Source organism: Ailuropoda melanoleuca, chromosome 13, assembly GCF_002007445.2.
Source record: "Ailuropoda melanoleuca isolate Jingjing chromosome 13, ASM200744v2, whole genome shotgun sequence".
Taxonomy (NCBI): domain Eukaryota; kingdom Metazoa; phylum Chordata; class Mammalia; order Carnivora; family Ursidae; genus Ailuropoda; species Ailuropoda melanoleuca.
This window is the reverse complement of record NC_048230.1, coordinates 72544902-72615600: the sequence shown is the minus strand read 5'-3', so window position 1 is coordinate 72615600 and position 70699 is coordinate 72544902. Positions and strand designations below refer to the sequence as shown.

General features: G+C 51.7%; 1 protein-coding gene across 2 annotated transcripts; it reads left to right on the top strand.

The window, feature by feature from the left end:
• Positions 1-22332: 22332 nt before the first annotated feature.
• RSPO4 (R-spondin 4) lies at positions 22333-56873 on the top strand. 2 transcript variants are annotated; one of them, XM_034641829.1, is made up of 6 exons: positions 22333-22694; positions 51915-52103; positions 52754-52894; positions 54261-54446; positions 55107-55183; positions 55665-56873. In XM_034641829.1, the coding sequence occupies exons 1-6, from the start codon at positions 22616-22618 to the stop codon at positions 55722-55724; spliced, it is 732 nt and encodes a 243-aa protein (XP_034497720.1). In that variant the 5' UTR covers positions 22333-22615; the 3' UTR covers positions 55725-56873. The 2 variants fall into 2 exon arrangements, with proteins under 2 accessions (XP_034497720.1, XP_034497721.1); XM_034641830.1 differs by lacking the exon at positions 55665-56873 and having other exon boundaries at positions 55107-55240.
• The last annotated feature ends 13826 nt before the right edge of the window (positions 56874-70699 follow it).

Sequence of the window (70699 nt, the reverse complement as noted above, 5' to 3'; positions counted from 1 at the left end):
TTATTTTTATTTATTTGACAGAGACAGAGACAGCCAGCAAGAGAGGGAACACAAGCAGGGGGAGTGGGAGAGGAAGAAGCAGGCTCATAGTGGAGGAGCCTGATGTGGGGCTCGATCCCAGCGTTCTGGGATCACGCCCTGATCCTAAGGCAGACGCCTAACCGCTGTGTCACCCAGGCTCCCCAAGAAAGAAATCTTAAGAATTTGAAGCGATTGTCAGCTAACACCTGTTGGGCCGGCACACTGTTGGAAATACGTAAAAATAATACAGACAACAGCAGAAACTGTGCCGTACAATCTGTCTCCCACTGACCCAAGGTGGAGACTTTGGCCCCCTCACCCCAGAGGAGGACACAGAGGTCCGGGAGGTCTAGGATAAGCCCCCAGAGCTCCTGACGCCCAGCTGCACCCCACCCCCACCCCCATAGTGTTCAGATCGTTCTTCTGCATTTTGGATCAGCATCCCCGACCTCCCACCTCCCACCATCCCGTTCTTCCCCGCTCACACCTCCTGGGTGTGGATCTCGGTGCAGCCACATGTGTCTTGCCTTGCACGCTTTCATCTTTTTCTTGGCTGCCCCTTTCACCACGAAATTGTAAAATACTGGCTCTGAATCTAAAACAGAGACAGACCTGAGCTCAGCCCCCAAGGCCCAAGTCACATCTCCTGCCTGGGCCACCGTGCAGCCCGTGCAAGCCGGAGCTGGGAGCTGGTGCCTGCAAACGCCTGGCAAGGTGGGGCTCAGCACATGGAAGCCACTGTTATCATGGAAAATGAGCACCATCTGCCAAACCTCCAGCTCCCATGAGAGCCTCAGCCAAAGTGCAAAGAAACCCCGCACAACAGGTTCCAGGACTCCTGCTGCCTGCTCTGGGGTGAGGAGTCTGAAAGCTCAGCCCGCAACATGCTCAGCAATCCTGTTCTGTTCTCTGGTCTTACCTGCGAAACTCCTGGTGGTACCTGGTGAGCACACACTCTCTGTGTTGATTCATTTGAATTAATAAATTGCAATTCTCCAACTCACATTCGTAGAATACAAGTGATACAGTCTCTTGGAAAATAGTTGAAATGTATCAATAAACAAGTAAAAACAATGAAACACAGAAACAGAGCCTTTCATGAAACAGCCAAACACAAAATTGTATCCACCTTATGAACCTGTTTATATAAAGTTCAAAAACTGGCAAAACGCACTTAAGATACTAAAGGGGATAGAAGAAGAGAGATCGCTAGCCTTGAGAGAACACCAGTCAGGGCTCCTGGGATGCTGGCCTGGCCACGTTCTCTTTCTTCATCCGAGTGCTGATAACAGAGATGATGAGCACAGTTTGTGAAAAATTTATCAACTTTCACACTTATCCGTGTGCATTTCATTTTTTTCAAAGATTTAGTTATTTACTTGTTTATTGATACATTTCAACTATTTTCCAAGAGAAGGTATTATTTTATTTTATTTTTTTTATTTTTTTTAAAGATTTTATTTATTTACGTGACAGAGATAGAGACAGTCAGTGAGAGAGGGAACACAAGCAGGGGGAGTGGGAGAGGAAGAAGCAGGCTCATAGCAGAGGAGCCTGATGTGGGGCTCGATCCCAGAACGCTGGGATCACGCCCTGAGCCGAAGGCAGACGCTTAACCGCTGTGCCACCCAGGCGCCCCTGAGAAGGTATTATTTTAAGGCTGAGAGCAGGGAGGAGGAGCAGAGGGAGAGAGAATCCTGGGCAGACTCTACACTGAGCCCCAAGCCGGAGGTGGGGCTTGATCTCAGGACCCTGAGATCCTGACCTGAGCCAAAAGCAAGAGTCAGACACCTTAACCGCCTGAGCCACCCAGGCGCCCCTCTGTGTGCATATTAAATGTGTGTTATGCCAGATCCAGGCACAAATACAATTTCCAAGTAAACAAGCCCTTGGCGCACCACCCCATTTTGTTCTCTCCTTCGGGAACCACCACTGTTAAGTCTGGTGCTTCCTTCCAAAATATTTTTCTCTTTGTTTATATTGATAGATCGATAGATGATAAATGGATGGAATGATAGACAGATGATAGCTAGCTAGAGTTTGTGGTTTTCCCATGGACATTATACACTGTTTTTCTATGACTGGTTATTTCCTTTTAGTAATATGTCTCAGCAATCGGACCATATCATTATCAGAGATCTGATCTTGTTCTTTTTAAGAAGTGCACAGAGTAGGGGCGCCTGGGTGGCTCAGTCGTTAAGCGTCTGCCTTCGGCTCAGGGCGTGATTTCAAGGTCCTAGGATCGAGCCCCACATCAGGCTCTATGCTCTGCTGGGAGCCTGCTTCTTCCTCTCCCACTCCCCCTGCTTGTGTTCCCTCTCTCGCTGGCTGTCTCTCTCTCTGTCAAATAAATAAATAAAATCTAAAAACAAAAAAGAAGAAGAAGAAGAGCGCAGAGTATTCAGTGGTGAGAATAAACCATAGCTTACTTCATCAGTGCAGTGCTGTTGGGCGGGTAGGTTATTTCCAATTTTTGCCACTTGAGCAATACGGTAAGGAACACCCTTCTACCCAGGCCTTTGGGAATTTGTCTATTTCTATTGAGCAGGTGGCCAAAGGAGAAATTTCTGAATCCCTGGTGCACTTAAAATTCTAAAGAATTTGCTGCACTTAAAATGTGCACTTAAAATTCTAATGAATGTTGCCAAATCACCTACTAAAGAATGCTACACCGATTTACATCATTTTTTTCACTCACTCATAGGCATGATAAATATTTATCCAGCACCTTCCCTGTCCTGAGTCTTCAGCAGTGAACAAGAGATAGTTCTTACCCTCATAGAACTAGCAGTCTGGTCAGACAACAGCTCTAAACAGATAAGCACATAAATACATAAATAGGTCAGGTAATGAGATTCTCTTCTGCCCATTTTATGCTGGAGTGCTTTGTCTTTTTCTTGTTGACTTGTAGGAGATTTCAATTTATTATGTATCCTAATCTTCTGATGTATGTGTTGCAACTGTTTTCTCCAGCCTGTTACTTATCTTTTGCCTTTGCTCGCGGTGTTTTAAAAAGTCCTAATTAATGATGGAGAACCACAGAAAATTTATTTCAGATTTTTCTTCCAGGAAAACATGGGCTTCGAGGTGGGGCATAAACAACTGACTTTATTTCCTGCTCAGAGCAGCCCATTTCACAGATGACGAAACTGAGGCCCAGAGAGGGCCAGCCACTTAACCCGAGGCTGCACTGAGTCATCAAAGAAGGCCAGACTCACACTCAGCTTCTCCATGTCTGTGCTCCTTCCCAGCTCTGTTTCTGAAGAGGGGCCTTGTCTGACTTGCCAACTGTAATAATCAGAATTCTTTCAGTTGCCTATGACAGAAATCCTGTAAAACAAGCAAAGGGTGTATTGATTCACATAAAGGACCAATCCAATGGGCTGCAGGCATGGCTGGATTCAGGCACAGAGACAATAATGACAGGCCTCCCTCCACACTCGGCTTTGCTTCTCTCTGTCTCTATTTGGTGGCATCATCGCTTTCTGCTTCAGACAGCTTCACTCCATGTGGCATAAATATGACACCAGCAGCTCCAAGGCTGAGTTCGGAGAGCCTGAAGAAGGACACCCTCCCCTAGAGCCTCCACGGAAAGAAAAGATTCCAACTGGCCCCATCTGGAAAGCCCTTCTCTTGTAGCCAGAGTGACAGGCATCTTGACTGGGGCTCTACTAGGCTCCTGGAGTTGGAGAAAGTTCCCCAGAGATGGAGGAAGGGGGAAAACAAAGTCTGCACGGACCAATGCCTTTTGTCCCAGGGAAACAGATCTCCCCACGGAAGAGGAAAGAGATGCTCCCCCAAGGAATAAATCAGCCCACGAGTGATTGGTCTTGATTTAATGGAAATTTGTCTTTTTTCCTCCTGGTCTTCAGCTCTCAATGGCTTTGGGGGCTAATATACCATCGTCATTGCCAAGCACAGTGTCTTTCATATCAGTCCTGACTGTATACGCTGGCTTGCGCTGTTGCCACCTCCTGAATGCCCCTTTCTTGCCTCCTAATCAAATCCTAGCACTTTGTCCTTGGAGCTCCCAACTCAGGAGAGGCCGCCTTCTTCTGAACTTGCCACACGACCCGAAGACATTTTTATAGTAATGACTGCGTGCTCAGCTCCATGGGGAGAGACAAAAATATGCCAGTGTAAGAAGGTGCACCAGATTTGACCTGAAATGCCAATTCAGAGAGGTGGCTGAATGGCTTCTCGAAGGCTCGAGTTCATGCTGGAGAAAGCAAACAACCCTCCTACCACGGTCCCCGGGGTTGTTTAGGAGACTAAGTGAGAAGAGAAAAAGGAAGAGAAGGCAGCGAATATGTGGCAAGTTGTTTTGTGTTTAGACCTCCCCAAATCTCTGCCAGGTAAATATTAATTTACAGACCAGGAAACTGGTGCTCAGAGAGGCCAAGTGGCCTCCCAAGATCATACAGCCAGTGAGAGACTTGCAGAAGCTGGATTTGAATTGTCCAACTGTCCTGTCTTCTTTCCACCCATTCCCTAATAAACCACCCCCATTATTAAGTGATGAGTCACACAACAGAACGTCTCCTAATTAAATTTGAAAATAGCAAAAGCATTTGGAATGTACTCTGAGGAGACTAGCCTTAGAATTGCTTCCATACAAAAAATTTGTTCTCCAGCTATGATGTAGCTGGATTTTTTTTTTTGCATTTCTTAATGCTCCCCATGAATGGAATGTCAGAAGACAGAAGATGACCAGTTTCTACATTTGCCTTCCTTCCTAAGATGCCTCAAACCCTTTGTATCATAGAGACATAGAAATCCATTGATCTATCAATTAAGAAGCCTGTTGATGAATTTAATAAATTCCCACTTTTACCAGATATGCTTGTTTGGAGCAGTTATTGACCCAAAGCGCACACAGCAAAGTCCTAGGCTCCATCCCACAAAACACAGTGACAATCTGGGGGGTAAGTTGCTCTGTTTTACAGCCAACAGTCTGAGAACACATCTGTTGTCAAGCCCCAAGTCAAGCCACTAAAATTGTGGAGAAAAATATGGGCTCTTTCCCTTTCCTTCCACGTAGAGTTGTGGTAAAATAAGCTGGGCTTGAATACCCCAACTTCATCTTCTTTAAGTTAGGTGACTAAAAAGAATGAACCTCCTCAGAACCTCTGTCCCCCCCAACCAGTGGAATTGTGGGCTGTGCTGGGTTGGTCCTTCCAGAATTGACCGTGAGACTACAAGTGTCTCTCACTCTGAGTCCAGCACTCAACAGCAACTCAAACAACCTTTTGAGAGATTTAACTGAGTAGAGCGAAAAGGCAGGGCCAATCTGGGACTGCCTCCTGGTCATGTGACCTCCAGCAGGCTCGTGACCACGCTGAGCCTCAGATTCCTCTTCTGTAAAATGGAGATGAGGAGGCCAGCTTTAGAAAGTCGTGAAGATGCGACGGGCTAAAGTATATGAATGGTGCTTAGTAATGGCTGGCCCCTCCCTTTCTTTACCTAACAAAGGACAGACTCATTTTCCATGGAAGCCAACATGCAGATCTCAGCCTCTTGAGCCCCCATCCCTGACACCAGCTTCGATTGTGCTCATGAAAGCCACTGGGCTGGGTGGCTGATAAAGGGAGGATCAGGAAGTACTGTTGCCTGGAACTCTGTGGTCCCTTCTTTGGAAGAGAAGAAATCACCCCATTATTGGGAAGATTCTATTGGTCAGCTCACTTGAAATAAAATCCAGCTATGATGACCATAGGGCCTGATGCTATCTAGCTCTACCTGGCCTCTTCATCTTGCCTCCCCATCTTCCCCACCAGCCTCCTTGCTGATCCTCAGGGACTTTGCACAGCTGTTCCCTCTGCCTGGAATGCTCTTCTCCCAAGTCGTCACAGGGCTTGCTCCCTTACTTCCTTCAGGGTTCTGCTTAAATGTCATCTTGTCAAAGAGGACTTCCTTGACTACCATCTTGCCCGGATTATTCCCAACATTGCTCCTCTATTTTATTTCTCTTTGTAGCACTTACATCTCATGTATAGTATGTATTTATTTATTTGTTTGTTGTCTGCCCCTCACAGCCAGAATGTGAGCTCCATGAGGGCAAGATGTGATCTGGCTCAAAGTTGTATCTCATTCCCTGGAATAGTGATGGATGGATGACAGGCTTTTAGTAACAATTGAATAAATGGGTAGATGGGTGGATGGGTGAATAGGAGGATGGGAAGATAGATGGATTGGAGGATGGATGGATGGATGGATGGGCGTATAGGAGGATGGATGAATAGATAGAATAAGAGAATGGGTCAATAGGTCAATGGGTCAATGGGTTGATAGGCAGATGGTGGATAGGGAGGGAGATAGATGGATGGGAAGATGGTGGGTGGGTAGATGGGAAAAAGGGTGGACAGGAGGATAGGATAATAAATTGATGGGTCAATGGATGGTTGGGAGAGTAGGTCTATGGGTCAATGGGTTGATAGGTGGATGATAGGTGAGAAGATAGGTGGATGGGAAAATGATGGGTTGGTGGATAGGAAGAAGGGTAGATGGAAGGATGGAAGGATGGGTTGATGGGTCAATGGATGGATAGAAGGATGTGCTCATGATTCAATGGGTCAATGAGCTGCAGGGTCAGTGGATAGAGTAAAGAGAGCAACTGGACTTGGAATCAGACAGATCTGGGATTTTGTTCCAATCCTCTCCCCACTCCCCATGTGACCTCAGCTGACTTACTCATACTCTCTGATCCTCTGTTGCCACATCTGCAAAATACACAAACTTTCTCTTTGCATCAGGTGTCTAGCAATTACTATGTACAAAGTGCAATGCCAAATGCATTTAACCCCCTCAACAACCCTGAAATGAGGAGGTTGAAGCCAAAGTAAAAGACATGGCCTGATGTGTTAGCAAAGACCAAGCAGGAACTCAAGCAGTTCACCTGATACCAAGATTCAGATGTTTGTGAATGTGAAGGGCTGAACAAAGGAGATTATATTATTATTGTTATTATTATTATTATTGTTAATCTTATTGAGTATCAGGGATAGATCTTGACCAGGAAGTACCATTTTTGGTGCTTTGGAATACATGTGGGGCCTTCCTATATCTCTGGGGTCATTCTTTACATCTTGATCTTCCAAGAGGATGGCCAGAGGAGAGCTGGGGGTACACCAGCCAGGTAAAGTCAAGGGACATGAGCAGGAAGCATTGCTTCCTCTGACTTTGTCTTCAAGTGGGAGACCAGACAGCTGAGATAAGACAGAAGCAGTGGGACCAGAAAAGAGGAGAGGTGGGTGGGCAAAAATACTGGGAAGGGAGGCTGGATAGGACCAGTGACTCTCTTGATAGAGAGGATACATGGATCTGGTAACTGGAGAGAGGATGGGACCCCTTCCCCTGGGAAGGGGAGATCTACATCAAGCCAAAATGATCCTGGCTCCCCAGCCACAGATCACTCACTGAAACTGAAACTGTGTGATGATTCAGAGAGGCAGTCCAGTAGTTAGGAACAGGGCTTTGGAAACAGAAGGACTGGGGGTCAAGTGCTAGGTAGGTGTGTCTCTGACACAGGCAAGTTGCTTTCTCTCTCTGAGCTCTGATTTCCCCAGCTGAGAAATGTAGATAGCAGTCATTTCTGTCCCTCAAGGATGTTGTGAGGATTCAGTGAGGCTCTGTTGTGTGGATTCGATGAGGCTCTGTATAAAGAACACTGATAGGACAGGAAACCAGCCGCCACACTGTGAGGGGGCTCAAGCAACCTTGTGGAGAAGAACCGAGATGCCAGCCGGCAGCCAGCACTAGCTCTCTGGCCATGTGAGTGAGCCACCTTGGTGGTAGGTCCTCTGCTCCCAACCCGACCCTGGGATGTGTACAGTCCCAGCCAACGTCTGCACTGCCACGTTCTGAGGGACTCTAAGGCACCACCACCCGGCTAAGCCGTTCCCAAGTTCCTGGCCCCCAGAAGCCGTATGAGATGATACATAATTATGTCATATGCCAGGGGTCAGTGAACTGTTTCTATAAAAGTTCAGATAGCAAATATTTTAGTCTTTGCAGATCATGTGGTCTCTGTTGAAACTACCCTGTCATTGTAGCACAACGTTGGCCATAGGCACTACATAAATAAATGTGACTGTGTTCCAGCAAAACTTTATTTATAAAAACAAATGATGGACCTGATTGGGTCTGTGGTTTGCCAATCCCTGTTTTAAGCCACTAACATAAATGATTCATGTCTTTCTCATAGTGTATAAAAATAGTTCCTTTCTTCATCAAGTTGATGGTCTTGTCTGGAACACCAACCCCATCTCCTGTACATCTTCTCCATTGGATTGCTTGGACCTCAGGGCAGGTTCTGTGTTAACTCACCTCCATGTCTCCACCTCTCCCAGCTCTCAGACCCATGCACAAAGAAAATGCTAACCAAACTGTTTTCTGGAAGAACAAACTAAGTAAAACTCAAGACAGTATTTGTGCCACAAGCAGGGAGCCAACTCTTGGGGCTGTGGAAACACCCCAAGGATTAATGTGATCCGGAAGGCTTCCTGAAGCAGGAGGACTTGAGCTGTACCTCGAATGGTAGGTATAACTCAGATGAACATTATGCAAAAGGACAATCATTTTACACCAGTGGGAACAGCATGAACAAAGGATGGAAGGGCAGGCACACAGTGGAAAGGTGGTACATGTGGGCCTTGATTGCCTGGTAAGGGCTTCGGCTGTCATCTTGGAGACCAAGGCCTCTCAAACAGAAGCAAATGGGCCTTAATGATGGGCTCTGGGGAGAGAAGCTGTGACTTTCATAAAATTCTATGACCCAGAGATACAATGAAGACACTAGAGTAAGCTGAAGATTTATGTTTTATTTTAAACAGAAGAGGGGGCATTTTGGTTTGAGTTCCCCACGGTGTCTGAGACACCGAGATGAGGAATCAAGCAAGTGATTAATTTGGGAGGTGATTCAGGGAAACACAGGGAAGCGAGGCCTGGAAGGAAAGACAGCCAAAATGATGCCTAATCAAGCAGGTTGTTGACGTGGGCTGTGGTGGCTCCATCCCAACTGGATCTCAACTGGGGGCCCCCGGGAGACCGTGCAGAACATACCTCAGCAGTATCCCAATGGAGGGCGGGAAGCTGGGCATGTAGCCAACAACTCCCATAGGTCACCTGCTGGAGGTGCTTGGCTCTGTTAATTCCCCAGCAAGTCTGGCCTCGGTGGAGAGCTGCAGGTGTTTGCAGGAGGCTCCTTGGGTGTGGGAAGGCGAGTACCAAGGGAGCAATGACATCAAGTGCTATAGGTAGGGTGACACATACAAAGTTACGTGTTAGGAAGAGTGCTTGATTGCTGGGGGGCTGGATGCGCACAGAGGGCAGGAGGCAGACTCAGAGCCTGAGACGCAGGGAAGTGGCTGCAGGCACTGGGGCCCTACTGCCGGGGCTGAGCTGGAGAAGGGGGACTGAAGGCCAGCTTGGCTCCACAGACCCAGTGAGTGGGTGGATGGGCGCCTCCCAGAGTGGAGAAACCGGGAGGGGAAGAGGCTGAGTCCGGCCCCAGACACCCTGGGCTTGAGGTGCCCGCAGAACCTCCATGGAGCCGTCAGATCACAGATGGAGGGAGAAGACAGGCCAAATGGACTCAGAAATGCAACAAGGTGTGCAGCAAAGAGTGGGAAGGGCAAGACGAATTTGCAAAGGAGGAAGAAAGAGTGCAAATGGATTGGGGAGGGCAGCATTCTGAGCCGACACCTGTCAAGGGCTTAGCCTGGACTGTCAAGCATATAGTGGTGCCATTATTTGCTTTGTTATCCGCCTTCCAGATGCATCTATATGGGTTTATGTAAATGCCTGGTGAGGTGTGGCTGCAAGTAAGAATTTGTGTAATCAGTTAGTGGATGTTCTTAACCCCATTTTACAGATGGAGTAACGGAGGCCCGGAGAGGTGAAGTGACCTTGCTCCTGTTCTGCCTGAACGCAGAGCCCATGTTGTGTGTTTCCAGTGGGTGTGAAGTGTCCCAGAGAACATCTGGAAGGGTCCAGCAGGGGCAGAGGTTGGGGAGAAGATGGCTAAGCCACGCCTAGGAGCAGGAGCTAGAGAGGCCAAGCTTCCAGATGGGGTGGAGACAGAAGAGAGCGAGAACACAGCCACCACAGGCGTGGGCAGAGCTTCTGAGATATTTCGTGAGAAGGGAGAAGTAGAAGAAAGGTTGGAGCAAAGATGGACAGAGAAGACAGGACAGATGGCAGGCCGATGGAGCGTGGGGAGCCGGCAGGGGCGGGGGGGCTGGGCCCCTGCAGGAGCGTGTGGGGGCTCACAGGTGGGGTTCAGGCTTGCTCAAGACCATGAGCAGCCATCCCTCCTTCCACCTCTCACCAACAAGGACCAATCAGGGACATGCAGAGAACAGGAAGTGGGGGCCAGTGGCTGACACCTGAGGCAAGGGCCGCCGGGCATCCCCCACATCCGATCTCCCCTTCTCTTGGGTAGTAACATTTCCCCTGTGTTTTAGCCAAGCACGTGGCTGCCTGTGGAATATTATATTTCCCAGCTTCCTTTGGGACTGGACATGGCCATGTCCCCATCACAGTGGCTGGAATATGGATGTGTTGGGGGCTATCTCGGGCAGCCCCCAAGGAGCCATGGATCTACCATGTGAAATGAGTCGGTACCATGGATTCTCTCCACCAGCAGCACTACTCACATCTGGGCAGCTGAGGGAGAGAGCCCCACCTGCACCTCACTGAAATCATTCCTATCCCGGCTCTCCGTTCTTACACAGAATCTAGCCACCCAAGTGAGTGTGGCTTCTCACCCCCCATGGCATTTTCCATAACCGACCCATCATCTGCCTTCCTCCCCGACCCCTGGCCAGCTAGACTGTCCCCTCCAGGAGGGCAGGGACGTCATCAAAGTCACAGCTAATCACTGAGGCCGGCACAGGGCCCAGGGTGAGAGGACCAGCATGTGTACACCAGGCCCCGGCTTCCAGAGGCACAGTCAGCAAGACCACAAACGCCATTTTACAGATGGCCAGGGGCTGGGGGCTTATCCACCCACTCGCAGCATCCCTGGTGGAGAGCTGTTCCTCGGGGCATGAACTCACCAGCACTCCCAGCACACCGGAGGGCCGTAGTTCCTGGGTTCTGGCGAGCAAATACCTGAATGGTGCATGCTGAGCTCGTATGTGCAGGGCAGCCACTGAAGGAGTCAGAGAAGCATCAAGGGGGAGGCTTGGAAGTGAGTACCTTGGCCAGGGCCTTTCGGGAACGGAACTGGTAAGTCGAGGGGGATTTGAGTGGGTAATGGAAGCCACAGGGTAAAGGGGGACTGGTCTTGGGATTCAGGCACTGAGGAAGACCAGAGTGGCAGTGCCTATCACTTCCTCTTTGGTCCAGTGTTGGCTGAGCCGCTGGAAGTAGGGTGGCTAAGGACTTGGTGGGCTGGGGGAGGCAGAGGATCCCTGGGAGGGTCCTTGGACTGGGAGGCGGAGAAGGCAGGCAAGCTGGATGCAGTCAGATCTGTGTCCTCTCAGATCTGTGTCCTCGGGCCTCCTTTTCCCCACTTGGGAAATGGGTTGTTGTGAGGATTAAAGGAGAGAGTGTGGAAGGACCCAGAACTCTAGACTTCCTAATGCCAGGGTCCCTTCTTGTCCCTCCCCTCCAGTGCCCTTTGGTGGCCACTGATGTCTTTCAGAGAAGGTTGGAAACTCTGGCACCTTTCCTTGGACGAACAGGACTCCACCCCATCTGCTCTGGGCCCAGCTCTCTGGCATCTGCCCTTTCCCAGCCACCCCTTCCCATCTTCACGGAAGACACTCGGACAAGGCCCTGCCTACAACCCCAGCACCCCTGCGACTGCTCTGCTCCCCTTCCCACACACCCCTCGCCCCCTCTGCTCCAGCCTCTGGGCCTCCCTTCACTGCCTTGGCCCTGAGTTCATTCCAGCCTCCTGCCTTTTGCATCTGGTGTTCCCGCTGCCTGGAATGCTCTACCCAGATCTCCACACAGCCCGCTCCCTCACCTCAACCAGGTCTCTTCCATGTCCCCTCCCAGAGCAGCCTTCCCCGCCCTGCTCTGGTCCAACCCCAGCTGTCTTCACAGCACTCATCACCACCAATGTCACGTTCCATGTGTACGTGGTTATGGCCCCCGGGGCCGGAAGCTCCAGGAGGGCCGGATCTGGACCCTGTCATACTGTTGGTTGAGTCCTGGGCCTGTGAACCAGCCCTCAGTAAATCTGTGTTCAACGAGTGAATGTTTAAGTCCCGCGAGCTGCTCAGAACTCAGCTCAGACATCAGCTCCTACAGGCACCTTTCCAGCACCTCCTCTGAGCTCCTGCAACCCCTTCCCCGCGCCTGGATTTGAGAAGTAAGCCCTGCCAACTTGGCTGTGATTTCTGCTTTTTCTCTGTCTCCCCACCAGGCCACACGGGCCTCGTGTCTTTACCTCTCACTACTTCCTGGCACACGGTTCGTGCTTGGTCATGACGAATCCATCAGTTCATCCGTTGTCAACTGCTAATGCTCAGAATCAACATAGGGGATATGTGGCAAGAAAATTTGGGGGTCGAGGGTCCCTCACTGCTCTTCATGTGAAGTAAATTTTCTAACACTGCAACCTGCACGTGACAGGAACGCAGAAAGTGTTTTTTGAACAGGTGATCACTGCGCCCCCATATTAGGCACTTACTCTGGGCCAGGCCCAGCTTTAAGTGCTTTGAATGTGGGAACTCATTTAATCCATTTTACAGGTGAGGAAACAGGCTCAGAGGCATTCAGCAACTTGCCCAAGGTCACACAGGCGGTAAGTAGTAGAATGAGACCCGAACCCAGGCAGGTTGACTCCGGCCTCCATGTGCCACTGGCCTCTACTGGCTCTCAGCGGACGCACAATGTAGACACGTCATCACAGGGGCAGAAAATGTGACTACGCGCACCTGCTCAGTGTCAGCCTCGGGCTGGCTGCTCTGCAGTCCCCGGGCTCTTTGGATCTCCGGAGTCCTCCTGGGGCGAGCGGCATTGCTTCCAGTTCATAAGCAAGCAAAGGGAGGCTCGGAGTTAAGGGCGCATAGCAAGTAAGAGGCTCCTTCCAGAGTGGGAACGTCTGGAGGCCCAGATCTTGGCTTTTCTCCTCCACCTTTCTGCATTCTGTTCTCTATCTCCCCACCCCACAGCCACCTCTGTGTCGACCAAGAGCCAAGGCTCGCCCCACACCCCTGCCCCTAACCCACCGGAGACCTGCTGGAACTTCGTTACAAAAACCTTCTCTTTGTCCTTCCCTTCTCTCCCCCAGCCAATGACTGAGAGATCAACTTGATTGTGGACATATTTTGGAAATAACTTTACTGTTTAAAATTTTTTTCCTTTGTTTGAAAGAGTGCTACAGCTCCAACCGCAGGGAGGAGAAAAACCTTACCCCAGGGGGCCAGGGCTGCAAATGTAAAACCAGAAATGACTGTATTAAATAATCAAAACTGGGGGCGCCTGGGTGGCACAGCGGTTAAGCGTCTGCCTTCGGCTCAGGGCGTGATCCCGGCGTTATGGGATCGAGCCCCACGTCAGGCTCCTCTGCTGTGAGCCTGCTTCTTCCTCTCCCACTCCCCCTGCTTGTGTTCCCTCTCTCGCTGGCTGTCTCTATCTCTGTCAAATAAATAAATAAAATCTTTAAAAAAAAAAAATAAATAAATAAATAAATAAATAATCAAAACTGAAAACCACCCAAACAACAGAACTCCTCAGAGGTCTGGTGTCAGGAGGACATGGGTCTCTGAGGCTGCCCCCTGGATGGGGCTGGGAGCTTTGCAAACATAAGAGATGAGAGTCTTGCTTCTGTAATGGGTTGTAAATCCTGCTCCGAAGCCTGGGCCTCCTACTAAGGGTGCTCCATCGTTTCCTGGGTGATGGATGGGAGTCAGGGGGAGATGGGGAGTTGGGTGCAGATGGCAGATCCAGAATGGGGCTACAGGTGGAGTTCCAGGTTAGAGATGCCACTGAGGGCTCCATGTGGGGCCAGAGCTAGAGCTAGGGCTCAGTACGAAACCAGTATCATGAGTCAGTATGGAACCAGGAGTATGACTCAGTCTATAACAAAGATCAGGGCTCAGTCAATCACAGGGTCAGGGCTCAGTCTAAGCTCAGGACCAGGGTTCAGTCTGAAACTAGAGTCAAGGCCTAGCAGGAAACAACATTCAGGGTCTGACTGAAACCAAGATATGGCTAGTCTGGGGCTCAGGCCATGATCAAGAATGGGGTCAGAACCCCACCTAGGAACAGGATCATATTTGGTCTAGGATTAGGGTCAAGTTTCAGTGTGTGATGAAGGACCAGGACTCAGTCTATGATGAGAGTCAGGGTTCGATGTGTGACCAGGACCAGGATTCATCTTGGGTCTTCAAACCCCCCAAAAAAGAAAGTCCTGAGACCACAGGTGAGTCAGTTTACCTTCTAGGCCTCAGTTTCCTCTTCTGTGAGCTGGGGATAATTATAACCCCCATCCTGAGTACTTCCAGAGTTAAATGTCAGGCCAAACAAAATAGCGGATGTCAGCAAGCTTTGCAAACTGCAGGGTGTTGGGCAGATGTTTATATAAACACCCCAGGAGAAACCCCAAAGAAGGCCGATCATGGAAAAGTCCAAATGTCACTAAGCCTCCTACTCCACCTTCTATCCTAGTTTCTCTCCCGCCCTATAAAACTAAGAATTGCTAACAGTTACACAGCATGGCCTTGTCTTAGGCACTGTTCTCAGAGCTTCATGTATATTTAATTTAATCTTCAAACAATCCTATGAAGTAGGTACTGACTTTATCCCTATTTTCAGATGGGGAAACTGAGGCAGAGATAGGTTAAGTAATTTGCTTCAAGGCACACTTAATATGTAGAAAATCTCTGATTCGAGCCTAGGCTACGTGGCTCCCAAGTCCATGCTGAGTACAGGCACTGGGGGTGGGGGAATGAGTCTGGGGGATTCTTCCTGGAGCAGACAGACAGGGGTGAGAGGTGCAAGTCAGGGGCAGGCCTAGCAATGACCCGTGGCCCCCAGCAGCTGCCTTTCCCCAGGAGGCTGTCTCTGAGCAGACCCCACTCCCACAAGGGGACACAAAAGGCTGGGGGAGAAGTTGGCGGGTGGCATTAAGGCATTTCTTTAAACTTGTTTGTTTATGGAAAGAAATTTCAGGCCAGCTGCTGAAAACCTGTATTTTATGGGTAATTTTTCAATTTATTTCACACTGGTATTAAAAACAACAACCCAACCCACCACGGAGGCTCTGATTCCACTGGGGTTGGCGAGGGAGGGGCGGCTGGCCTAAAGCAGCTCCTTTGTTTGCCTGAACAGCCCAGGGAGGAGGCCACTTGCCCTCCCTTGGGAAAACCCAGAAGAGGTGAAGAATGAAGAAGGGATGAGGCAGAAGTTGTGGTTTAACAGGAGAATAAGCTGAAGTTCAGGGGAAGAAGGTGGAGGATTCAATGCCTGCCTTTTATAGGAGGTGAAACTGAGATACAGATAGTGAAAACTTAGTGAGAACGTATCCTGGATTAGACATTGTTTTTACCTGCACTACCCCATGCGAGGTCATGACAAGATACTGTCTTGGTTTGGGGTTGCTGTGAAACAGATACTGAGACAGCGATTGGAGTTCAAGAAGTTTATTTGGGAACTGATCCTCGGAAACGTAGGGCTGAGAATAAATTGTGAAACAGGATAGGAGGCCAGCCCATGAAGGGTGGGACATCAAGGAAGGTACCACTGGGGACATCTGGAGCTCAACCCTGTGGGAAGTTCTGGGAAACGGCCTCAGGACACACCTCAGGCTATCCTACCTGTTGAAGGAGGAAGCTGGGCTCATTGTCCATCATTGGTTATCTCCACTCTACCACTGAGTCCATCAGCAAAGTTTTTTTTTTTCTTTTTTCCAATTATTGCATTGTTCAGTTTTATACTTTCTATTTGGCTCTTTTTAAAATAACTTCTATTTCTTTGCTGAGATTTTCTATGTTTTCATTCATTTCAAAAGAATTTGTAATTTCTTGCCAAAGCACTTTCTGGATGGCTGCTTTAAAGTCCTTGTCAGATGAGCCCAACATCTGCATCATCCTGGTTTTAGCATTAGTGGATTGTCTTTTCTCATTCAAACTGTGGTTTTCTGGTTCTCAGTACAACAGGTAATTTTCTATGTATCTTGGAAATTTGGGCTAATATATTAGGAAACTTTAGGCCCTATTTACGTCTTTTATTTTAGCAGGCAGTCTCACTTTTGGGGTGTTAGTATGTGGATTCTCGTCTACTGTTGGAGACTGGAGTTGCAATAACCATTTGCAATGACCATAGAAACCCTTGCATTTCTATCCTGGTCTGGTTTGTTCTTCTGGTGCTACTGGGGTTAGTGTTAGCTTTATACTAAAACCAGACAAAGACAGTACAAAAATTATACACAGGTCAGTGTCTTTCATGAATATAGATGTGAAAGTCCTTAATAAAATGTTATCAAATAGAATTCAGCAAAGTATAAAAATAATCCTACACCATGGCCAAATGGGGTTTATTCCAGGGAGGGAAGCCTAGTTCAATATTTAAAAATCCATCAGTGCATTACACCAACAGGCTAAAGAAGAAAAATCACATGATTGTATCAATAATACATGCAAAAAAAATTTTTTTGGAGAAAATTCGACAACCATCCTGATTGAAAACTCAGAAAAATAGCAATAGGGAGGAACTTTCTCAACTTGTTAAGAGTATCCCCCAAAAAACCTACAGCCAACATCATACTTAATGATAAAAGACTGAATGCTTTCCTACTAAGATTGAGAACAAGGCAAGGATGTCTGCTCCCATAACTCTTATTCAGTACAGTGCTAGGAGTCCTAGCCAATGCAATAAAGCAGGAAAAGGAAATTAAAGAAACATAAATCAAGAAAGAATACTGGGGCACCTGGGTGGCATAGCGGTTAAGCGTCTGCCTTCGGCTCAGGGCGTGATCCTGGCGTTATGGGATCGAGCCCCACGTCAGGCTCCTCCTCTGTGAGCCTGCTTCTTCCTCTCCCACTCCCCCTGCTTGTGTTCCCTCTCTCGCTGGCTGTCTCTATCTCTGTCGAATAAATAAATAAAATCTTAAAAAAAGAAAGAAAGAAAGAAAGAAAGAAAGAAAGAAAGAAAGAAAGAAAGAATACTGTCCCTATTTGCAGATGACATATTATCTTTGTTGGAAAACCCTAGGAATATGCAAAAATACTCCTATGAAGGTGGCAGGATACAAGCTAAGGTGGCAGGATACAAGCTAAATCCATAAAAATCAGTTGTATTTCAATATACTAAGGGTGAACACGTGGGGCAACAAAATTGAAAATACAATATAATTTACAATTCTTTTTGAAAAGGAAAGAAAAATTCTTAGGTGTAAATCAAATAAAACTTTTTAGGAATTGAAAATGGCAAAACATTAATTCTTAAACAAATCAAAGAAGACTTAAATAAATGGAGAGATATACCATATTCATGGATGGGAAGACTCAATATAATCAAGATGTTAATTCTCCCCAAATTGATATACACGTTTAATGCAATTTTGATCCAATTCCCAGTAAGACTTTTTGTAGGTGTAGACAAAATTATTACAAAATTTATATCAAAAGGCAAAGAACTAGAACGGCTAAAACAATTTTGAGGAAGAATAAGGTGGATGAGATCAGACTACCCAACTTCAAGATTTCAGTAATCAGGACAGTGAGGTATTGGCAGACAGAACAACACATAGTCTTCAGAACAGAATAGATAACGCAGAAATAGATTCACAGAAATATGCCCAATTAATTTTTGACAAAGGAGCAAAAGCAATTCAGTGAAGGTAGGACAGCCTTTTCAACAAATCATACTGGAGCATTTGAACATCCACAGGCAAAAAAATGAACCTTGACATAAACCTCATTCTTCATGCAAAAATTAATTCAAAATGGATTCTTCATGCAAAAATTAATTCAAAATGGATCATGAACTTGAACATAAAGTGATATAACTTCTAGGAAAAAAAATAGAAGAAAATCGTTGATACTTGAGACTAGGAAATATTCTTAGACTTGACATCAAAAGTATGATCCATAGGGGCGCCTGGGTGGTGCAGCGGTTAAGCAGACGCTCAGGGCGTGATCCCGGCATTCTGGGATCGAGCCCCACATCGGGCTCCTCCATTATGAGCCTGCTTCTTCCTCTCCCACTCCCCCTGCTTGTGTTCCCTCTCTCGCTGGCTGTCTCTATCTCTGTCGAATAAATAAATAAAATCTTTAAAAAAAAAAAAAGTATGATCCATAAAAGGAAAAATTGATAAAGTGAACCTTGTCAAAATTAAATACCTTTGTTCTGTGAAAGATGCTGGAAAGAGGATGAAGGGACAAATTACAGACTAGGAGAAAATACTAGCAAATCACATATCCATAAATAAATAAAATAAATAAATAAATAAATAAATAAAGGACGTCTGTGTGGAATAAAGAACTTGCAAATGCAACAGTAGAATTAAAAAATTCCAATAAAAATGTGCAAAAGACATGCACAGACATTTGGCTAAAGGGGATATACAGAAACTTGTACACAAGTGCCTATAGTAGCTTTGCACTTAGTAACCCAAAACTGGAAATTATCTAAATGTCTTTCAAAGAATGGCTAAAGAAACTCTAGTACTTTCATACCATGGACTACTACTCAGCAGTAAAACGCAACTGTTTCTTTTTTTAAGCTTTTATATATTTATTTATCTGAGAGAGGGAGAGAGAGAGAGCACACAAGTAGAGGGAGTGGCAGGCAAAGGGAGCACGGAGCCCAGAGCCCAATGTAGGGCTTGATCCCAGACCCTGGGATCATGACCTGAACCGAAGGAAGACACTTAACAGACTGAGCCATCCAGGTGCCCCTAAAACGCAACTGTTAACCATGCAACAACTTGGACAAACCTCAAGAAATTATGCTGGATAAAGAAAGCCAAACTCAAAAGGACACATACTACATGATTCTATTATATAATAGAACACAACATAATTGTGGAAATGGGGAACAGAGTGGTGGTTGTTAGGGGTTAAGATGTAGGGGAAGGAGTGGGTGCAGTCATAAAGGGATAACAAGGGAGTTTCGTGCCTGTGCAGTTAAGTATCTTGTTGTGGTGGTGGTTACACAAAGCCGTACGTGAGATGAAACTGCATACCAGGAAACTCTTCAATCCCTGGCAAACTGGGACAACTGGTCACTCTAGCAGGGGCCATCCTGTAGCCCCTTGTGGCCCCGAGAAAAATTTTGGACTTCACCTGGAAGAAAATCCAGGTCCTCCGGCTTCTTAGGAAAAAGAACTTGTAGGGGTCAGAACCAACACAGGCAAGAACTACTGTATCATTAAGGCAAGAATGAGAGTGGTCCAGTGTGATAGAATGGCCCAATGTTCACCAAACTTTTTGGCTTTCTTCCTGAGCACACGGCTAGACTATATTTCCCAGCCACCCTTGCAGGTAGGTGTGACTATGTGACTGAATTCTGGCCAGTGGGAGGACATCTGTACCTCTCATAGGTGATTTCCATGCCTTGCCCCTTCTACAGCAATCTTTAAGCCGTGTAGTGAGAGAGCAGAGCACAAGCTGGAAAGAACCTGAGACCCGGCTGTCCATGGAGGGGAAGGATTTGCTGATCTGGAATACCTGATACGACTGTAATGTGTTGTGGCCATTATACCATTCTTCATCTATTTGTGACTGTGTCCCATGGCTCCTTAACTGATGCCCCTGGAGTGCACATCTCCTGGGATGCCATCAGCACCCCTGGCCTCAATGTCCTCTCTGGGTGCTTATGTTGGGGGAGGGTGACCAGATGGCAGGCTAGGATTCCTAGACAGCCCCCTATAGCTACAGAGACCCCCAGACCCTCTGTGCATCTCAGAGCCGGGTAGAGGTCTGAGTTCTGGCTCACAGAATCCTGGAAATAACGGTTTCTGAAAGGATTGTAAGACCCTCAGAAAACACAAAATCCCATCTGTGCCACTGAACAGATGGGGAAACTGAGCCCAAGATAACAGGAGGTGCTTGAGGTCCTACAGTGAATCAGCAGATGACTGAGCCCTCATTCGTCCATTCTTTTATTCAGTCCACAGATATTAAGCACTTTGTATGCTAGGCACACAGATAAAATAGAAGATTCCTGCCCTCATGGAACTTACAAACAAACAAACTGCAAACACGAACAGGACTACGTACTTGGTACTATGGGAATAAAGCAAAGTAAGGGGTTAAAGGAAATGGGTGTTCCGCTTTATCTGCAGTGGTCAGAGGAGGTAACCTTGAGCGGAGACAGGCCCTGAAGAGATACCTCAGGAAGGATTTTTCCAGACGGCGGGAACAGCAAAAAGCCCCGCTGAGGGCACCCGACAGAGTCTGAGAAACAGGAGAAGCCTGGGCAAATGGAGCAGAAGGAGTGGGAAGAGAAGGGCTGAGAGTCTAGAGCCTGCCGAGCTGTGTGTCTGTCCGGTAGCCACGGCCTCGGCACGGCCCCCCATGCACATTGCTCTTCCCCAGGCCTGCTCACCTGGGGGCTGTCCTGCTCTGGACTCTGGAGACTTCAAGACTGGGGGTGGTTGGATATGGGTTGACTTTCCAACTTCCTCCTCCAGATCTTCCAGGGCCACCTCATTTCTCCGAGAACCTGAATTCCATGTATAAACCCAGAAACTCCTGGATCCAGAGAACACATTCATTCATTCATCCTACAAACATGCTGAGCTCCCGCTCTGTGTCCAGCTTAGGCTAGAGCTCCAGGGACCCAGATATGACTTCATCTCTGGCCTTAAAGAGTTGACAACGTACAGAGAGGGACAGAGACATCAATAGTTACCTAGTGCCAAGCTGTGATAAAGAGATTGTGGGAGCCCAGAAGAGGCACTGAACCTGGCTTGAGAATCCAGGAAGGCTTCCTGGATGAGGAGCATATCCAGGGCGGGGTCCTGAATGAGTCAGCGAAGAAGGGGGATGGGATGTAGGCCAATATTCCATGGAGAGAGCACACATGAAAGGCTCAGAGGTGTGGAGGGCCTGGAGGTGTCTGTCAAATACTGCAATGAGTTGAGATCTCTGGGATCCAAGGTGTGAGGGGTGGGATGATGGGGAAACTGAGATCAAAGGGGTCAGAACAAGAGGGCTTTGTAGGCTGAAAGAGAGGGGATCCATGCTGGAAGCTCTGGACACCCTTCCCACTCTTGTCCTAGACTTGCTGGGTGGCCTGAACTAAGAACCCACAATCCTGAGGCCTCAGTTACCCCATCTGTGAAATGGAGCCATTTGGGTGGACTGGCTCCGACGTTCCACAAAGATGCCAGAATTCTGTCTGCTGGTGTGTTCGTGGAACCCTACAAAAAACGGCCAGGCCAGAGGTGCCTCCCTGTGTATCTCCTTCCGCTCAACGTGCCTTCAAATGTCCTCATTGCACTGGGGACTCACTGAGGATGGAGAGAAGGGGCTGAAGGAGACAAGCCACACACAGGAAAAAGAGAGGACAGTTGTTCAGCAAGAGGCTGTCCAAGCTAAGGTCCTCTGTGTCCTGAGTAGTGGCCCCGAGGGCAGGTGCTAGACGCAGACAGGACACTGACCTGCTGTGTGTGTGGCCTTGGGCAAGTCACTGGCCTCTCTGAGCTTCTTTCCTCCCTGTAAAATGGGGCTAATCAGAATAGAGCCCCCACTGGGTGGCTTTGAAGATGATATTATGTGTAAAGTGCTTAGAACAACCCCAAGCACACAGGCCTCAAAACTGATAGCTCCCATTATTATTACTGGTATTATTTGTGGTGGGGAGGGCAACGGGAGGTCTGCTGGCTAGGCAGAGGGATCTGGCTGCGAAAGGGTTAAAACGGCCCCAGCTGTTCCCCATCCAGTAGATAAGGTTGGAGGAAACAGAGTCCAGGTCCCCGGCCCCTTCGCAAGTGAATTTATGAGGTGCCGGTCACTTGGAATCAAAGATGAGGGGCTCCCCGCAGGCTGCGCAGGAAACATGCAGAGTCCGTGGCCAGACAGGACGCAGGACTCTGTTGAAAAAACGAGGCAGAGCAGGGAGGGCGCACACCAGACGGTCAGGCCGCAGAGTAGGGGCGGTGAAACCGAGAGAGGACAAGAGGACGTGCCAGAGTGGCCCCGAAGGGCCAGGCGCAGGAGCCAGGAGCCACTGAGTAGAAGGGGGAAAATCGGAGGCAGGCGGGGAGTGGGGGTCGGGCGGTGCCGAGAGCACCAGGATGGGGTCACTTGGCGGCCGCAAGTCTGTACCTGTGTCTGGCGGGCGGGCGGGCGGCGGGTCTGTGAGTGCGGCAGCGCAGGGGGCGGAACGACGCCAGACCGCGGACTGCAGGACCGACCGACCTCCGGACCCCCACGGGGCGACCCCCGCCCCCCGCCGCGCGCGCCGCCCGGGCGGGTTAACGCGCCCCCGCGCGCCGGCTCCTCCCCGCCGAGGCAGTGTCCCCGCTCCGCCGACGCCCTCACTCGACCTGGCTGCCGGCCCCTGGGCGGACGGCGCGTCCCTGGCGGCGGGACCGAGCCCGCGCCCCGCGGATGCGCCCGCGGACCCGGAGCAGCCATCGGGCCTCCCGGGGAGCCCCCTGCGCGCCCGCCCCGACCAGGCTGCCCAGATGCGGGCGCCACTCTGCCTGTTGCTGCTCGTCGCGCATGCCGTGGACATGCTCCCCCTGAACCGAAGGAAGAAGCAAGGTACGAGGGGCAGGGGGCTGGGTGGCAGGGGCACACACAGCGGGGCAGACAGGGGGATGGCCCTTGGGACATCTGCATGGTGCCCCGGCACCCTGGGCCACTAAGTCCTCCAGACAGCCGTCAGGCCCACTTTACAGATGGGGAGACTGAGGCTCCGGGGGCACCTGTCTAGGAAGCTGGCCCAAGGAGGTTCTCCAAGGAAGGAAGGGGCTGGTAGGGCTCTCTCACTGACCCACTCCCTAGAGCAGCAGCATTGCTGAGAAGGAGAGTGGCTCTATGCAGAGACAGGAAGCCCCAGGTGCCAGGCCAGAGGACTCTGGGACTAGGGGACAGAATTAGTGGCTTAGAAGCCATGCCAAGTATTCATGCTGAGCCGGGAGACGACATATACAGCGCCGGGCTGGGAGTCCAGATGGCCCAGTCTCAGCCCCATCATTGACCCTGACTCACCGTGTCACCTTCGGGTAGGCGGTATTCCTTAGTGGCCCCCCTCTGGCAAGGGCATGAGCCTTGTGAATTCAGGGAGACCTAGAAGAAGTCCCAGAGCCCCCCAGTTTTTCCATCTTGACCTCCTGAGAGTACTCAGAAGGTAAACCAGGTTTCAGACTATAAATGTACCTGGGGCACAGAGGAGCCCCTTGTACCCTCAGGGTCCTATGTCACAGCAGCTCACTGTGAGAGTCAGAATGTCCTCAAGAGGTGGGTTTGAGGCTGTCGCTGCATGGTGGGGGTCGGCAGAGCCGGTGGGACTGAGGAGGGCAAGCAGGGGAGCAAGTCTCCCGAGCTGGTGTCAGTCTGAGAGCCAACTTTGGAATACCAGCCACTGTGCCAGGGTTGTCCCTCGTTAAGGGAATCCCCACCGCGTCCTCATGACAGCACTCTTCCCGTTTGATAAAGCTGGGTGCCAAGGCTCGGTCAGGTTAGGTAACTTTGCTAAGTTGTCCAGCAGGTGAGTGGAAGACCCAGTGTCTTCTTTCTTTCCAGCTGTCGTTTTAGGTCTGAACAAGGCTACACGGGAGTAAGAGCGTCTGCCCTTTAGGGGCATCTAGTCCATTTGAGTGAAAGCCCTGCATGGACAGTCACTCCTGGGGTGGAGCAGGAAGCAGAGAGGGGCTGTGGGAGGATGCAGAGGGGGGATAGGGTAGGGATGACTGGCCCAAAGGGCTCCAACCCCTGGCGTGACTGGTTGGAGGGACCCAGGGGTCCGAGCAGTGGGTGGGCTTCAGGTGAGCTGGTGCAAGTTTGTGACTTCATGGGGATGCTCTGTGGATGGCCCTTGTATAGCGCCTGAGTCCATGGGCTCTGGAATCAGCCTGCCTGACTTCAAATCCCAGCTTCCCCAGTGACCAGCTGAGTGACCTTGGGAAAGTCACTTTGCCTTTCTGAGCCTCGGTTTACCCATCTGATGGTCTTTTAGAAAACCTCTAAGATTTTTCTCAGTTTTAAAATGGACCAAAGAAATAAAAATACAAACCTCTCCTCATTGACTCCTCTTTAAAAAGGGGGGGGGATAATAATCTGATGTATCCGGCTCACAAGGCAGATGTGGGCAAGACTGAATTAGTGTGTATGTTTAGTGAGTAGCCAAGTACACGGGCTCCTACTGGGCACTTGTAGGTACCAGGCATCTTCATTTCTTGTTCGTGGGGCCCCTGGCTACTCACAACAGTCTCGTGGGGTTGGGGGCGGGGGGATGCTTATGATCTGGATGAGGATTCAGAGAGGGAAACTGATCTGTCCAACGTTGCACCGCAGGTGAGTAGCAATGCAGGCTGGACTCCCACTCCGTCTGTCAGGATGGCTCCTGAGCTGGGTTGGCTTTCCCTTCCCAGAGCCTCCGTGTCCCTATCTGAAGAGGAGCTGGTTGGGGAGAGCTTTAAGATGTGCGCGCATGCACGCGCGCGCGCACACACACACACACACACACACACACACACACACACACATTAAAGGAAAAGTAAACTTCCAATCCCTTTCCCCATCCGCAGTTGCTCGGTGAGGAGCTTGGGCAAGGCTGCTCCCGACACTGCCCCAGTTTGGCAAGGGGGCTCTCAGTGCCCCTCCCCACAATAGTTGATGTCTTGTGATGTTTATGCCCCATCCAGAAACTCCAGAGAGAGGTTTGTAGCTCCACTTATCACTTGGGTGCAATGGAGAGAGCCTTGGATTTCAGTCCCACCCTGGACCCCTTTGCACCCTGGGGAGCGGACTCCCCTGCTCCTGCCAACAGCCTCAGTTTCCCCACTGGCCTAGGGTGGGAGTGGAGGGGTAGGAAGACCCTTCCTGTAGCAATTCTGCAAAGTGGTCATTGGAGTCCTGGCCAAATAGGTTTGGGAGATGCTGAGTTAAGCAGATTTTTTGGCCGCAGGACTTATCAGAGCATTTATGCTGAAGTGGTGGGGCCAGACAGCAGGTCTTTTCCCAAACTAATTGTGCAGCAGAGGGTCATTTTTCATGAGACAGCTGCTTGGAAAACTCCACATGACATCCTTGAGGGTCTTACCGGCTTTGACATTCTGCTGTCGCTTTAGAAGGAGAATGTGTCCTGAAGGCAGCTGGGCACTGGCCGTGCTTCATGCATCCATGCCTTCACTTGTTCATTTGACAACTGCTACAGGCAGCCTCTGTGCCAGGCTGTGTGCTGGGACACTTGGAGATGTCAAGGTGTACGGACCCGGGGCCTGCCCTTGAGCAGCTGCCAGGGTGGAGGGATGCCCCTTCGCTCACTTCCCCAGCCTCCCCTCCATGCCCGAGTCCCAGGCCTCAGTCTTCGGCCTGCTCTGCAAGGCCCAGCAGCGGCCCAGGCTGAGCTGCCGCCCTCGGGGCTTGGCACCCACAGACCCATGCTTCCTCAAGCTCTGGCGTCACTGTTTTCTGATGAAACCCAATTTTTCTGTTTCTTTTTTTTTTTACCCCAATTTTTCTGTTTCTAAGACAAGAAAGAATGAAAGAAAAAGCTTGAGAAAGGTTCTTGGATCTCAAATATCTCTTACAAAACAACATGTTGATTAATTAAGTGTAAATGAATCAGAACCAGATGGAAACGTTTCTCTTGAGACATGCTGGGGTATCCCGGCAATGGACCCCTCAGGGAGCGTGAGGGAGCTCTGGTCTGCACCCCCCAACCCCGATATGGAGTTTCATTTAGGCAACGAGAAGACGGGCTGTGATGGACTTCCCTTACATTCAAGTCCTGCTGGAGAGGGGGCCTGGTGGAGGCTAGAGTCCCCCACATTCACATGGTGATTTCAGATCCTTCTAGACCTGAGGCAGCAAGGGGCAGAGGGAATTCGGGGAGTTCAGCTCTGGAATTCAGATAAGGTTCAAATCCTGAGCTCTCTGCCCCAGACGTATGACCTTGGACAGGTCACATGCGTTCTCCAATCTGCGGCTCCACAGCTGTGAAATGGGAACAGCTGTGCCTATCCCTTTGGCAACAGTCCCAGAGGGAAGGTGTCTAGAAGCACACAGTAGGTGCTTTATAAAGATTCTATTACTTCTCCCTCCCATTTTACAGCAGGCTAGGGTGTTCTCTGGACCAGGGAGAAAAGGGGGTTTCGTGTGGGTTGAATCTCACTTCGGCCCTTGTCCCCTCTGTGAGCCTCTTTTTCTGCATCCTTAAAAAGACTGTGGCAGCGCCTCCCTTGGGGGGGGGCGGTGAGTGTGAACATTCTCTGTAAATGGCAAAGTCCCGCGTGGAGCGCTGGGCAGGCAGCACTGTCCCCTGCGTGTAGCAGGGAAGCTGAGACCCGGCAAGCAGGTGCGCGAGGCAGTGGCCAAGATGGGGAAGGACCCAGGTTTCTTGTCTCCAGGGCTGGGTCAGGGCCGGGCAGGCCCAGAACAAGGTGCGTCCCCCTCAGTACTGGGCTCCAGGTGACACCGGGTAAAGATGCACGTCAGGGGCAGCTCTGGAAGGAGAACCAACTGCTAAAGGAAGGGGTGAGGGGTGTTAACCACACCTGGAGGGCTCAGGAAAGGCACCGCGTGTCAGTAGAATGCTACCTCGGGCAAGTCATTCAAGTCATCTTTGTCCCTCTGGGCCTGGGTCTCTTCCTAAAAGATGGCTGGTTGAGAAAAGGAAAGCAGTATGTTTGGCACATAGTAGGCACTTGATAAACTTGTCTCTGCTCCCACGCCCTCTCCCTCTGCAGCCAGTTCTGGAGCCAAACCTGGGCTCAAAGGAGATGCTGCTTTCACCTCACACACCCTCACTCTTGGGGGAACCCACCTCCCTCTCCAGGGATGGAAACTACCCAGCCCCCACCCTGTCGCCAAAGGAGCTCCTTGAGGCCACTTAGTGTGGGCTGGCCACGTGCCAGGAGCTCTGCACAGCGGGAATCCTCACTATGGCACTGCCTGGCGGACACCCATTTCCCAGACAAGGGAACTGAGGCTCAGAAAGGGCCAGTGACCTGCCCAGGAACTCCCAACATCGGGGCCGTGGCCCCAGAGTTTTGGAGGCTCCAAAGCCTGTGCAGAGAAATACACGTGGGTCCTGTTAATGACTTGCCAGGGGCTGCAAGGCGGAGGCATCTGAGATGAGCCTTATCACAGGGATTTTGTCAGGCAGCGGTGGCAGCAGGGACTGGGGACTCCAGCAAGAGGAAGGGAGGGTCTGGTCAGGTGGAAAAGGCCGAAGGGGCTGTGTGGCTAGAGGAAGCAGGGGTCCAGTTGCGGACAGGGTGAGAGTCGAGCCACGGAGGGGCCTTGGATGCCACCCTTATCACAAAGAAATATTCATTGAGCCCCTCCTCTAGGCCAGGCTCCGGACTAGATGTTGACAAGCACGGTAGAGATGCGCTCCATTGTCCCTGCTGTCAGAGGGCTCAATGTGTCCTTGAGATGTCAGCGACAGACCCATCAGAAAGACTGACGCGGACAGGACCCCACTGCCCCTCAATGCGGCCTTCAGTGGCAGGTCAGGGGTGTTCCTGGTCTCAGCTGAGCAATCTGACACTCAACGAGGGGACGTTGCTTGGCTAAGGTGACCTCATCCATTTTGTTCTCCCGGGTCTTTGTGTCCGTCTATCAGTTCACTGTTTACTCGTCCATTTTTCCATATAGTAAAAAAACTGACGCTTGCATGAACGCAAAGTTTTCAGACTGAGGTTTGCAACCCATCAGCAGATCGGGGAACTAAATTTAGTAAGTACAGCCAGCAATTTTGAATGAAGAGGGGTACAATGCCATGGAACAGAACACGACAGTATAGGATAGAATAAAACGGGGGAGAGGGGTCAGGAAACTTTTTTTGTAGAGAGCCAGATAGTAAAAATTTCCGGCTTTGCAGTCCACCTATGACCTGTCCCACACTCTTCTTTGCTGTAACCCGTTCTCAGCTCAGGCCATACAGAAAGGCCGAGGGCCGGATTTGGCCCACAGGCTAGAGTTAACTAACCTCCTTTTTAGAAAATATCAGAATGTGTTACAGGTATTCAGATTATATATTATTTTGAGAAATGTGTTTCCATGTACACATGTGTGTGAGTGTCTGAGCAAGTGAGTATGCGTGCTCGTGTGTGTGCACATAGTTGGTATGTGTGAGAGTGTGTGAGTGTGTTTGTACTCGTGTGTATTCGGCGTGCTGTGTGTGAACAGATATAAAACTGGATTTTTTACCACTGTCAAGGAGGCGTGGAGGCTGCTGGATCAGCTGAGCCCAATACGGTCCCCATAAATCTCTCAGAGAAGCTCCTAGGAGGTCCCTGTATCACCGGTGGGGAGACTAAGGCCCCGGGGGTCCCAGGGCAGGAGGTATGTGAACTCAGAGCCGCACGGGCTACACCAAGTTGCCTCAACGAGGAGCATGTGCCCCTGACACATTTTGCAAGTCGTATGCCAATTTCTGATGGCCCTGAATCTGGTGGCCACGTACTTCTCAAGACACGGGGTTTTAGCCCCAAAAGATGGAGCAATCGGTCAGAGCCCTAATACCCTCCTGCTTCAGACACCCCTGAGCAGCCGGTGGGTGCCAGACATCGTGTGGGCCTTTCGCATTGATCCTGCTGGCCAGATGAGGTCGCTCCCGCTTGCCCTTCCAGAAGAGGAAGGCTGGTTCAGAGAGGGGACCTGGTTTGTCCCAGGCCACATAGGAAACGGATGTGTGGCCTGGGTCTTCCAGATTCCAGACCCACAGGAGCAAATTCTGCCTACCACAGACTTCTCTGGAAATCCCATCCAATGCTGTGAACCCGCCCTCTGGTTCACACAGCACTTTACAGTTTGTGGAAGGGTCCCACTTTCCTTTTTTATAGAATAGTGGAATGCTAGGGCTGAAAAGACCAATTGAGACCTTTGAGACCAATACTTGTGCAAAGGGGGGCTCAAGCCCCCGGCACCCAGCAACTGGCACACGGCCATGGGTGGAAGTGAGAGTGCAGCCGAGACTGGGGAGGAATTGAGGGCGGCTTTGGAGAGGTAGAGGGAGGTAGCCAGCTCCAGAGCCTAAAAGTCCTGGTGTTGGGCCCCCGAGAGACTCAGGTTCCCTGTATGATGTGGCTGTGCTGGGTCTGATGTGCCTTTCTCCCACGTCCAGGATAAACGTCAGACAAGGGGGATGGAATGAAGAGGACGTTCGTAGCTCGCAGGGTGCTGGCAGAGGGTTCTTAATGACGAGAGGCCAGCCCGGGCTTGGGAGCCTCAACTGGGCCCCTGGAGTGACCTTTGTGCCACACGGGCTCCGTGGCTGGGCTGTGGGCTTCCATGAGAGGGCGCTGGCTGAGGCCTGGGCCAGACCAGAGCCATCACGGCCTTGAGGCCCGTGCTTCCCTCAGCACGGCGGGCTGTGGGCCCTGGCCGGACACAGAAGGCCCCAGACGCTGTGGATACCCAGAAACACGCTCCTCACCTGCATTTCCACACGTGGGTACGTTCCTAAAATCATGTATTTTTTTCTTTAAAAATACTAAACTTTCACTGGCATCAAAGGTTTTTAAAAGTCTGTTTCTGATTTGGTTTTACGGTTGAACGTTTAGTCTATGCCAGACGCTGTTACCTGTATTATTTTATTTTATTTTATTTTATTTAACAATATCAGGCACTGTTCTAAGTACTTTACACAGATGAGCTGGTTAAATTTTCTTAATAAACCTATGAGGCGGGTCCTATTATTATCCCTGTTCTACGAATGAGAAGCCTGAGGCACAGAGAAGTTCAGTAGCCTACCCAAGGTCACACAGCCAAGGTTCAAATCCTGCCTGGTCCCAGAGCCCGAGCTCTCCTGAGCTCAGTTGCCTCCCAGCCTTATTTAATCCTCATAGGTTGCCGTGAGGACTATTATCCATATTTTACAGAGGAGGAAACTGATTTAAGAGTGAGGGGCATTAGTTAAACTATATGAAATTGCCATTTTTATAGGTCCACAACAGCCTGCTATTAGCAATTTCGTATACTTCAGTCCAATAGCTTGGCAGGGTAAGCTTGGCAAAAGCAGGATTTAAACCCAGACAATTAATTCCAAAGCTGGGGTACATAACCACCCCATCAGGCCTTCTCCCAATTCAGCCGCAGAATGGCCTTACAGAGGAGGCCCCAAGCTCAGAGAGGGCAATTGACTTGCCAAGGGCACAGAGCCAGGACAGGGAGAAGTTGGGATATGCCTCCAGGTCTCCATGGGCCGGAGCCTGCTTTCTTGGCCTGTGCAGCAGGCAGTGCTATTAGGACACATGCCTTCAACCCCAACCTCGTGGATCCTTCCAGGTCCCACAGGGAACGGTCTGGTTCCCATCGCGGATGGGTGAGGCCCTCCTCTCGGGCACGGCTGCCTCAGGCCTGGCCACTGCCGCCTGCCCTGGGCTGATTTCTTGGAGTCATGCCACGTGATTCATAGGGCCCCTGCTCTGCGGTCCAAGGTGGGGGCTCCAGGGCGCCATTGTGGTGGGGGTTCTGTTTCACCAGCTCAAAAGAAAGGCATTCCCAAGCCTGGGGGACCCAGACCACATGGGGAAAACCACTCCCTTGTGCCAGAAGCCTCCACTTTCCCTGAAGCCCGACAGCAGTGCCCACATCCGCAGGGGTGGGGACTCGCAGAGGAGGAATGTCAAGGCTGCCCTTCCGGAGCCTTCTCTGGTGTTGGCAAGTGGGCACGGCTGTCGCTAGCAAGTCCCAGATAAGCAGAGGGAGGCCAGCGGGCTGTCACGAAGGCCGTGGGCTCTGCCGCTCACTAGCTGAGTGACCTTGGGCAGGTCATCTCTCCCTTCTGTGCCTCTATTGGCTAACTTGGAAAATAGGACATTTCTAGGAAATACAGGGGGTGCTCTCGAGAGTTCCAGTGCCAGGCAGGGAGGGTGGGATTTGGGCTCGGCTCCCACCTCTGGTACTGCCATGCTTGCGTGCAAATATTCCACTTGCCAATCCCAGTGTCATCTGTCGGCACCGTGGGGACAGTCATAGCATCTACCCCATATGGTCTTGAGGCTCAAGAGGATGCATGTAACCCACCTGAGAGAGAGGAGGTGTTCAATTAATGGCGGTAACCGTCATGCACCAGGGGAGGCTGGCTCTTGCTAGGGTCCAGAACATTCCAGCCTGATGTCCGACATGTCCCTGCCTGTGCTTGGAAGTCATCAGGAGACCTAACTTGTCAAAAGAAGGTCACTCTAAAGAGCCCAGATTCAGTGGGTGGAATGGTCCTAAATGCTGTGTGGCTGTGACACATGACCGCTCTCTCTGAGCCTCTGTTCACTCCTCTGGGAACCCGGACCTCAGAGGACAGCGGCGAGGATGGAAGGATGTGTGTGCTTTACGTGCGTGGTGCTGGCGCATTATAAATGTATAAATGATGTGATGGCTATTTGTGGATGAGGCTGTCGTGGGGCCTGACGTCCTACCCTTTGCCCACAGCAGGCTGGAAAAACACAGTCAGATGCTGTCTCTTGGACATGCTTTTCCTTCCTCCTCCTCCCCAGCCCCCCTTCTGGCAGGCATTTGAGTCAATCAGACTCCTTAATTCATAGCACATTATCAGCACCGGTCGTACAAAATCCTGTTCTTGTTTGGTATTTTCTTTTTCTTTCTTTCTTCTTTAAATTGTTACGAATTGCCAGCCTTTTATTTGATTCTTAAATTTATTTCACTTATTTAAAAATTGTTCTTTTTTATTTTATGTAAACATTTAAATTTTATTTTTAAAGTTCTCATTATTAGTAGTTTTAATGTTTAATTGTAACTAAAATTAATTTTAATGTGTTTAAATTTACATTATAAATTTGTTTTTAATTTTACTCTTACATTTTGTTTTTCTTTTTTTTTTTTTTTAAAGATTTTATTTATTTATTAGGCAGAGAGAGACAGCCAGCGAGAGAGGGAACACAAGCAGGGGGAGTGGGAGAGGAAGAAGCAGGCTCATAGCAGAGGAGCCTGATGTGGGGCTCGATCCCAGAACGCTGGGATCACGCCCTGAGCTGAAGGCAGACGCTTAACCGCTGTGCCACCCAGGCGCCCCTTACAATTTTGTTTTTCTAAATTATTTTTATTTTATTGTTTTAGTTTTAAAAGGTAATTTATTTTACATTTTGTCAATTTTAATTATTTTTATTTGATTTTCATTCCGCTTATTTTCATTTATTTTTTAAATTTATTATATTTTATTTTTATTTTGTCCACTTTTTTATTGTGTTTCCTGAATTTTTCTTGTCAATTTATAGGACTTCTTTGTGTTGCCTACATACTGACCCCCTGTCGGTTTTGACATTGAGAATATTTTTCTTCAGTCTGACACCCATCTGTTAACTTTTTATGTCATTTGGAGAATAGAAACCATTACTTACGATAATGTTCATGTGGTCAAATCCCGTATGAGTTTTTTGTGGGAGAGGGTTTTCTTCTGCCTTCTGGTCTGGGTTTTTTGATCTTAGAAAATGTCCTTATAAGGGGCTCCAGGAGGGCTGGGTTGTTGGAGTGTGTGACTCTTGATCTCGGGGTTGTGAGTTCGAGCCCTACATTGGGCATAGAGATGACTTAAAAATAAAATCTTTAAAAAGAGAGAAAGAAAGTGTGCTTATAAGAAGGTCTCGTTAGAAGGGTGTGAGCCCCTGATTCTCCATCCCTTCAGTGGACCACCCTTTCTGCGAGCCCTGCTTCCTTGACGCTGACGGTTTTGGTACAGCAGGCCTCAGCCCCTCCCAAGCACATTTCTGGAAGTATCAAATGTAGGTGATGCTTCTCCGTTCACCCTTGTCCCTGAATGTCCCCTTAGTCACTGCATTTCAGCTGGCACATGCTGTTAGCCGGACCAACCCCGTCCTTGGGGGCCCCGGACTAATGGAGGTGGTGGGCCCACCAGAGTGGGTTTTAACGTATGAGTAAGAGAGAGGCAGCTGGAGCCCCTGCCCCTGGAGACAGTGACATTAGCTTGAAGGGCATCCCGAGGGGGCTCAGAGCCCTCCCCGTGGGCTGAGCAGCCCCAGTCCGAGGCTGCCACTCTCCCAGAGCTGCTTTGGCTAAAGGGCCAGAGTTCGTGGGTCATCTTATTCTCCTGTTTCCACACCGCACACCACCCCCACCACCAGAAGAAGAAAGAATACTAGCACTCGGGACATTTGTGTGCAAAGCTGACTTCACTGAAGGTCCTCCCTTCGGCTTGGAGTCAGTCCTCCTCCTGTCTGTCCTCACAAACACCTCAGGGCCCCCTTGGGCTGACCTTGGGCCTCGAGAGACATGTGGCTTTCAAGGGCTTTCCTTTGCTTTTGGAGAGCCACAGGGCAGGAGTCTGCAGGCAGTGGCCAACCCATCCAGGAGGCAGGACCCCCAGCAGTTTGGAGCTTGGACTCTGGTTTGCATCCACCCAACTCCTCGTGAGTTCATGGGTCGAGCACACCATCTCTCTGAGCCCGTTTCCTCCTCCGTGAAAATGGGGAGTGTGTAACCCCCCCTGTAGAGCTGTGGTGCGTTTGAGACGATCTAACACAAGGACCAGGGTGGCAGGGGTTCCTCAGCCAGCATTAGCCAGGCTCTGCGCACTCGCAGTCCTGGTCCCTTCGAGGACCTGCCAGAGCTCATAGTGGCCGGCTTCTCTGGCTCCGCACTGCTCATCTTGGTTCCAGACCTTTGTTCTGATTTTAACTGGGGAAGAAGGAGGGTTCCATTTTGCAGATAAGGAAACTGAGGCCCACTGACAGTGGATGTTAAATTTTCTGGCCTGTGCAAGCCCAGACGCCTCTGACCACCTGGGTTTCAGTTTGGTGGAGACGATGCCTCGGTGCCATGAGAGGGTTAGAGCCAAGACCATCAGTGTCCCCATTTTCCCTGTGCTCCTGCTACCGCCACACATGCTGTGCCTGTTTCCCCTTCTTCCATTCAGTCCCTCCCACCTGGCATCATACTGTTTATTGAGCACCTACTATGGGCCAGGTGCCTTGTGTGCATTACAACCGTGGGAGCTTGGTACCCATTTTACAGAAGGGGAAAGTAAGACCCAGACAGAGGAAGTCAGTTACCCAGGTTCCCACAGCCCTCATGGAGTCTGGGTTGGAATCCAGGCTGGGGGCTCCAAAGAGCTCCTTTTCACTGTGCCAGGACTTGGTTAGCTAAGCCCAGGGCAGAGCATAAGCCTAAGTCTGGCTCCCGTTTGGCGAGTGCTTTTGGCATATACGCTGGGCACCCCGCCAGGTGTTCTGTGGGTTATCACCCGCCTTGACCCTCCGGACAACCCTTGGAGAGCATCATTCTGTTTTGCAGATGAGACACTGAGGCTCAGAAAGGCCAAGGGGCCTTCTCGGGTCAAGTAGGCAAAGCTGGGATCCAAACCCACGGGTGTGTGACCTGGGCTCCCACCTGCCTGGCACTGCCTCCCCTCTCGCCATTTCCCGCTGCTGGACAGCTGGTCTGGGGTGGGGGGTTTGGCCTGGGCAGATGTCACTGTGACTCACCTCCTTTTCTCAACTTGGAGCCTGACTTAGGAAGCCACCGTGTCGGGGCCTTAGGGTTCGCGGCATCTGGAGGGTAGGGCGTGTGCAGCAGCGGCAGGGAGCACAACTGAGAGGCAAGGCTGCATCACAGCCAGAGGGGACCCAGGATGGGGACCTGGTCCTGGCGGCCTGTGGAAGTCAAGAGTGACAGCAGGGCAAGGAGGCCCAACCGGAAGTGATGGCAAGGGGACGCAAATGCGATTTGGGCATTTACGGAGGAGGCTGTGGTGTAGACGCCGTTGTGGGATTCTCAGATCAGGTCTCCTTAGATCTAAGGCTGGGTAACGGATCCGTAAGAACCAACCACGTGCCACACCAGGACTGGGCCACTTACCTTGTAATTCTCGTTGGAGCCCACGGCAGAGCGTGCCTGTACCCCCTGCCTCCTTCCACGGCCACCAGCCTTGTCCAGAACACCTGGAAAACCACCAGCTTCACCCCGGCTGGCTCCCACTCCTGCCCCCTGCCCCTTCCCCCTCCTGCCCTCTGCCCCCTCCCCCTCAGCACCTGCTGGAGCACAGGCAGACACTCACCTTCTTCTAGGAAGATCCAGGACCATGCAAACCGCTTCCAAGCCCACACACCTGGGGCTCCCGACTTCACCTGCCACTGCTCTCTCTGCCCTGCCACTGCCCTCTTCCATAGCAAGCTCTTTCCAGCCTCTGGACCTCCATGCTTGCTGGTCCCTGGGCCAAGAATACTTCTCTTGTATGTCTCAGCCAGGCCGTTCTTGGCCCAGACCCTCCTCCCATCACTCTCTTGACTTTCATTCACTCCCTGTCACTACTGCAAATAATCGCCCTCTCCTTCAGGAAGCAGACTGCCGTGATGGGTATTAAGGAGGGCACATATTGCACGGTGCACTGGGTGTTATACACAAGTAATGAATCATGGAACTTTACATCAAAAACTAGGGATGTACTGTATGGTGACTAACATAACATAATTAAAAAAAAAAAAAAAGGAAGCTGACTTCCGGAGGGGAAGGACCCTCTTGTTCGCTGATGTGTCCCCAGTGCCTAGAACAGTGCCTGGCACAGAGAGGCCCGCGATAGGAAGGAACAAGCTTTCCAGTGAGTGGGTGTTTGTGTCCATTTTACAAGTGAGCAAACTGAGGTTAAATAGTTGTCCCAGCAGGTAAGTGGGGACCTGGAAGTTGAGAGCAGGCCTGTCTGATCACAAACCTTGGGCTCCCACCTCCACCCTGTGCACCTCACTACTGAGGAGAACTGATGGGGAAGGGGTGTCCCCTGCAACAGCCAGGCCCCAGCCATCCTCAGCCCCGGGGCAGTGGCGGGCAGAGGAGGCCTAGCCTCCCAAGTCGGGTGCCAGGGGCCAAACTGTACACAAGGCCAAAGGGACAGGACCAGCTGGCTGGAGATAAAGGGCCAATGGCAGCTCTCCAGTAACCAGGGTTCCAGCCCTGCCCTCTGGTGACCAACTGGGGGGCTCTAAACGGTGCCTGCCTCTCTCTGGGCATCAGGGCACCATCTTTAAAATGACATCACTACCCTCATCCTACAAATTCTAAACTTTAATAGACACTACCCAATTCCCTTCTCAAAAGGGGGATCTGGATGACTTCAGTCTTACACAGTTTCTGTATCCCATAGGTTACAAGTAATATTTCCTTCTTATTTTAATCTTCATTTTGAAAATGATTAGTGAGGTGGGACAGATCTTCCTGTGGTGTCCGGCCCATTTGTCTTTTTCTTTGAATTACTTGTAATATCTTTACCCGTTCTCCCACCTTGGGTTGTTCCTGTTTTTCTTATTGATTTCTAGGAGCTCTTTGTATATTAAGAATGACAACCCTTGGCCTACTGTGTGTAAGTGGCTTTGATGAGACTGAATATGTAACAGAGGGTTGCAAACATGACATGTGCTTTTTTTTCTCCCTCTTTCTTATTCTCTGTTATATCTCTAAAACCTAGTCCTTAATTATTTGGACAGATCTCTAAGCTTTCTGGCATTAAAAAACCCAGCCCAGTGCTAAATTTTAAACACATAGATCTAATTCCAAGCTCTCTCCTTTCCCATCACTGACTTGGCTCCTGACTCCATTATCTGCCCTGTGGAGAGATGTGTCATGCTCTCTCCCTCCCTTGCATGTTGGGGAGCAGAAAAAGGGATGGGGACAGCAGTCTCTTACTTCTCTGGTGCTGCTGTGGCCTTGCAACACTCAGCACTGAATAAACTGGGGGCCCCATCACCAGTGAGCAGCAGGGCAGGGGGTCAGGTCCAAATGTTCCTATGCCTCCCTTATGCTCCCCGACCCCGCAGGTGTTGTCACTGCGGCAGGAGTGTGATTTATCGGGGAAGAAGAATGGGCTCTCCTTCTTCCTATCTTCCTAGCTCCCTCACCACCCCTTGGTGCCCCCACAGCCTCTTGCCTCCTTGGGTTGGGAATCTACAGCTTGGATCGAGATCAACTGTCTTCTTCAGTCCCTTTGGCAGAGAACTAGACAAATGGTATCAGTGCAGTCTTCCCCAGGCCTGCTCCGGCCCCTTCAGCAGCTCTCACTCATTCGCTGTTCTCCCCAGTAGACACGGGGAGTCAGTAAATGTGTATCCATCAGGGAATGAAATGTCATTTCCATGGTCTTCAGGTCCCCGCTAAACGATGAGTGATTCTCTTGCCACCCCAGCTGGGTTTAGGGAGGTGGGGAAGCACCCAGCCCTGCCCCAGCCCCTGGTGGGACAATTTTTGGGGATCCTCTTCAGAAATTTTTGGGGATCCTCTTCAGAAATCCATTTACAGGGGCGCCTGGGTAGCGCAGTCGTTAAGCATCTGCCTTCAGTTCAGGTCATGATGCCAGGGTCCTGGGATCGAGCCCCGCGTCAGGCCCCTGCTCAGTGGGAAGCCTGCTTCTCCCTCTCACACTCCCCCTGCTTGTGTTCCCTCTCTCTCTGTCTCTCTTGCTGTCAAATAAATAAATGAAATCTTAAAAAAAAAAAGAAAAAGAAAAGAAAAGAAATCCATTTGCACAGGCTGGGGAGGTGGCGGGGGAGTGCAAAGGCAGTTGCCCCCCTCACTAAGCCCTGAGGCAGGTGTCAGGCCCCAATTTCATACTCACGAGGCAGCTCTCTTTAGAACACGGTGGCAGGGATGGGGAGGACTCAGAGACTGTTTCCACCCTTTGTCACCAGTTTTGGAGCAGCAAGATAAGTCCTGTTCATTCATTCATTCAACAAACATTTACAGAGCACCCGGCGTACCCAGCACTGTGCATGGCACTGGGAGGAGGGCTGAAAAAGACAGAGAGCCTGGGAAATTTACCTTCCAGTCTAGAATCATATTGTGCATCTTTCCAAAATCTTTCAACAGGTCTGTGATTTGTCTTTTAATTTTGTCTAATAAATCAAATAAAAGCAAACAAGAGGGGGTTTTTTGTTTCTTGTTTTCACCCTTATGTTCCTGGAGTCTAGGAAAGGCCTGGTACATTGCAGGTATTCAAGAAATACCTGCCTCGTGGGAGGACGGATAAATGAATATTGGACCCTTATGCACAAAGAGTTTTGACAGATGGAGACACTGAGGCTCAGAGACAGGGAGGAACTTGCCCTAGGACCCAAAGGTCTGACACAAGAGTCCACATCTGGGGCTCTCTCCCTTCTGCTAGGATTTGAGAGGGGAAGGGAGACTGTGGGAAGAGGCCAGACCCAGCATTGGGTCAGTGATGACGCTTAACCCATGCCTGGAGGCCCAACTAGATTCTTGACTCTGTCACCCCTCGGAACCTCCTGGTCCCCAGGGTGCTGGCTAAGAGGAGCTGCCGCTGTCCCTGGAGCACGGACGGGGTCTGGCATGAAGACCAGCCCTGATTTTTAGACCTGGTCCCCTTACCTGATGCTTACTGGGAGTGGGGCCCCAGGATTTCTCTGTGCTGAGCACTGATCGTATACCCAAAGCTTCCTTGGGCTTAATTTTATGAGGTGAGGAGGGTGTCTATGTTGGGCCTGTTCTGAGGGTTAGATTGTCCCTAATATTTATAAAACCACCAGTTCCTAAGACTACCTGGCTTTAAATCTCAGCTTGCCACTGATCAGCTGTGGGATCCTGAGCAACTTACTTACCCTCTCTGTGCCTTAACTTCTTTGTCTGTAAGAGGAGATAATAGCACCTCATAGGATTGTTGCGACAGTCTGGCCCTGTCGGAGCTGCACACTGCTCAGATACCCCACTATGAGTCACCTACCGTCTGCTACACCCTGTTCCGACTGTCTCACTCACCAACTTACTGGACCTTCACAGCAACATAAGAAGACAGTTAGAATCCCCATTTTACAGATGGGGAAACTGAGGCTCAGAGAGGTTAGGTGGAGGTTTGAACCCAGTCTTTGTCTCCAGCCAGTGCAGCTAACTGCTCTGCCACCTCCTCCCACCCCCCGCCATTGGCACTGTGGCACTTCGAGGCTTGGACGGTCCTTAGAGATGATCCCAGCGCCCCCCCCGGGGGGTGCTGCCTCCAGAAGTGGGTGACGGGAACCAAAAGGATCGGACTCAAGATCCTCACCCTCACACCCAGCCAGGTTTCAGCAAAGCAGCTCCAACCTTACCTGCCTTACTAACTCAGCGCCCATATCCCATCTCATTACGGGGAAAAAGAAGCCTTCCTTGCCTGAAAATATCTTAAAAGCCCTCTATCAAGACCAATCCTTTATGCTTCTGCTGGGGAAACTGAGGGGTGGGGCGATAAGGAACTCTGCCAAGATCATGCAAGGAGTCTGAGTCCAAGCCGAGACAGGTACCACCGTCCTGGTCCCCAGCCCTGCACTCTGTCACCCACAGGACTCCCGCAGGACAAAGGAAAGGAGGTTGCTTGTAGAACTGTCAAACCTGGGACCTTTCTCAGAGTAATCTTCAGAATCCGGGCTTTCCAGTTCCTCTTAGAAAGTTTCCCCTACATCTGAAACGAATGGTGTACTATATGTAGGCTAATTGAATTTAAATAATAACAAAATGAAAGCTTCCCCTCCCTTCCCTGGAATGCTGGCATTCACATCCTCTCCAGGGCATGGCCCCCCTCCCATGGCATGTGGCACTGGGTCTCCAGATTGGCTGGACATGTCCCACCAAGGTCCTAACTGCGGCAAACGCCCTCTTACTCAGCCAGAGCTGGTTTTAGAGCCTCCCAAAGAGCCAGGAGAGGCCTCCGCAAATAAAGAGCAACGGGGAATCCTAAGCGCCCCAGGAGAGGGAATGGGAATTAGCAGCTGGGGTTGACGGAGCCCCAGCACTCCCAGGTACTTTGCATGCAGGTCTCAGGCCACTTCACAGCAGCCAAGTGGGGTTAGAGAGGATCAGAGAAGAACGAGACCTGCCCATGGTCACACAGCAAACCCCAGAAAGCCAGCACTGGGAGGAGCCAGAATCTGTCTCAGTCCACCCCAGCCGACAAGTCCTCACTGAGCAACTACTGTGTACCAGGCACCTACCCTGCCCGGCTCTAGGGCTATGGCAGTAAGCAAGCGAGAATCACACCTGCAGCTGGGAGGCGCCGTTCATGGGAGGGGCGTGAGGTGTCTGGAGCACCTGCTTTGCACTGTTCTGAGCAGAATGCATTTGGTCCTCACACTATCCCTGGGAGGTGCATACAGAAGAAAGGCTCCAAGCGTCGCAGCAAACTGTCAGGGACACTCACATGGAAAACCTGTGCCTGTAGCTGAAAGAGAAAAGGAACTGTTTTCTCAATATTTTTTTTTCAAAAGAATGGCAACTGCACCTGCTTGACGATTTTGTGACCATTGCACATGTAGGACAAGGCATGACAGTTTCTTACACGATCTCACATACTTGACAACAGGATGCCACTTTCACATGCAAGACGGTTTTGTGCCAATGCTATAGGCAGACTGATTTTCTGACAGTTTTACACTCGGGACGGCTGCAAGGTGATCTATGTTCATGGATAACAGGGAGCCGAGCTCTGGGGAGATGGGTATCAGAGGAGCCACCTAGTCCCAGTCTCCGCTGGCTGCTCCTACCCCCCGTGTGGCTTGCTGAATGATGAGAGATCCGATAGCAATCCTTTTTTACAAAAAATGATGATTTTTCTGAGGGTCAGTAATGTGGCTTTCCCCTGTACCTGCGGGGCTCCCATGAGGAACACAAGTGTGACCGCCCTTGATGAGTGGTTAATGGAGAGCAGAATGCCTCTGCCGGGGGCAGGGTGGCTCGTTAGGGGAAAGGGAAGCAGAGATTTGGTTTGGGGGGGGGGTGCCAGGCACCAGAAGCCTGCTCTGAACCTAGCAGGAGGGCCAGGCAGGGGCAGCACAGGGCAGGGACTTCATGCTTCAACCCTGAGCACTAGAAACCTTTTGAGGTGGGTTTCCCCTGCCCGCCCACACCCACCACTGTACCAGCAGCATGCACACTCAGGCACAAACAAACCCAGCCCTTCCCCTTCCTGCCTTGCTGAACTTGGGACTGTCCCCAAATTGGGCTACTTGGGAAGGCCCTCCCATGAGTGGTAAGAGGGGCCAGGTTGCCCTTGCAAATATTACCCCGGCCTCTCATGCATCATCAGGCCCCTAGGGCAAGGTGCTGTCTGGGGACTCTGTCTAGCTCCTCTCTGTCCAGGGGTTGACCTTTGATCCTCAGTCGGCTCACCTGTATAACGAGGAGTAATAACAGCGCCAATCTCCTTGATTCTGAAAATGAGGTCAGGGACCAGCCATCATCAGCCTCCCGGGGGAGCTTTGTAGAAAAGCCGAATCTCAGACCCCACCCCAGACCTTTAGTATCAAAATCTACCTTTGCACCCAAGAGCCCCGGGCACTCCATGTGCCGCCCCATCACACGGCCATAAGCTTTCAACCAAACCCACGTATGGAGAGGCAGCGTCGCCTCTGCTTTTCATAAGCAGCGCCAGGCGATTCTACGTGGATTGAAATCAAAGGATCACCACGGGCTGGGAAAGAGCAGGTATGGGTATGAACCCTGGCTCCCCACCACCCTCCATCCTGCCTTCCCCCCAGGGTCTGTAAAGCATTCCTTCTGGATCCGAATCAGTGGCTGGGGTGGGGCCAGGCCCTTCCCCGCCTCCCAAAGCCCTGGTGGGGGCACCAGGAAAATCCCTCACAGAGAGTTTGGAAGGGACCTGAAGGAAGAACTAAATAGGGACAGGTGTTCGCTCCCCGGGGTGAAGGCACACGTGCTAACCTGCTCCACGTGCCGGGGCTGAGCTCAGCAGAGGGGAGAATGAAGGAGACCTGCCAAAGAGGCAGGCTCAGTCCCCGGACGGCCTGTACTGGGCAGCCGTGCCAACTTCCTGTCTCGGTTAAGGTCAAATGGACGTGGAGGGAGGCAGTGGCCTAAGCACAGCACTGGGAACTTGGCAAGGCCCTAGTAGGGGGCCGGGGGGCCGTGTTGTTCAGCGTGGAGGACTGAAGGAGGCAGGGGGTACACTGGCACCTGCGAGACGGCATGGCCTCGAGGTGAAGCTTTTGGCTTCTGGAGTCACCCCGCCCGGGGCTGACTGTCTGCTGCACCTCCTACTACGTGCTGTTGGGCAGGCAGCAGCACTGCCCTGGGCCTCAGTTGTCTGCTCTCTGGAATGGGTACGATGGTAGTCCTCCCGTGAATTTTGCAGCACCTCCACGTGGGGTGGTGAGCGGCTCTGGAAAAGACTGAGGCTGGGAGGGGCGGTATTTGTCAGGATGATTTGGATGAGCGAAAGCAAGGTGCTGACTCGTCTGCATGGGGCGCTGTGGTTTTTTCCCTGCCCTCCTGGGGCTCACCCTTCAGGGGCGGAAAAGGGACATCATCAACTTCCTTTGCAATATGTGAACCTGGCCCTCCCACCCCAGCTGCAGTTCTCTGAGGACAAAGTGCAAAGCTATGGAAACTTGAAGGAGAGCACTCCAAACTGTGCCCCGGGCCTCGATGGAGCAACTTGGGGCGCCTCCCATGTCTCTCACAAATATCGAATAATAAATAGTGTCCGTTTGTCTGCCATGGGTTGTGCTAAGCACTTTGCATGGATGAGCTCATGTCATTTCAGACAAGTGTCTGGGAGCTGGTTGCTGCTATTGTCCCCATTTTGCAGAAGAGGAGACTGAGATTCAGAGTAGTGAAACTGCTTGCCTAAGCTCACCCAGCCAGGAAGTGGTGGTTTGTCAGCCTCCAAAACCAAGACCACCCCAACGTTCTGCTGAATGTGAGGCCATCTAGGATCCCCCCTGGGTACTGAGAAGAGGCTGGGGGGATGAAGACCTTTAGCCCTGCACCCCGTGGGAGACTACAGGCTGGGAGTCCTCTCCAGGGCCCATCCCTTGCCGGGGATGGTGCAATCTGCCCCCCAGTCAGGGATGTGCCGCGGGCTCCCCTGAGCTAGCTTAGTGGCAGTGACTGCCTCCCATATGTGGTGGCCTGAGTGGACAGGCGGGAGCCCAGATGTTGTTTATTTCCTTTGGTCATCAGTGACATGTGTCCCCCACTGCCAGGCGAGGATCAGAGGACACACTGCCCAGCGCTCTCTGCATGCCCCTTCATTTCCACCATGGTTCTGGATCCTTCCCAGGGACAGAGCAGGACTCAGGGCAGGGACTGGCCCTCCTCAGGTCGCATGGCCTTGGGGCAAGGGGCAGCAGTCTCTCTCCATCCCCATCCTTCACACCCCCCAGGGAGACCTTCGGGGACAGCTGTGTTAAATCCTCAGTCAACCATGACACACGATGTTCTCATGCTAGGCGCACTTCCCTGGGCACACCCCAATTAGGAAGAAACTCCACCCCCCAAAAATGTTGACATCAAAATAAAAAGTTCTGCACTGATTGCCCAAGCAAGTCCCAAATCACAGACTCCCCAGATGCGTGGCAGGTGGCGATAGGAATGATCCTGAGCCCTGGTCGGTGTCAGGCCTGCTGGGGTCCTCACAACGTCCCCTGGAAGGTCAGCCAGTATGACGCTTATTTTACAGGTGGGAAAACAGAAGCCCAGAGAGGTTAAGGCACAAGTTCAAGGTCACATGGGCAAGGATAAGGTGCAGAACTGGGATTTGAACCCACATAGTCTGGCTCTTAATCCGACTCCAGGCTTCAAGTGTGGTCCCAGGACCACCAGCACAAGCAGCCCCTGGGAACCTGTTAGCAGTGCGCGTTCTCAAACCCGGCCCAAACCCACCAAATGACCAGCCCATGGGGGAGACCCAGCTAGCTGTGTTTTAACAAGTCCAAGGTGAATCGGATGCATGCCCCCCATGTTTGAGAACCCCTGCTCTACATTGCCTCCTAACACCAGTGAGTGAGGTGGGTGTGAGATAAACGGAGGCTCAAAGATGATAATACAGGGCAGCCGACCTTTGCCCTCAGTGCCGGGGATCATTAAAGGGAATGGTGGGGCAGCCTGGCGAGCCTGTGCCCAACTGTGTAACTTCAATCAATCATTGCCTTATGGGAATGCAGGCCCAGTGTTGGTAGATACTCGGATTTTTTCCAGAGAGGTCCAAATTCCAGCTTTTTATGTGAAATCTGTTTTTTTTAATGTCAGCCATCTATCCAAATTAGGGTTCTTTTGTTTGTTTCTTGTTTTGTTTTGCTTTGTTTTGTTTTGTTTTGTTTTAAGTGTGGGGGTGGATTTCTCAACTTGGGTATTACGGATTTTTCGGTGACAGACTCGCTGTGGGCTGCTGAGGACGTGAACCTGTCTGGGAGAACATGTAATCTTTGGGGTCTTAGATGTCACCCTCTGCCTTTTGACCCCCTTCAGAAAGCTCTGCAGGCTGAGGGTGGGTGGAGGCATGATATAGCAGAGATGACCTTGAATCCACTCGAAATCCCCAAATGGAAAAAATACAGAGATCCCTCGCAAACGTTGCGGTGTTGACTCCTATTGCTATGAGGTGCCTGGGGTTGTTCTCAGGCTGTGGGTCACCCGGAGGTTGGGAACCCTTGTTGGCAGACACAGGTCATTCCCTGATCCCAACAGAAAGGATAAACCCGCCCTTCACCCAAGACCAATACTCCTTCTCATGGCGGCCCTAAAGACCATCTCCCTGGGCCCTGCTGACCAGGAGCACCTCTGGTCTCTGTTTGCTCACCTGTGAAAGGGAAGAGGGTCCAAGTGGGGCCTGACATCCCTCCATGGGCCATGACAGTGAGGGAGCAGGAAAGGAACTTGACCTTACATTGATAAAGAAGCACATACTATGTGCCAGGCACTCGCTGTTTTGTTCGCACACACCTCCTATCAAGGCCCATGAGAGTAGGAATTGCTACCACAGGTTTTCAGATGGGGAAACTGAGGCCCACAGAGATGAGGGTACTGGTCCAAGGTCACTCCATGCGTGGTGGAGCCAGGGTTGGAACCTGGGCACCTGCACCATAACGCATGTCCTTAGATTTCTGAAGGCACAGAACAGGTCATCGCTTCAATGTGACAACAATAGCCACAGTGTATCCAGCGTATGGGGGGGCCTGCTTTGTGCCGGGCTCAAAGCCCAGAGTTTTCCAGGAACCGTCTCTTTTAATTACAACAACCCTGCAAGATAAGCCTTATCACCCCCTTTTACACTAGAGTGAGCTCAGAGAGCTAAAGCACTTTGCCCGTGATCACACAGCTGCCCCCCGAAGCACATAACCATAGAGCCCCTCGCACTGGGCCTGACGCAGAGTACTTTTGGTTGGGGGCATGGATGGATGGATGGATGAACGGATCGCTCAACCCCGGGCTAGCGCACGCATTCAGAATTGCTATAAGCCTGCGTCCCTTTGGAAACTGCCAAGCCTGATGTGATCCATTCCACTGTCATTTGCTTGGGGAAAGACGAAGTGACTCAGATGTCATTCCAAACCCATCCACCCACTGGAGTAAAACAGGGCCATGCGCTTGGGGCCTGGTATTTTGAGTGGAGGAGAATGGTTGTGATCATGGGAGACAACTGATAAAGGAAATCACATGGGGTGCCATCCCCTCTGATGCCCCCTGAAAACCCAGGGGGTTGCAGGTAGAGCTCGAATGCTTTCATTTAGAAATGTGCACCTGAGCTGGGAGAGGCCAGTGATGAAGGCCAGGAGACAGTTGAGGTATAAAAGAAGTGAGGGGCTTTCAAAGCATGTTCCCTAAAACCCAAGGCCCATTGGGAACCATGGTAGGCAGGCTGGGTGGCTGGGGCTCCAGGTCCCTTGGCCTTGAGGGAACTGGAACCTGGGCTTAGATGATGGTCAGAAACTTTGCCTTTTGGGGTCCATGAGGTTTCTTGTTGCTTTATTCTCTCTGCATATGATGTGTTTCTTTCTCTCTCTGCTTCTGTATATTAGTCAGGAGTCTCTGGTTGTAAGTGACAGAAAACCTAACCCAAAGTGTCTTGAGAAAAGAAGAGAATTTAAGGACCCTCTCAGGGGTGAATCCAGGTGCACACACAATCTCTTAGCTCTGCTGCTGCTTTGTGGCCTCCATTCTCGGGACACCGTTCTGTCATGTGGTGCCCAATGGCTCTCGTTTACATCTTCCTAATCCAAATAGAGTGGAAAAGAAAATTCATGTACGTGCATATGTGTGTGCACACACACACACACATTAACCACGCCCCCCAAAAAAATCTCAAGACTAGATCTTGTTGAGACGTGTGCCTATGTCTGAACCAACCACTACAGTCAAGAGGACCTGGGGTGAAGTGCATCTGGCTGGAAAGACTCCACATGAACCTCGAAGTCAGAGAGTACAGACGGATGGGGTCTCTGTTAGCAGAGAGAGGGGCCACAGATGCTAGTGCCCACCGAATCTTCTCACACATGGGCACTACCCTGCCCTCCTGCAAATGTCCTTAGATCAAGAGGCCAACCCAGACCAGTGACTGCTGGCCCGAAGTTAAAATTCTCAAGACAGATGGTCTAATTGACCAGGCAGGAAGAGCCATCAGTCCCTAGTTCAGTCTGTCCACTGGCCACTTGTCCATTGGCCAAAGGACAGGGTCATGCAATTCAAGCATGGTTGCCAGGTCTGGTTGTCAGGAAAAGGAGATGGTGAGCAGGGAAGACACATCCAAAATACCTATTACATTTATTTTGGACTTATTATAACGTACATTCCTGGGCCCGAACCAGACACCTTACAAGACCCCCTGGGGATTCTTACGCACAGTCAAGTTTAAGAACTATCATGTTTGAATCTTTCTGTTTTTCTTAGGACTTTATTTGAGAGAGAGTAAGTGAGAGAGAGAGCACAAGCTGGAGGGGGTGGAGAAGAAGCAGAGGGAGAAGCAGACTCCCCACTGAGCAGGGACCCTGCTGCAGGACTTGATCCCAAGACCCTGGGATCATGACTTGAGCAGAAGGAAGACGCTTAACCAATTGAGCCACCCAGGCGCCCCTATGTTTGGATCTTTCTAAAGCATCATTATACAAACTCTCATGGACATCACTTATTATTCATAGGATTATCATTCAAGTCTCTACACCCATGACCTTGGGGAGGAAAGAAATAGCATTGCTCTTTCCAACAAGTTACAGAGATGTGATGAAAAGCCAGAGTGAGGCCGTCCGAATTGAAAGTCAGAGGTGACATTACAACATAGAGGCACTAGAGGGCACCCTAGCCCACCACCAGGAACAAGCACGCGAAAGGAGGCAAAGCTATCTCTTCAAACACCTGAGTTTGAAAGAAGTCAGTTGAGATCCATCCCCTGCATGCACACTCGTGTACACACACACACACACACACACACACACCATCCGAGGTCAGGGGAGGCTCCTTATCAGATTCTTCCGTCTTCAGCATTGTTGAAACGTCACTGTACAAATAATGCTGTAGCTCTCATTGCCATTTGGCCCCCTGACCTTGGGGAAGGTTCCACCGCTTGTGGCCTCAGGATCCCCAGAGCAACTGCAGGGGTCGGGCTGAATGATTCCTAAGCTCTTGCCAGAGACCGGTGAGAAAGAGTTTGCTTTGTCCCGTCTGTGTTACCATTCAGCCACTCCTGTGGGCTTCAGGCCTCCCACCAGCTGTGAGGTCCCGTGATGGCGGGGGGCCGTGCATGGCTCATCCCTACCGCCCCAGGCTCGGCCTGACACACAGGAGCCCTGAACGAATGCTCCAAGTGGGCAGTGGAGGCTGGCTGACGGGGTCCCCGCCTCCATGCATGCTGCAGGACCCTGGGAGCACCTCTCACCTCCCTGAGCCTATCTGCTCATCTGCAAAGTGGGCAAGGACACCCATGCCGGCTGTGAGTCTCTGTCCACACACTCAGTTGCAGGGAATGTTATTCTGTTTTTCTCTAACTGAACCTAATTTCTACTTCGAACTCCTATTCCGCCGGATGGCAGAGATCACCTCAAGCCAAGCGAGGGTCCCTTTGCTCTTTGTTGTGGGGCCGCATCTCAGGTCCAGCAGGATTACATAGCACCAAGGCACTGAGGAGAGGTACCCTGGTCTCCACTGACGTCACCCTGTGCCCACCTGCGAGGCTGAAGAGCCCACAGCATCAGCCATGCTCATGCAGTCTTCAGTATCTGTCAGAAAGTTCCACCGGCCTGGGGCGCCTGAGTGGCAGCGTTGTTACTGCCTAAGGCTCAGGGCGTGATCCCAGCGTTATGGGATCGAGCCCCACATCAGGGTCCTCCCCTATGAGCCTGCTTCTTCCTCCCCCACTCCCCCTGCTTGTGGTCCCTCTGTCACTGGCTGTCTCTCTCTGTCAAATAAATAAATAAATAAATCTTAAAAAAGTAAAGAAAAGAAAGTTCCACTGGCCTAAACAAGAGGGGCGACACTTTCCTCCCTCTCCTATTCAAGAATCTGAGGTAGACAGCCCTGGGTTAGCATGGCCGCGCCACGGCCTCTCTGCCAGGTCCCTCTGCCCCCTGCATCGCCCCTGGCTCCGGCTTCCAAGTCCAAGTCCGCAATCCCACGGGCAGAGGAAAAAGGGCAGGAAAGCAGAGCCGCCCTTCTTTAAAGGTCATTCCCAGAGTGTGGCACGGGACACTCCCCCTTGAAGCCGATTGGTCAGAACTTAGGCACCGCATCTTATACCTCTGCAAAGGAGCCTGGGAAATGTAGTCTTTATTCTTGGAAGCCATGCCTTTGGCTAAACCTAAGGGTTCCCTTATTTAGGAGAGAACGGACCTGGGAGCATAACTAACATAGGGCTCATGGCTGCAGGTCTCCACGGCTCTCAGAACTTCTGTCACCTTCTCCTCCCCCAAACGTCAGCTTGAGGATGGGCCAGGGCTTGGGGAAGGAAGCTGGGAGAGGTAGGAGTAGAAGATAGTCCTCTTCCCTCCCCCAGCCTTCCCCCAAGCCCCCCACACAATAGAAGCTAAACATTTTTGTAAATATATTTTTATTGTAAAGTATTTCAAACCTACAGTCAAGAATAAAAACCACAATGAACATTTGCGTACCTTTCCCCACTTCTTGCCTGGGAGGAGCCACATCCTGAATTCGATGTTTATCAGTCCCTTGCATCTTCTACTCTTTTTTTTTTTTTTAAAGATTTTATTTATTTATTCGACAGAGATAGAGACAGCGCGAGAGAGGGAACACAAGCAGGGGGAGTGGGAGAGGAAGAAGCAGGCCCATAGCGGAGGAGCCTGATGTGGGGCTCGGTCCCAGAACGCCGGGATCACGCCCTGAGCCGAAGGCAGACGCTTAACCGCTGTGCCACCCAGGCGCCCCTGCATCTTCTACTCTTAATACAAATATTAGTATCATACATGTCCCAGAGTCTCATTTGGGCAGGGCTTTGAACTCTATACAAATGGCTTCTTCCTCTATGATTCATTGTGCACTTTGCATTTTCGCTGTCAGCATTGTCTCTGAGAGGTATCTGTGAGGACAGCTGCAATTCCGCCTCAGTCATGCATCATGGGTCCTATATGTGGTATATGGCTGAGGTATGGGACTGCACCCCAGGGAGCTTCTTTCTTCTTTTGATGGACAGGTGTTTATAGATGTTTGCTATTAAATGATGCTGCAGCGAACATCTCTGCTCATGTTTCTTTGGGCACAGACACAAGAGTTTCTCTGTGCCTGTCGTTCTGAGAGCACAGCTCCGCCTCAGATCTACTCAGGCAGACACGCAGACACTCGGGGTGGAACCCAGCGCTGTGTGTTGTAACAGGACCTGTAGGAGAGGCTGATACAAGAGTTTGAAAAGCCCTGCTCTAGGGCTTACACCACGAGCCAAATCGCTGTGTTCAGAAAAGGCACGTTCTCAAATTTACTAGATGTTGCTGGATTTTTCTCCAGGGCTTATTTACACTCCCATCAGAAGGGAAAGTTTCTTCTCATCCTTGCCATAATAGTAATTCTGTCTTATCAGCATTGAACCTGTTTCCCATTGGGTGGGAGGTCTGGGCTCTGTTCACTTCTGAGTTGATGTTCTCTCTCCAGCCCTGGGATCCCTGTTATGACATCACACTCTCTCTCTTTACCCTCAGGTCCCTGTGGGGCTACAGCTTTGGAAATACACAACCTTTACTCTGCTCTTCTGTGGCTGTTTCTCTTCCCAGGGGCATTCGTGAGCCCGCTGGACCAGTCAGGGCTCTCAGGTGAAAGCCGCAGCAACGGGAGTGACCAGCAGGATGTGGGGGGTTCACAGGATCCAGGAATCCGGAGATCAGATTTGGAGAAATGGCAGGACCCATCCCAGAGGGGGAGGGCGGGGAAGCAGAAAAGGCCCAGACTGGTCTGGGCACACCTCACCATGACCCTCATCCTCACATAGCCCCTCACTCTTTTTGTCCAACTCCCAGGACTTGAGGTCACAGGAATGAGTATCTGATTGGTCACTGCCCATCACTGCCAACTTGAAGAAGGGCTGGACTTCCTTGGTTTCTGTTCTGGGGGGGAAAGGGGACCAGGATTTGCCCTTCTCCATGTCCTCACACAATGGGGAATTTCTCTAAAAGGCAGATAAAGCACCAATAGAAAGTGGGGTGGGGGGCAGAGCTGGAGAGTCAAGAATGTCCTATGCTGGGTGGCTGTGGGCTCAGGGGAGCCAGGGTGTGTTACTGGTTTATTAAACGGTCTGACCTGGATGGGGTATAAACGCGGAACAGTTTAACGTGTCCCCAGTTGCCTCTAAGAAGTTGCTCGGTCCTTCACGACACCCGGGCACTTTCTGACTCTCCCCAGCTCCTACCTGCAGTGGTTTTCCCCACCGCCTCTTGCTGGGACACTTGCCAGCAGCCAGCCTGCTTGGGTGAGGCCGCAGCATCAGCACTGAAGCCCGGCTACTTCTAAGGGTCCCTTGCTGCTGAGAAGCCCCTCGTGCTTGCCGTGAAAGACAACAGTGTGTCCCGCTGCTGCTTCTCCTCTCAGCTCTGCCCTTCTCTCTCCTGGCCTCTGTTCTCTGCTCAGAGAGGCATGGGAAGGGGCAGGGCTGCAGGGCTGCAACAGAAGTGAATGCCCAACTGGGGCATGAGAAGCTGGCTACACCACTTGTTGCAGGCACCCTGTCTCTGTAAGGGGCACCCTGCCTCTCTTCTCGGTTGGTTTTGGGGATTGGGAACGAGGGAAAGCCACAGCCAGCCACCCCCGCCCCAGGCTGACAACTCCGAACTCCCATGAGCCCGTCTCTCTAAGTGGTAGGCTTAATCAGGTGATGGTCAGGATAGCAGCAATGCCCTAGAGCCTTGGAGAGGCTCTCTTTCTAGGGTATTCTCTGTCTCCTTCTTCCCAGCTTTGGGTTCTGGTTGCTGCTCTGGGGCAACAAAAGTTTCCTCCCCTCAGCCCGCTATATTGATGACTCTGGGAGCATTTGATAATGGTGACTGGAGGGAGGGAGTCTTGTTCAGAAACAATGCAGGAGGACGAGGGTCTCCCCCACCCCCACATGCAAGCCCACCCCTCCCCCCCACACACACACTGAAAAATACACACTATTTCCGTAAAGGTTAAGTTTGCCTGTGAGTTATAGAAAACTCCAAATAACAATGGTTTAAATGAAACAGTGATTTTTCTCTCCTGTAAGTCTACACGGACAGACCGGGGCTGGTATAGCGGTTCTACCCTCCTCGGGGACCCGGGCTCTTTTTTCTTATTTCTCTATCATCCTCAACACATGGTTCCCACTTCATGATCCAAAGTAGCTGCATGTGTTCCAGCCATTGTGTTCACATTCCACCCATCGGGAAGGATGCGGGGATGACAAAGGGCATGTCCCTGCCCTTTAAGGCAGCTTCTTAGAAGTTGCACACACTGCTCTAGCTTATACCCCCTTGGCCAGATTGGGGTCTGGGAAATGTAGTGGTTTGTCTGGGTGGCCATGTGTTCAGCTAATATGCCTCATGACACAGTCCGAGTTGCTCACATATACGGTTTGACTATTTCTCTCCCACTGTCCCCCACCGTCCACCCTGGTCTGGCTGGCAGTGGGCACTGGTCCGGGGGGCAACTGCACCGGCTGTGTCATCTGCTCAGAGGAAAATGGCTGCTCCACCTGCCAGCAGAGACTCTTCCTGTTCATCCGCCGGGAAGGCATCCGCCAGTACGGCAAGTGCGTGCATGACTGTCCCTCCGGCTACTTCGGCGTCCGCGGCCAAGAGGTCAACAGGTGCAAAAGTACGTGGCTCCTCCCTCGTCCTGTGCTAGCGCTGGGCTCCCGAGACCTCTGGCTCGCATCCCACCTCTCACCCCAACACGGCCGCAGGACAAGTGGCGCGTGCCTGAGCCCAGACTCTCAGATACTTGCTCGGTTTCAGGCTGGCTCAGAAGCCCTAACTAAGCAAGTCAGTGCCCCCGCTGGTCTCAGCACAATAGAGCAGAAAACCCTTCACCTCTATCTAGCCTAATTTGCTGTGTGGCCTTGGGCATGTCACTCACCCTCTCTGGGCCTAGCTCAAATAGGAAAAGGTGTCCTAACTCTAATTTTCATTGTGACCTGACAGAAATCATGACCACATTTGAGCTTTGATGGAAATGCAGCAGGAAGTCCTCACTCACAGCCCAGATTTGCTGTGTGACTTTAGACAAGTCACTTGCCCTCTCTGAGCTTTGGCTCAAATGAGAAAGGGAATCTTGACCCCAGTGCAGATGAAGAAGGGAGCTCTCCAATGCAGTTCCCACACAGGTGTGGGCTTCAAAGGAGACTGAATCCTGACCCCGGTGCTGCAGAGCTCAGGCTGCTCGAAGGCCTTTCCACCTCAGGCAGGCACAGAGGGCCCCCTTCTGGGCAGCTCCTCTCACCAGGGGTGATGCCGGCTCTCTTGCAGAATGCGGGGCCACGTGTGAGAGCTGCTTCAGCCAGGACTTCTGCATCCAGTGCAAGAGGCGGTTTTTCCTGTACAAGGGGAAGTGTCTGCCCACCTGCCCGCTGGGCACCGCGGCCCAGCCCAGCACACGGGAGTGCCAGGGTGAGTGCGGGCCTCCTCGCCCTGCCTCCTTCCCTTGCGGGGCTGGTGAGGGCTGTCAGGGGACCTGGAAGAACCATAGGAGAATGTCACGTGGTGCTGGGAGGCCCAACAGGTGACATCAGGTATGCACAGGGACCCTCAATGCACTGGAGCCACCGTGAGCACCATTATTACGGTCGCTATCACTAGTGACGTCAGCTCTGTGGCTATTACCGAGGGAGGCCCCGGAGTTCACAGGAAGAGCACTGATTTTAGAATCAGACAGACCTGGGTTCAAATCCTTTTCACGTCTCCCTTTTGCCCCTCCCTGAGCCTGGCTAATCTCCCCACCCCTCCTTCAAGCGTCAGGTCAGGAGTCTCCTGCTCCAGGAAGCCTTCTGGGTCCCTTAGGCCCCTGGGACCCATGCCTCTTCTGGGCTCCGGCAGCTGCCTGTGCTGCCCCCACTACCGCACAAGCACGCTGCGCTTCCAGCCTGACATTTCTGGGTGGTGCACTCCGGGCGTCAGAGCCAGGTCTGTCTCTGCCCACTGCCGCGTAGCGCCTGGCACAGCACAAGGCACACCAGAGGCGCTCAGCCCTTGCTTAGCAAAGAACACATCTAGCAGAAGGACCACTGTTCTCAGGTCTGGAGACCCGGCTTCTGGGCCCAAGTGGATCTTAAACACTTGCCGTGTTCTGATGTGGAGCCCCTTCTCTGTTCCCTTAGCAGGCCCCTTACCTGCTCTAGGCCTCAGTGGCCTAATCTGCAAAATGGGGGAATTAATAGCTGCCCTATTCTTTGCCTACCTCTCAGGGACTCATGAAAGCATATATACATTTATATGTATTTCGAAATTGTTTCCTACTGAGAACTCTCTTGTCCCATGACCTCGTTTTGCTTCACAATAGCACGGCATAGCTTCCGCTTTCCACAGCCCATCCCAGGCACATGATCAAGGTCAAAGGATGTCCTGGCCCTAAGGGTCTCCCAGGAGACCTTCTGGCCTCTTGGCCTACCCTCCCCTTCGCAGCCTTCCCCCTGCCCCCACTCTAGCTGCCCTCCCTCAGACAAGGTCGCCAGGCCCCGGGGCTGTGCACACCTGCCTGCACCCTGCTTCCTGGATCGCCTCCTCTCCCTTTAGCTCCTCTGTCACCTCCTCCAGGAAGCCTTCCCCTCTAAAGCCAGCGGTCACTCCTGCCTCTGGCCCGGGATGCTTTAGTCTGGCACCCTTCCCATCATCACCAATAGATAGTGAAGTGTCTCCGCTCTGCTCCTTGTGAGAGCTGATGTCTTCAGGACCCCTGACCCTGCCCTGGGATCTGCAGGACACTCCCTGCCAGCTGACCTGATCTGTCTGTCTGTCTGTCCCTCTCTCCATCCTACAGAAGAATGTGAGCTGGGCCCCTGGGGCAGCTGGAGCCCCTGCACGCACAACGGGAAGACATGTGGCTCGGCCTGGGGCCTGGAGACCCGGGTGCGGGAGGCGGGACGGGCCGGGCCGGAGGAGGCGGCAACCTGCCAGGTGCTGTCGGAGTCAAGGAAGTGTCCCATCCAGAGGCCTTGCCCAGCAGGTGAGCACCGGCTGGCATTCGGGGCTGCAGCAGGCAGGGGCCCTGGGGGGGGCGCTGGGGGGCTGGGGACATCGCCTGCCCAAATAGCCCCCGTAGGGCAGCCCGAAAGTCCAAGATGAGCCATACCTTCCCGTGGGTTAAGTCCTGCCCTCCCTGGTGTCCTTTCGAAGGCAGGCTTCCCTGCCAGGGTCAGTCCCAGCTACGGGAGGGATATGTGCCTGCCTTCATCAGGACTTCTCTGCCCTTTCAGAATGACCGCCTCCCTTTTAAAACAAGGATTTCAGAGCGCCCTCTTTATGACTCCAAAGTTCATGGATAATGTAATCCCCTTGCACAGGTCATTTTTTTAAAAAATCAGTCATATAAAAGAGAAATAAAAGAAATTTCCCCACGTGGCCACACTTGGGTTCAACGCACGTTGGGACACTTAGATGAGTCAGGGCAAACGTAAGAGCTAAGGTCGGGGGCCAGAGAGGCAACTTTCCAAGAGGGGACCCCAACTCTCAACAAAGCCCAAGTAAGCCATCTGATCTCTTGGCGGGCCCCACGCTGGCAGCCTGGGGGTGCTCAGTGACGGGCGAGTGTTCAAAAACACGTGGATGGAGGGGCTTTCCCCAGCCGCGCTGGCTTTAGAAACCATGCCCTGTGCTCTCGGTGCAGAGAGGAACCCTGGCCAGAAGAAGGGCCGGAGAGACCGGCGCCCGCGCAAGGACAGGAGGCTGGACCGCACGCTGGACGTGAGGCCCCGCCCGCCGGCCTGAGGAGCCCCCCCAGGCCTGCAGCCTGCAGCCCCCCCACCCCAAGCCTGCAGCTCCCCTCCCCTCCCCCTCCTGCTGCCGCTGCTGGGACTGTATCCTCCTCTTTCCCCACCCTTCTCTTCCTCCCTGTGTCCTTCTGCCTTTCCTGCTCTCTCCTTTATTCCTGCTCTTCCTTCTGTCTCTCCTCCCTCCTGTCCTTTCCCTTCTTTCTCTTTAACTTTTTATCTGTCTGCCTTTCTTTTCCTTTTCTCCCGCTTTCCTTCCTATTCTTCCCTGTGTCCTGCTCTCTCTCTCTCTCTCACACACATGCACGCACGCACGCACACATACGCACTATCACGCACACTCTGAGAGACCAACCCTCTGTGCCTGGCTCCCTGCTGTTGTCTCTACTGCTTAAAGAAAGCAAACGTCTTTCCCTAGGCCTTTCCCTGACCTTGTCCTGACCCCACGTTCACAGAGAAGGGGTTTCCACGCGCGGAGCCCAGGCCATGGTCCAGGCAGGCTGCAAGAGTCCTGACGGCCCTGCTCCTGCTTCAGAGGAGACCCCGGAACCCGGGGCTGCGAGGGCCCCCTGCTCAGGCCAAACCCTGGAGGCCATCTCCACAGCTCGGTCTCGGGCTCCCATGGGAACCCCCTGGAAGAGGATCTGGGGGGCTCCCCATGCCCTGTCTGGACACAGATGGGGCCTCTGGCTGGACAGCCAGCCCTGTGCCTGCCTGTGGCCACAGAGTCTGCCCTCGGTGCCCGGTGACTGCCCCCCCTCGTGGTTCCCTGCCCCCTCTCCCCAAGCTGACTGTACTCCCATGTCCTTTGGGGGTTCAAGCACTGCATCCCACGGGACTGTCATCCCGGGGGAACCATGGGCCCAGCCCAGAGGAGCCCATCGAAGCCGAAAGGAATTTTGAGATTATCCAAGCTCCTCTGTTCCCCACCCTGGAGCCTCCTGCCCCTTGTACCCATGGGGAAACTGAGGCCCAAGCAGGGACTTGCCCAAGGTCACCCAGGAAACCCACGTGCTAGGCTTTCTACTTATTGGCTGCCCAGCGCAGCATATCCACAGGAAACTCTGGGAGCCTCTGGGGAGGTGATGAAGAAGGAGCAAGGGAAGATTCCTCCACTCCCCCTCACCAGCACTGAACGCTGAGCACTTGCATTTCACTGTGACAACCCCACATGCCAGGCGGGAAGAAAGAACATCGGGGAGTCTCAAGTACGACTTAGCTCAGAAGTGCGTGTGTTCTCACTGCCGTCATTCCACCATCATGGTACCTAGCCACCCCTGCTTGGCCTCCCTGAGTCCCCAGGAAGGGGTGTTCCCAGTTTGCCTTGGCACGACTGGCTGGCCTGAACTCAGACGGTCCAACAGCTAGGAGCATTGAGAGGCCAAGGCCCAAGAGGCCCCGGGGTGGCCTGGGGAAGAGGGGTTCCGCAGGCTGGAAGAAAGGCTCCAGGTGAGGAAGCAGCACCCCTCGAACTCCAAGAAAGGGCCCACCCTCAGGCTTCCCTCTCTCGGGCACAGCCCCTTGACGCCCCCCCCAAAAACCCACCCGCCTTCCTGCTTCCCCTTCACCTCTCTGAGGACAGCTGCAGCCCTTCCTCGCCTGGCCAGACCACCAGCTTCTCCTCTGCAAAAGTTTGTGCCTCTGAAATGCTCTATTGTGGTTGTTTCAAGACCCCGACTTTTTTTTTTTTTAATAAAGAGAAAAGAAAAAAGAAATTTGCAAGCGCTTCCTGGGCATTGGGTGGGTGTTATAAAACCGTGAGACGCTGGTGAGTTTGGAGTAAGTGATTCTAAACCACGTGGGTGGTTTTCCCTGGAGGGCTCAGGGCTGAGAGGACGGGGTGGGGGGGGGAGGGTTGGGGACACAGGGGGTGCTGAAAGAAGAGGAGGGACCCTCAGCCCCCACCCCCAGGATTCTCTGAAGAAGGGGGCTTAGCCACAGGCAGAAGACAGCAGCACTGTGCTCCCTACCCCCAGGCCTCTCGCCCCATGAATCACAGAAGTGGCCCCAGGAACCCATCTGTGCTCTGGTTGACATGTCTGAGGGGCCAGGGACACCCAGGAGGTGTGACCATCCCAAGGAGCCATCTGAATACCCCAGGCTACTGGTGAGAGTGGCCTCAACATTGGGGGCCCAGGTTTGAGTCCCAGCCTGGCACCAGCTGTCCGCGGGCTCTAGGCCAAGCCACTTTTTCTTTCTGGGCCTCAGTCCCCCCCAATCTGATGAATGAAAAGGAGACATGCCTAGATTATATCCGTTACCCAAATCTGGGTGGCCCAACAGCATCCTCTGGGGCGCTTTTTTAAAAATTCAGATTTCAGCACCCTACCCCAGGCCTCCTGATTGTGAAGAAATTGGGGGGGCAGACAGGGAGAGCTAACTACTCATTCCAGGACAAGCTCAGTGGAGAGAGGGTGGCTCTCTCAGGTGACTTCCAGCTGCAGTGCTCAGGCCTGAGTTTGAGGTGGCTGCTTTTCCGCTTCTGACCACAAGCCTCAGCAATCTGATTCCATAGAGTTGCAAGTGTATCTCTCTTCTCCAGTATGTTTTCTGGGGAGATTTGAATTCTAGGATGCTGGATGTTCTAAAGTACACCATCCTAAACAATCAAGATGGGAGTGGAAGCTTCCCATCCTGCAATCCCCTGGCCATGTTCTTTTCCTCAGGGGCCTGGTCCTCTGTCTCCAAATGAGGGCTGTGGACAACGTTGTCTTTTTTTTTTTAACGGTTTCAAATGAGGTAAATTTTAGGCCTAAACCCGTGCTCTAAACTTTGGATCTCAGACATTCCCTCCCTTCCAGCTCCTAATCCTTTCTTATCCCAGCCTCTCCCACATTCTCTGGAGGATTGGACGGCCTTACTGGGAAGGAGACCCTCCCATCTAACTGCTTCTTATAGGTGAAGCTCGGAGAGTGGCTCGGAAACTGACCAGGGTCACCCAGCCAAAAAGGGACAGGGCCCAGAGAGAGGTTCGTTGCTGGCCAGATGCTATTCTAGAGGGAGAAAACACAGCTTGGCGTGTGCTGAGAGCCTTCTGCTCCATCCTCCCCCCACCTCCTACCCCGGGTCCAGGGGCCACGCCAGGGCCCTCTCCGCAGGCAGGCACCCCACCCCAGAGCTCACTCCCACTCCACTCCTGCCTAGCACCATGGTCCCTCATGTCCTTCCCACCACTTGTCTCTAGAGGGCGCTGCCCAACCAGGAACAGTGCAGCAGCCTGGCTAGTAACCTGGCGCTTTTCAGAAATAGGGGGACGGGTGGCTTTTCTCTCCCTGCAGGGCCAGTGGGGGTGGATGACAGGGGGAGCTGCCTCCCGCCTCAGGCTGAAGGACAACCATTGCGATGGTGGCTTCTGCCAAGCGGCATTCGCAGCAGCTAGGGTCCAGGACTCAGGCCCTCCCTGGCACAGAGGGGGACATGGATTCAGAGGAGGACAGGAGCCCCACATCCCACAGCCTATCACCATGACTGCAGCAGTTCCTGACCTCCCGCCAAGACATCCCAGCCCCCGGCCCCAGGCCCCCAGTGACTCGTGGAGCTCTATTTCTCCCATTTTCACTTACAGGAAAATTTCAAACCATCCTGTGTGGTCCATCCGACTCAGGAAATGTGCATTCTTGTAATAACAAAACACCAGTAATGATCGTGATGATTAATAATAAGCATGTCTTAAGTGTATTGAGACGGCCAGACGCTTTAGGGGCAGTCGCTCATTTCCTTTGCTTTTCCCCCTTCCAACCACATCATCTTTCTGACTTCCTCCTGCGTGGGGGACTGGTCACACCCTTCACCTCCGCAGCTCCACGGCATCTCTGCAAGCTCGCTTACAGAAGACCAACTGAGGATCAAGTTAAAGCCATTCAAAATCCACCAGTCTCATCTCATCACCCAGTCAGTAAATACGCATAAAGGGGGGGCTGCTGTGTGCCTGGGACTACGCTGGGGGCCGGTGATAAACACCTAGGGCTTGTCCCTGGAGCTTCCAGTCTGTACTCAAGTCAATTACAAGGATGCGGAGGGGAGGATCTGGAGAAGGGACAGCAAATCCATCTACAGTCCGTTGGGGAGGGGGGACTCAGGCAGCACCTCCTCCAGGACCCTAGGCAGGCTGGAAACTGAAGACTGGCATGGGTGGGGAGGGATCCCAGCTACAGGAAACAGCACGCACAAACGCCTAGAGCAGAAGCTGCTGATGGGGATGCCAAGCCCAGAATTTGCAAGCTTCCTAGGCACCCAGACTGGGGGACCCGAGATCTCAGCCCTGGGGTCTGCTGCTCCCCCACCTTGCGCTCCAACTCCCAGCCTCACCCATAGTCATCCATTCAACCGGTCACCCAGCACCCACAAGGTGGCACAGATCAGCCAGCCAGACCAAGGCTGGGAAGAGGCTCCAGCCGCCCTGGCTGTTCCAGCCCCAGCCCAGAGCCTTCCGAGCTCAGGCCCAGCAGAGACAAGCTGGCCCCACCCTGCCGTGTCTGAACTCTTGGTCCTCAGAACACACATACGTAATAAAATGGGTGTTGCTTTATGTTCCTGAGGTTGGAGAGGTTAGTTTCTCAGCGAGAGACAACTGGAATGGGGGGTGATAGTGACATCGCCCTCCTAGGGTGGAGGGCAGGCAAGAGGCAGGGAAGAGCCACACAGCAAGGCCACCATTGTCATCTCCACCACCGACCAGCTCCGAGCCCTTGGCCAAAATCCTGTACGTCTCTGTGGGCCTGTTTCCTCATCTGTGAAAGGGGATAAGAAGAGTATCTCTCATGGTGTCCCTGTGAGGTTTCATTCAGTTTTAATCACACGTGAGTTTAGACACAGTAAGTGCTCAATAAAGGTTTTTATTGTAAGCTCTATTTCATTTATTCATTCAACAACCATTTCTTAAGCACTAAGTCCAAGCCCAGAACTTATTTGGGCATTTCACATTAAAAACTTAATCTTCCATCCCGCCCTCAGAAGTAGATTTTATTACTATTTCTACTTTTAAAAGACGAGGAATACAAGAGAAAGGAAGCAGGAGTGGGAACTTGAAACCTCACACTTCCACCAGGTGGCCGCTTCCTGCGTGGCCCCCGTGGGGCACATCCCACTCCGCCCAGGGAGACGAGCATGACGCAAGAGACGCGCCCGCAGCTCCACTGCTGTCCTCCACTCCAGTTGCTCCTGGACAGCAAAAAATACTTCATCTGGAAAAGGAGCTCCAAATGGCTCTTATGCACACAACAGGAAAGACAGTGGACCTCACTCAAATTAAATGACGGTAAAATCACACACAGCTACCATGTTTGACCTACCTGAGAGGCAGAGAGCAGGAGTTTGAAACCATAGGCCAGGCTGTGGGTGAGTTGGTGCCCTCTCTTGACGACATGCATCGAAATGAAAATACACCCCTCCCTGGGCTCAGCCAGACACTTCCAGGGATTTGTCCTCTGATTATTAGCCTTACCCGCGTGCAGAACAAGTGTGGTGGCATACAACTGTCCCCTGATACCTGTGTGTGATCACAAAAACTGGAAACACCCTAGACCTCTGTCGGAGACCTGTTTAAGATATAATCGCATAGCACTCCGTGGAGGCCATGCAGCTGAGAAGGGTCCTGAGGAATGTCTGATGTACAGACGCCGAGCAATGGCCAAGATGCAAGATTAATCGAGAAAAGCAATTTGCAGAACCATGTGCAGTCTGTGTGGGCGCTCTGATTGGAGCAGGTGGAAGGAGACTTGCTTTCCTCTTTTGCTCCTTTTGACTATTAAGATGTGGGAATATACTACCAAGTCCAAAACATAAAAATGAAATACTTTGGAGACGTTTTGCAAACGGGACTTAAACACCCTTAAGAAAGATTCAAATGGCTTTGCATAAACTCCAAAATGAACCATTTTTCAGAAAGGGTCTAGGAGACACAGCCCTGAGCTCGAGGAGGGAGGCCCATTTTTAACCCCAAGTGGGGGTCCTAGCTGCTGAAGAGCAGGGACCCTGTGCAGGGTCCCACAGTGAGCTTTTTCCTGTTCACACAGATTCCATGTCCACTCCCTACGTAAACCTGGCGTGATGTTCTGCGGAGGCATGGTCCAGACACCAATGCGCAGGAGTGAATGGTGCCCAAGCTCACTGGGGTTCCTTAGTCCACGGCAAAATAGGGGATATAGAACACAGGGGCGGGCGTATCACTTTACCCCACCCCCACCCCAGTCTCCGTTTCTGCAACTGTAAATGCAGCCAAAGGCAAGAGCACCCATTCCCAGGGGTGGTGGAAGATGAAATGGTAGGAGGTAGGAAAAGCCCTGGCACATAGTAGGGCTTCACAGTGGTAGCTTGTGATACTCTAACTCCTTTCATCTCTTCATTTGCTCATTAATCTCCTTGACTCCAAATCATATCTGTCCCGGGGCACCTGGGTGGCTCAGCGGGTTAAGCGTCTGCCTTCGGCTCAGGTCATGGTCCCAGAGTCCTCAATCCAGACCTGGACGGAGAGCCTATTTCTTCTCCCTCTGTCTCTGCCCTCCTCCCCACCCCCCACCTCCGCTCCTGTGCTTGCTCGCTCGCTCTCTCAAATAAACAAATAAAATCTTTTTAAAAAAATCATGTCTGTCCTGCAGCATAGATGCCCCTCCTCCAGGAAGCGTTACCTGATCCACAGTGTCTTCCCGGTAGAAGTTTTCTTCCTTGTGTGACTCAATCTTCCCTCCTTCCACACTGTCCGATACCCTGGGGAATGGCTTGGGTGCTATAACTCCTTTGGCCAGGAGAGGGCAGCACTTCCCCGGAAGCCAGAGGGACCAGGTTAGACGACACTGCTGCAGGGCTCCGAGCGCTCTGCTTACTTTAGCTCACTGGACGCCGGCTGGCGCTACCCTGGCTGCCTTCTGCCATCCCCATTTTATTCCCCCCCCCCTTCTTTTTAAACCGTGGCTGTCTAGAGAGTTGAGTTGATCATTCTCAATTCCGGCAAACCCCTCTCTTGCTTTGTTTAATTTCCCTCTTGATGCCCCCTGTGCCTCCCCTTTCCCTTCCCACCGGGTACCCACTCTCACAAGTTCGTTCTGTGTCCTTTCGTGTGCGTGAATCCCTGGGTTTGCACGTTTTTATTTACAGAAATGGTTTGGGGCCACAGAGTCCCTCCTGTCTCCTTCCCCCTCTCATCCCTCTGGTGTTTCTTAGATCTAGTCGTGTTGCTGGGGCGCCGCTGGGGCTCACTCACCCCGGCATTAGACGGGGCTCCCTCCCTCCAACTTTGTCACAGTCATCACTGCCTCTCAGGGCCCCTTTCCGGGCCTGCGGGAGAATTTCTCTGGGCTACATATGCAGGGCAAGGGTGGCTGGGCCACTGGTATCCTCCTGAGGACAAAGCAGAAACTGACACCCCGCAACCCCCCGTCCCGGGATGTATGTGACATTCCTCAGGCACGCCTGGCTGCCCTAAAGGACAAAGAAACAGTTAACCTATAGAGACCACAGTCCTGCAAGACTTGAGTCTCCCTCAGTTTACAAATGTCTTAGGGTCTGCAAGAACAAAGCATTTCTATCAATAACCTAGCTTCCGGAAGGAAATGTAGATACGATTAAATGTCCTTCTAATCTGCAGCCTCCAGGAAGTTCCCGACCATCTTCACGTTAATGCCTTACTAGAGGGGTAAACAACCTTAACTTGACAATGGCAAGGCCTCCGGTATCCTGTGAGTCTTCTTTAACATGTGAAAGTACTTTCTCAACCTCCCTTTTTCCTTACCTTCCCCCAACCCCATTGCGTTTAATCAGCCACCCCTCACAACCCAGGGCCGCAGCTCTTTCTGTCCACGGGTCCTGTCCCCGTGCTTTAATAAACCACCATTTTGCACCAAAGACGTCTCAAGAATTCTTTCTTGGTCGTCGGCTCCGGACTCCACCCCACTGAACCTCACCTATATCCCAAAACCTCATCACTACCACTGAGGATTGGGCCCAGATGGTAGGAGGTGGAGACCCCCCTTGGCCTCCCCCTCTAACAACAACAATGCATTCACTTTCCACTCAGTTAATGACTTTGCTGGTTCCTTCAAGATCTCCGGGAGCTGTGGTCAAGGGCAGTGGCTTTGTTAACCCAACAACGTGCAAGAGAACAGTGTGAGGACCTGGGAGCCCGTGTAAAGACGGTTCAGGAAGGGTGGGCCTCATTGCTAGATGGGCCAGGGCAGGTAGGGGGGAATCCGGAGAAATCAGGATGGCCAAGCTGCCAGTGCTATTGATGAATACAGAGGAGGAAGCAGGAGGCCAGGACACAGCAGGAACAAGGATCTGGGGGGGATCTTGCACTATGTCAGGACTAGCGCAAGCTAGGTTATTTCTTCACCCCTAGAATAAAATCTGTACTCCTCCTGGCCACAAGATCCTATCAAATCAGCCCCTACTCCTTCTCTGACCTATCTTCTGACCTGTCCTCCCAGCCCCCTCCAGCTACGCCGGCCTCATCTGGTCCTGAAACTCACCAATCTCATTCCGGCCTCAGGGTCTTTGTACTTACTCTCCCGAACCCTCTGCCCAGAATGCTTGCTCTTTAGATCTAGATCTCCACGTGGCTTCTTCCTTCTCTTCTTTTAAAAAAGATTTTATTTTTTGTTTGTTTGTTTATGTATTTATTTATTGATTTGACAGAGAGAGAAAGAGAGAGAGTACAAGCAGGGGGAGCAGCAGAGGGAAAGGGAGAAGCAGGGTCCCCAACCTGAGCTGAAGGCAGATGCTTAACTGATGGAGCCACCCAGGCACCCCCTTCCTTCTCCACTTCTTAGTTCAAACGTCACCTTTTCAGAGAGGCTTCCTGAACAATCTTATCTAAATAGCCCGTGCCCGCCCTGGGGCATTCTCTGCTTAGTGCCTGTTTAAATGTTTCTTTGTAGCCTTAATGTGATTTAAAATGATCTTGTTTGGATAAGAGGGCCATCAAGCTGCAACATCCGTCACCCCTTTTGATGAGGTCGGGGAATATAGGTGAGGTTCAGTGGGGTGGAGTCCGGAGCCGACGACCAAGAAAGAATTCTTGAGGCGTCTTTGGTGCAAAATTGGTGGTTTATTAGAGCATGGGGACAGGACCCATGGGCAGAAAGAGCTGCGGCCCCGAGTTGTGAGGGGTGGCTGATTATATGCTATGGGGTTGGGGGGAAGGTAAGGAAAAAGGGAGGTTGAGAAAGTACTTTCATATGTTAAAGAAGACTCACAGGATACCGGAGGCCTGGCCATTGTCAAGTTAAGGTGGTTTTTCCCTCTAGTAAGGCGTTAACATTAAGATGGTCGGGAACTTCCTGGAGGCTGCAGATTAGAAGGACATTTAATCGTATCTACATTCCCTTCCGGAAGCTAGGTTGATAGAAATGTTTCATTCTTGTAAACTGCTACGGCATTTGTAAACTGAAGGAGACTTAAGTCTTGGAGGATTGTGGTCTCTATAGGTTAACTATTTCTTTGTCCTTTAGGGCAGCCAGGCGTGCCTGAGGAATGTCACATACATCCCATGGTGGGGGGGGGGGTTGCGGGGTGTCAGTTTCTGCTTTGTCCTCAGCTTGCCTTCTGTTCCCCCTTCACTTTGATCACAAGGGTTGTCCCCTTCCTCCCTCACTGCTCCCCATGGGTCCCTCCTGAAATTGCACCGCTGGGTCTAAGAGGACGACCTTCCCCAGTGGAGGAAGACCATTCTTCCATCGAGGGTATATGGGTAGGAGCACTCCCCTACTAGAAGCTCCAAACAAGCTCTCAAGGTCCATTTGTAGGAGAAGGGAGGCTAGTCAAGCTTCCAGGACTCCCAGCACAGCCCAGACTGTGCATGGCAGTCTGCCTTCCTAAAAGAGATAAACATAGACTAGGAGGAAATGAGCTTGTTTGTCTAAGTCTTGACCTCATTATGTCTGCCCCCCTCACCTGTGTTTTCTTCTGAACCAGACCCTGCCCAGGAGCCACAACCGCCTCGAGCACAGCCATCCCCACACACTCAGAAGAGAAGCCAATGTGTGGCAGACAGCCAATCAATACTCGGGGAATGAATGAAAGAGGGAAGGAAGGAAGGCATCGAGAGGGTACCGAATCTCGCACTTCCTGAGTGTTTCCTCTGTGCCCGGCGCCGTCCACTCTGAAGATAGCCTTGTAGAGAAGGGATCTTCAGTGTGCCCATTTTATAGAGGAGAAAACTGAGGCACAGAGAGATCCCATCCCTTGCTTGAGGTCACACAGCTCGGGGGTGGGAGCTTGAGTTTTAACCTGCACATTTTAGCAGTTTCTTGTACTTTCCTTTCCACAGTAGGAAGGCCCCTTGTCCCCCCTAGTCCCCCACTGGTCCTTCAAAGCCTGACCCTCACTCTCACACTATGAGGGTGGACGAATGGACCCGTGCAGCCTCTACCTCTGCGGGGCATTTTGGAAACAGTCATCTTTACGGGCATACATACGGTTTTCTTTTTTTCTTTTTTTTTTTTTTTTAAAGATTTTATTTATTTATTTGACAGAGATAGAGACAGCTAGAGAGAGAGGGAACACAAGCAGAGGGAGAGGGAGAGGAAGAAGCAGGCTCCTAGCAGAGGAGCCTTGATGTGGGGCTCGATCCCACAACACTGGGATCACGCCCTGAGCCAAAGGCAGACGCTTAACCGCTGTGCCACCCAGGTGCCCCCATACGGTTTTCTTAAATGTAAGGTTTACTGAAATATAATTGACTGCAGTAGATAAAACCCATCCCTTTGAGATGTAAAGCTCATTGTGTTTTGACAAACATATACAGTTGACCTTGAACAACTTGGGATTTAGGGCACTGATGCTGATGCAGTTAAAAAAAATCTCCTTAATTACTCATAGCCTACGGTTGACCAGAAGCCTTACGGATAACAAACAGTTAACACCTACTTTGTGTCTATATACACTGTATATAGTATACCGTGTTCTTACAATAATGGTGGAGAAAATAAAATATTAACAAATCATAAGGGAGAGAAAATACATTTATAGGGTTGTACTGTATTTACCAAAAAACCCCACGTGTACGAGCGGCCCGGCGCAGTGTGAGGCTGTGTTGTTCAAGGTCAACCGTGCGGTTGTGTACCCACCCCACAGTCACGCTCTAGAGCACCCCCGTCACCCCCAAAAGTTCCATCACACCCTTTTGCACTTGGTCTCCCCTACACCCCAGTGCCCCCAGCAAACACCTACCGGTTTGCTCTCTGTCCATATGGTTTTGCCTTTTCCAGAAAGTCCTGTACGTGGAATCCTACAGCGTGTCACCTTTTGAGTCTGGCTTCTTTCCTCGCACACCATGTCTCTGCGATGCATCTCTATTTTTGTGTGTATCAATACTTCCTCCCTTTTTATTGTCCAGCTAGTATTCCGTCACGTATCCATTCATCTACTGGACAACTGTGTACCGTGCTTGGTGATTATGAGAAAAGCCACTCTAAGCATCTGCGTACGATTTTTTGTGTGTGGACACGGTTTTCGTTTCGACTGGGTAAATGTGCAGGGGTGGGACGGCTGGGTCGACTGGGTCATGGGGGAAGTGCATGTTTAACTTTCTACGACTTTGCCAAATTGTTTCAAAGTTCCAGTTGCCATGCACCCTGCACGGATGCTGGGTATTATCAGCTGTTTTTCCATTTTAGCCATCCTGAGAGGTGTGCCGCGGCACCTCACTTTGGCTTTCATTGGCATTTCTGACACCGTTAAATATCTTTTCCTGAACTCATTAGCCGTATCTATTTTTTGGTGAAGTGACTTCTTAAATCTTTGCCTCACCTTATTGGATCATTTGTCTTCTTATTGAGTAGTGAAAGCTCTTTATAAATATTCTGGACACGAATCTTCTATCTGATATGACTTCTGCAAATATTTTCTCTCCATCCGTGGCTTGTCTTGTCATTTTCCTAACAGCGCCATGAGAAGAGAAGAAGTTTTACATTTCGATTAAGGCAAATTTAATCATTGTTGTGTCTTCCATGGTTCAGGCTTTTTGTGTCTTGTCTAAAATAGCTTTGCCTGATCCAAGGGTTTTGTCTGGATGTTTTATGGCTTTCGGTTTGACATTTAGCTCTACGGTGCATTTCGAGTTAGTTCTTATGTATGGTGTGACATACGAGCTAAAATAATTTTTTAACATATGGCTGTAGAATACCATTTCACTTCTAGAAAATCATCCTACCTTCTATCCTCCTACAACGTGCAAAATGGGTATTCCCTGCAACCCTGATTGAAAAAGGAAAACATTGGAAACAGCCCCATGCCATCCCTTGAAGCCTGCTGAAGTGCATGTTGCCACATCCCGTGCAATGCAAACATGCAAACGCCGCGCAGGCGTAGAGCTGGCATGAGCCGCCAGCCCCGGGCCCCAGCAAGGGCCACTCGCGTCCATCCTGATCGGTCAGTGTCCATGCTGATCAGTTGTCTGATGCTTGGCTCTCATCTCCGTCGGGCGTCAGAAAGAACGCAGCACTCTTTATGGAGTGAAGTAGAAAGATCTCTGAAGTGTATTATTAAATAACAAAAAGAGTACAGAATAGGGTGTGAAGTTTGCCATCATTGGGTAAAAAATTCCTATGTGTGTTTCCAACATGCACACTAAATATCTGTGGACAGATTCGCAAGGAATTAGTGACAAGGGTTGCCTCAGGGAAGGGGGGAGTCTGAGGGACAGGGGTGGGAGAGAGACTCACTCTTCATTATGCCCCCTTTTGTCCCCTTCAGATTTTGTACTATGGCTATGTATGGCAGAGTCTGAAAAGAAATACAAATAGAAAAGTAAAAGCAACTTAAAAAGCCCCATTTTTTCCAGGGGTGGCTGGCCTGGGAGATTTGGTTCCATGTGCACAGCCCTCCACAGTTTGGGAAATCCTTTCCTGCTCCTCCTCAGCTTTCCCAGTATGCAGCTGCTCTGCCGGGCCAGCTTGATGGGGAATGCTGGTTTCTCAGATGGGGAAACTGAGGCTCTGAGCAACGCGGACGTTCCCCAGGTCACCTGGCCCAAAGCAAGGTACCTTGTCGGGTATCTGCCAAGACCAGAGGGGCTGAGAGCCAGGGACGAGGGAGACCCGCAGCGCCCCCCCACGGGGAACCAGATGGGATCACTCGAGGTGTTGCTCAGAGCCAGGCCCATCTGGAAGCTATCGCCCGCCCCTCATCCTGGGCTGCAGAGGAGGGGTGGGCGGGGCCCCAGACTCTGTGTGCGTCTGTTCCTCATCAGGACTGGTGCTATGGCCCAGCTCCAGCCCTGGAAATCCCATTTCCCAGGCAGGCCGGGCCGCCCTCAATCCAGCCACCCACCCCACTGGGACCTGAACAAGGTCCCAGGAGCAACAGGCGGTGGGTTTCCAGTTTCAGGCCATCAAGTCCCTTTACCTCGCTGAGCTTCAGGTTTCCCAGTTGGAAGGATTAAATAAGCCAGTTCATGCAAATCGCTTGGCACGGTCCGCCCTCCATAAACAATCACTGTGAAGATCTTCTCATGCCCCCCCAGGTTTCAAGACGATACTATAGGGACCCTAATAGAATCAACAGCTAATGTGCCCAGCGCTCCTCGAAACACCGAGTATGCACTAACTCCTCCAAACTTCACAACCACCGTCTGAGCTAGATGTTTCTATTGGATCGGATTTTCTGATAATGCAGCTGAGGCTCAGAGATGTTGAGTAACTTGCCCAAAGTCACACAGCCAGCAAGGGGCATACCAGGATTCGAACCCCGGGGTATCTGTGTCCAGAACCCCCACTACAAGGTTCTCCCTTTACTGCCTCTGTGGACCCACACCTCTTCCCCTCTGGTCCCCGATTCCTGCGGGTGCCTGTGACAATGTCCCCTCAGGTAGAGATGAATGCCCATCTCAACCAGGATTGTCTGACCAAGAGATGAGCCTCAACTGTATGGCCAAGAGAGGGTGCTCAGCCCTCTAGTTGCCTCACACAGAACAAGAAAACAGAGAAGGCAAGCAGGCTGGGGACTGCCAGGATGAGGGAGTGAGGGCAGCGAACGTGCAGGTCTAGAACAGCCTTCCGGGGGGCATGGGGTCTGATGGGATCACGTGCCATCCATCAGCTCACGTCCAGGAGGCTTAGAGAGACAGTGCCCATGCGGACAAAGAGGCACGGACCAGGGCTTTCCCTGCCGCCCTGTTAGAGACAGAAGGACCCGGGCCACAGCCCAGAGATCCACCGGGAGCACTGGCCCTACTGCCGGTGGCCCGGCCACACTGTGGCCAACTATGCAGTGATGAAAATGCCTGACGCAGGGCTGCTGCGCTGACGGACTCCGCCGAGATCCCATCGTGCGGCGGACAAAGGGCACCCGGGCTGTCTGTGCGCAGCCAGGGAGGGGCGGGAAGGGGCCTCAAGACCCTGGCCCGACACGGTTTTAATTCCCTGCCTGCTGGACACCCTTTCAGAACCTCTTTCACTGAATCAATAGTTGTTTTATTGGAACAATAACAACAACAACAACAACAACAAAAACCCCCAAAGAACAGCATGCGTCTCAGTGCCCAGTGCACCGAGGGGCTTAGCCAACACTAACAAAGGCATTTTGAGCCTCTGGGTCTGCTGAGTGCTGGGGTAGAGCTGGGAAGAGGACAATCAGGGGTCCTCCCCGGGGCTGTGGCCTCAAGTGCCTGATTGACAGTGGTCTCCATGGACATGACGGGACAGTGGGGGGAAAGCCATGTGAGGGGCTGGGGGAGTCTGAAGGCCAAAGTCCTACAGAGGATTTATCAAGTGCTTGCAGTGGGCCAGGCTCTGTTCTAAGCATGAACTCTCCTGTTATCATCCCCATGTTGCAGATGGAGGAATAGAAGCCCAGGGAGGGACCGATGAGCTGCCCACCCCACGCTCCCCTCACACCCCTTCCTGCCGGCCCGAGCACTGAACCACAAACTTGAAGCCCAGCTTGTGGTCCACTCTGGCCTCTGCTCCCTTGTCTCTAAGTTCTGTTCAGTCTTGGAGGAGGGCAGCCAGCAGCCAGCGGCGGTGCAGCCAAGAAGGCTGGGAGTGATTAGGGCCCAGCCACGTTTTTTGGACCAACGTGCCTTCTGCATTTTAATCAAGTGGGGCATCGAGAGACCAGGTTGCTGCTCTCCAGTGGCTGAGGCAGGACGGCGGGAGGGTAGGAGCATCCTCTCAGGAGAGGAGAGGGAAGCGGTGGGAGGATGAGACAGGAGCCAGGGTGGGGCAGGGAAGCACGAAGAATGTGAGGGAGGCTGGTCCCTTGGACCCAGATGAAGACCAGGGATGGCAGCTGGCTTTGGGGCTCATCTCCACGTCCTCCCTCCCTCCTGCCCCCTTCCTGCTCTCTCTAGGCTCTCAAAGAATTCTATGTGAGTAGTCATGCAGGCCTCAGGGACGATTTCTGGTCAGTCTTCTCCTCCTGTGAGAAACCATCCTTTTCAAGGGCGTAAAGCTTGGGTCCCTGCTGAAGGGAGCTGGGCCAGGAGAGCTGCAAGGGAGAGAGGGGTTGGGTCCATCCACAAGAGGGCCATCTAGCCCTGTCCCCACCCCTGCTCCAG

What these genes read in the sequence shown, in the direction of transcription:
- RSPO4 (XM_034641829.1), top strand. Translation starts at nt 22,616, where the DNA reads ATGCGGGCGCCACTCTGCCTGTTGCTGCTCGTCGCGCATGCCGTGGAC. An exon ending in GAACCGAAGGAAGAAGCAAG is followed by an intron (nt 22,695 to 51,914) that starts GTACGAGGGGCA and finishes TCTGGCTGGCAG; the next exon opens with TGGGCACTGGTCCGGGGGGC. An exon ending in GGCTGGACCGCACGCTGGAC is followed by an intron (nt 55,184 to 55,664) that starts GTGAGGCCCCGC and finishes CCACGTTCACAG; the next exon opens with AGAAGGGGTTTCCACGCGCG.